Source organism: Rutilus rutilus (assembly GCF_951802725.1).
Source record: "Rutilus rutilus genome assembly, chromosome: 11".
Lineage (NCBI taxonomy): Eukaryota > Metazoa > Chordata > Actinopteri > Cypriniformes > Leuciscidae > Rutilus > Rutilus rutilus.
This window is the reverse complement of record NC_140216.1, coordinates 26,431,081-26,503,169: the sequence shown is the minus strand read 5'-3', so window position 1 is coordinate 26,503,169 and position 72,089 is coordinate 26,431,081. Positions and strand designations below refer to the sequence as shown.

Here is a 72,089-nt window from a genome sequence, read left to right as displayed (position 1 = left end):
GTGCTTGATATTTTGAAGTCATTTCCAACACAGCTAACGTGTCAATGGGTGGCTTCTCACCTGGTGCAGAAGAAAGTAGTTGCCCCTCCAGTACTTCTCTTTCGTCATCACTGCTCTTGCTTTGCTTTGTGGGTTTGGAAAGTTTGTTTTGAACATCCTTATCTGATAAGCATTCAGGTGCTACACCGTGAGAAGTCTGAACAGTGGCAGGAAATGAAGTGGTCACAATCCACCGGCGTCCAGTTAGATGCGATGGTCTGATTTCGTTAGGAGGGCCAATTCTGGGGAAGGGCCAGATTTTGCATGTGCGTGCGCATGATGATTGAGGGAAAAATATGTAGGCTTGCGTTCGCTGGCAGGAGAAACTCTCAGGTGAGTTCACTTCACAATCAGAATCCTCATTTCTTCTGTCCTCCTCCTCTTCATCCAGTGAAAGACCCCTGTTCTCAATGTCATGTCCGAAACCAAAACCATTGACAGTAACTCGTCTGAGTATTAAAGGTGGTACACGACGCACTGGGCTGGAAGGACTTTCAGAGATGTTATTCATTTGGCAGGCCTTGTCTTTCTCACAGAAACGCACAACAGGACCGTTGTCTTCACAACGTGGGAGTACCGAGGCAGTTCCTTCAATGTCGGTCTGTCTCATCCTCTCGCAGTCTGGATTCCTTACAAGGCAAGCATCCCATTCCTTTACAGATCCATCTGGAGTCTCTGCTGTGTCTGAAATGTATGTGCTGCCTGTAGCTCCAGATGGAGGATCACCTGATGAGAAAGAAGCACAGCTATGGGTTGGAGTGGAAACTTCCCAGGATTGGTTAGCAATCTTACTTCTTTGCATCCTGATGTCATGGAGATGAGGTTGCACGAGAAAACTGAATTCTTTCATTAAGCACCTCACTCTTTTGCATTTCCTCTTTTGTCTTAGTACCGCTGGCAAGTCACATGAGAAATCACGTGAGGCTATGTCAAACACTCGGGCTACATCACACAGTTTCACCATGGGGTTTTTCTCAAAGCGGAAAATCGGTGTGGTCGGGGGCCGACGGGACTCAGAGTTATGACAGGCACCTTTCTGCCACGCAGTCGGGCTGGGGCGGCCAGCTCTCGATCTGTGATTGAGTAAACGGGCCAGATTCTTACTAGGGGGAGGAGTGTATTTTACATCACCACACAAAGCACAGCACGAATTTTTCACCAATCGTTTGCGGTCTTTCCTCGAGTCTGACCTAAGTCGTCGTCTCAGCTCAACTTTTGAACTGATATCTGCAATCAGAGACAAAGAATGTGAAAAGGGTGAGAGTAAAAATGCAATATGAATATAAAGAGCCTCCCTATAGCTGTTTTCTCCCAAAACACTGACAAATTTCTCCATTAAATCATATCAATCAAAATGCTTGGGATTCTCCACCCAGAAAAGGAAATTCTGCTATCATTTACTCACCCTCATGGAGTCCAAGGTGTATATGTATATTTTTTCTTCAGATGAACTCAAAGATTTTTTTTTTTAAATAGTCCATGTAGTAATACAAGTGAATTGTAATCCAAAAGTTGACACTTCAAAAACCACACCAAGCGATGATGACTACCCAATGTGGCCGTTTATAAGAGCGTCATGAAGCACTACATCAGCACATTGTGAAACGTAAAATAAGTGCCTTGTGAAACTCGCGCAAGTAACACGGAAGCACAGACCTTCACAACACACTTAGCCTATATCATGCTTCAAAACATGCTGACGTTTACATTAACTCAAACGTGCATATGATTATAGCTTATAGTTTATAAGGAAGCAAAGGTTTAAAAAAAAATAATTATTATTACACATCTATCATTTCGCTTCAGAAGACATTGATTAATCCACTAGGATAAGGTGACCAGATTTCTGAAATAGAAATTTGAGTAGTCAAAATATCACTGAAATCACATTTGTTATTATCCATTATTTAAAAAACAGAGACAATACATTTTTTAATGTTTGTGTTTTTTTAATTGTTGTGGGTTCCCTATATTATTATTAACATTAATAATTATTATGTTCGTTTGATTATTGGGATTTTTGGTCTAGTTTTAATACAATTCACCTCACCACTTTTTTAACTTCAAATGTTTTGTTACATTTGTGCTTGAAAATTACTCTTACTATTCTTATTTGGGCTTGTTATTTTGCATTTTGGGCTTAGACCTATTTTAAGCAGAAAGTGTGTGTATTCTGCAAATGTAGGCTATTTGTTGCAAGTGTAATTGGTTTTTTTTTGCTTGTTTTTTTTTTATTACATATAGTTAAGTGTGGAAATTACTGCGTTGAGACTGGAACTTTTGGAGACTTTAAAATTATGCAAAACAATCCTGCACCCTGTTGAGGCCCTGTTATAAAAGCACATACAAAACAGTATTAGGCCCTGTAACTTTATATAAACAAGAAGTAACAGTAGCATGTTACTACCCTGAAAGCAATAACAGTGTTTATTTGGTATTTGATGATTATGGTGCTCTGCTCTAGTCTAGGTTACATTCTTCATGAAGTACGACCAAGTACAGTACCTCACAGCGCCATCTGTTGGTGAAAATAATCAACATGATTGCTCCTATAATCAGCAGGCTGCTGTATGTTGGTTGGGCTTTTATGCAATGTAGGCTATTTGTGGATTTGCGGGTTGTTTTGAACAATTTGTAAACCGGGGACAATTCAGGGGACAGCTCCGGGGGACGGGACACCAAAAACCAGGACTGTCCCCAGAAAACGTTGACTTCTGGTCACCTGACACTAGGATCATGGATTACTGTTATGATGGCTTTATGTGGTTTTTGGTCACCTGACACTAGGATCATGGATTACTGTTATGATGGCTTTATGTGGTTTTTGAAGTGTTGACTTCTGGGTTACTATCAGCTTGTATTTTATGGATTTACAGAGATGGATTATTTTTCAAAAAAAAAAAAATCATTTGTGTTCATCTAAAGAAACAGTCATACACATCTGGGACAGCACGAGGGTGAGTAAATGATGTGAATTTTCATTTTTGTTTAAGATGGATATAAATCAATGCACTTATAACCAATCTGTTGCTCATCTCTGCCTCTTGAAGGGATGTATAGTTAACCCAACTGACTTTGCTGCCTGGGAAACATGAGGTCTGGAAATAAATAACTGGGAAACATGTTCCTCACTAAATTACCTCCACCTTTATTTGCATGTATAAGGATGTCTTGACCCTTACTTGGTGTTCGTCCAGATATAGTGGGTCTGGCTTTACTTGCATGAGCTCTCCGGACTTCCGTCTTGATGGTAGTTTTCACCTGTCCATCAGACCCACCAAAATGATCAATAAAGAGTTTCCTCGGTTTCCTTCCCCGGCGAGATTTTTGGTTTTCTTGACTGCCAGTTTTTTTTCCGTATTTTGGATCTAGTTGGGCAGGTGGAGTTTGATCCACTGATTCTCCACAGACGGTGGATTTAATAGAAATATTATCTGACTCAACCGACACTTTACTGTTTATATACGACAGTGCGCGACATGGCGTTCCCGTTGGCCCGTGTATAACGCGCTTCCCGCCACTTAGATGTTTTTTCCTGGCAAAGCACAAAGCTAAGCGCAAACGGTAGAACATTTCTTTTTTATGTTCAGGCAATTTTTTCAGTGCTTTTTTGGACGCTGACCGACTCCTTGTACAGGTAACTTGAGCTTTAGTAATTCCACCTCCACAGTTACTAAAGCCACTGACTCTGGATGTGAAAGTACCTTGATTATAATGCCCTCGGCAGTCGTCATGTTCAGCATAAGCGTCTTGTTTGGAGCTCGCCTGCCCGTCAAAATAGGGCGGTGGTTGGGGGTCGGCGGTAGAGCAGATTTCGTGGGCGTTTAGCTCTGAGGAAACGACATCTGCTGCCTCCGGAGCTGGAAAGCTGTATTGGCCTTGTACCTGTATGCCACGATCGGCAAGTGGGTTTAAACCAGACACAGTTTTAGGTCCAGTCCATCGCCGTTTATTCTGCTCTAATTTGTTATATTGCTTAAACGAATCCCTCTTTAATTTGATCCTCGAAACGCCGTTGCATGAAAACATTACTATAGCCAACTGCGATTAACTAACGTTAACGAAAAACTTGTCACGCATAAATTTACTCAAATCTTTTTCTCCTCAATGCACTTAAAAATCAGCATGTTACAATTTATACTGAGCACAAATTGTCGATGTAAGGCACACAGAGACTGTTAAAGACAGCGTCGCATTAAATTCGTTGTTTCCAGCGAGACGTGCATCAATCGCGATAAAGCTATTGACTAAAATGGCAAGAGGTAATATACAGATGCACGTCACAAAACCTACTTTTTAAAGACAATATAATGAAATATATGTTCCTCAATACCTGTCCGTGTCACTTTGAGATTATTACTAAAACAAAAAAACACCCTCCCACTTCCAATTTCGAGTTAAGACATGCGCAATTGATGGTAGAGTGTTCGATGAATACTGCCGCCGCGTGGTTTAACCATGGGTTTAACGTTAGTCTTTTTTTTTTTCTTTTTTTTTTTAAAGGAGAATTTTTTTTTTTATTGATCTGAATAACAAAACATTATGAATTATAGAAAGGTAGCTTCCATTTCTAAGGCTTTTTAATTTTTAATCTAATTTTTAATCTTTCACGGATTTTGCAATGAACCTCTTTTATTTATAGCAAAAAAAAAAAAAATCTTTCTGGAAGCTGTAGGCTGTTGAAACACTACAAATTTGAACCAGTGACTGCAAGAATGAACTAAAATTGAGAATTCACTTCTCCTGAATCTTCAAATGTAATTCAAGTAATTTACTTGAAAATGTTAATCTTCAAGTAATTTAGTTGTAAAAGTGCTCACGTTGCGAAGACTAAATTAAGGCAAGAAATTCCACACTGAATGTTTATAGGAACTTGCTGGATAAGGGATGTCATACAGGCATCTGTTCTTTACAGATATCAGTCAACCTACTAAATCTAAATAAATAAAAATCTAATTAAATAAAATCACCCTGTCAATCAAAGAACAAGAAGTCATATATCAAAAGAAATTAAAATAGATAGGAAATTAGAAATTTCTCTTCATCTTCTTAGAAAACACATTACCATTAATCTAATCAGCACAGGCAGCATATCCTACAGGGGTGTCCAATCCTGGTCCAGGTGTGTTTAATTAGTGTTGGAGTCAAAGGCCTTGTCCACACTAATATGTTTTCGTTGGAAAACGCTTATTTTTTTCTCTCTGTTTTGGCTTTCTGTCCTCACTGAGACTGTGTTTTTATTAATGAAAACAAAGCTTTTTTTAAAAATGTTCTCCGAAATGGATAAATTTGAAAACTATGTTTTCGAGTTGCAGGCCTAGTGTGGACTGTCAAAACGGAGGTATTTAAAACCGATGACGTAAATTTAGTCATGTAACGCATAGCCTATTGTAACAATAGATATTCATGTTAATACCGGTATTGTGCCTGTTATGTGCTATTCACTTTCATACTGTTGCTAAAATATGTTCATTTGCACACTGCCACACTCTTCATATCACAGTCCTGCAAAGATGACAGGAAATTTACTTTTTAAATTTGCTGTCCTGCGGCAATACATGAGAGCAGTTGCGTTTTAGACCAAACATATGGTGACTAAGTGCGACCTGGACGCATCAGTGGATGGTGAGATATTTTGCTACATAAAATTATCCTGTCAGAAGAATTGCGCGATAACTTTATTATTTATTTTTCTGTCTGTATTATCTCAGTGATGTTTTACGCATGCGCAGTAAGGTGAATTTAGCTTTTCAGGTGTTTTTTTCAAAAGTTTCTCATCCACACTGAAACGTCGGGAAACGGCTGAAACCGATAGTGTGGTGTAATGCTAGGTCACTTCCGTGATTTGGGAAAAGCCTGTAAAAGTTATTTGCAAAACTCACAAGTGTAAGGGAAAAGCTAGTGATTTTAACAGTCCATAGAAATATATCCCAAAACTTAGTGTTAACTAATAATTGTTGCAATACTACCAACAAAATATTTGTGCATTCCTGGTACATCTGTGGTGAAGAGATAAGTCCCACAGTAGAGATGAGTCCCACCTTAGAACCCAAGCAATCTGATTGGTTCAAAGTACATTTTATGGGTAATCGCTTTAGTGCCTGGTTACAAATCAGACAAAATCACTTCATTATATAAGATGTTTGAACTACGTTATAACGAATATTCATGTATTTTAACTTATGTTTCATAATATATAACCTAGTGATCTCAAACTCAATTCCTGGAGGGCCACAGCTCTGCACAGTTTTGCTCCAACCCTAATCAAACACACCTGATCCAGCTAATCAAGTCTTCAGGATTACTAGAAACTTCCTTGCAGGTGTGAGTTGGAGCTGGTTGGAGCTAAACTGTGCAGAGCTGTGGCCCTCCAGGAATTGAGTTTGAGAACACTGATATAACCGAAGCTATAGATTGTGAAATCAAACATTTCTTGTTCTTAGTGTTTTTTTAGTTAACTTATACAATTCAGTTGACAATGACTATTTAAAAGCTGTCTGTCTTTCTGTTAAGCTGTGTGTATTGTGAAAAGAACTATACAAATAATTACTTTATGGCAGAAAACTGCTAGACTACCTGTTTTAAATGTTTTCACAAACTGCTTTTATCTTATCTTGTACATAGCAGCGGATTTAGCTGTAGGCCTACAAAACAGCAGGATTTAGAATGCTACATAAAGCTGCTACATAAAGCTACCACATAAAGCTACCACATAAAGCTAAAACAGCTCACATTAGCTACAAGTTATTGCAAAAACAGCTTTAGATCAGGCATATTACTGCGGTCCTAAGGTGGGATTCATCTCTACAGTGGGACTCATCTCTTCACTCTTTTCACCACACCTGCCTTATATAACCGTATGTCTGGGTAGGAGTGGCTCGACGTGCAAATATCACTCACCAATATTCATTGGCCCCTTTTTTCTACTCAGAGGTGATTGGGGCTCCCAAGTGAGACTCCAATACGTCAGTATCGACATAACCTCCTTCAGGGAACGAGAGTTGCATCAGTAACTGAGACTGCTTGTCCAGGATTTGAACCCCGGCCCTCTCCCACTCTAAGTGAGAATCATACCCCAAGACCAGTGAGTCTCTGGTTTGTAGCTCTGGAACAAATTTCTTTCTGCATAGACCTGTCACATAAAGGGTCCTATCACACACCTGGCGCAATGCAGCATCAGGCGCGATGCAAGTGTTTTTTGCTAGTTTCAGACTGACGCAGTTATCATTTTCACGTCCTGCGCCACATTGTTTAAATAGCAAATGCATTTGTGCGACCATGGGCGCGCTGGTCTGAAAACGCGTGCGTACACTTTGTCCTGTAGATGATCCGTTTCCTCACTAGAGAAGCGTTCAGTTTTTCCGCTTGCAAATTCCGTCATGTAAATAGCGAATCCGCCATGGCTCGAGTGCAACTGGCTTTTAAATGGAATGGGAAATGAGACTCTGATTGGTTTATTACACGTTACGCCCAAAACACACCCATTACTCATTAAGAGAATAGGGATAACCCTTTTAGACCATGCGCCGGGTGCGCCGACCATTTTTCCCGTCGTTAAGCTAGAAAAAGTGGATTCGGACACGCCCTAAGTGCACTTGCGCCGTGCTCTTTAGACCATGCACTTAGATCGTTAAAATATGTGTATCTCTTGGAATCAGCTGGGTGCTTAGTTAACAACCATGGCCTTTGCAATTCGGAGGCCAGTTTTAGAACCAGTCAGAGGCCCCCTCAATCAAAAAAACAGACAGACAAAAAGTGTGCATGTATCCACGCATGCACAGGTCCAAGGCATTTATCTTGCAAGGACACTTGTACTTGTGAACATGATGAACATGCTCCTGAACACTAATTGTTTCTTTTATTTTTGGTCTCCCCCAATCATTTTTTTATGAATGGTCATTTTGGAGGAATAAATATTGACAAAATTATCCACAAATACAGCTTTATTTTTACTGAAAAACTGAGGTGCATAAGCTCATATCAATGAGGCCTACAATCAGTCATGTCCAAAAAGAAATACAAAACCTGTCCTAGTTGAAAGAAAACATAATATAGGATAATTCATTTATTACCAGGTGGTCTGGATAAGTAGGCAAGGGAAGTTTATTTATATAGCACATTTCATACACAATGGTAATTCAAAGTGCGTTACAGAAATTAAAATAATCAAAAGAAATAAGAATAATTAAACCAGTTTAGAATAAAAATAAATAAATAAAACAGTGCAAACAGTCGGACGAACAGTGGCATAGTGCTCATTCATTAAATGCATAGCTAAACAGATGTGTTTTGAGTCTGGATTTGAATGTGACTATAGGAGCACATCTGATCTCTTCTGGAAGGTGGTTCCAGCTCCGGCTGGCATAGTAGCTAAAAGCAGACTCTCCTTGCTTTGAGTGAACCCTTGGTATTTCTAGCTGATGTGATCCTAATGATCTGAGTGATCTGTTGGGTTTATATTCAGTGAGCATATCTGCAATGTATTGAGGTCCTGGGCCGTTGAATGATTTATATACCAGTAATAATACTTTAAAATCAAATGTAACTAAATGTAACTGGGAGCCAGTGTAAAGACCTGAGGACTGGTGTGACATGTTCATATTTTCTGGTTCTGCTCAGAATCCTGGCAGCAGCGTTCTGTATGAGCTGCAACTGTCTTATGGTCTTTTTGGGAAGGCCAGTGAGGAGTCCATTACAATAATCCACCCTGCTGGTGATGAAACAATGCACAAGTTTCTCTAGGTCTTGACTGGGAACAAAGCGTCTAATTCTTGCAATATTTTTCAGGTGATAGTATGCTGATTTAGTTATTGCTTTGACATGACTACTGAAACTAAGGTCTGACTCTAGAGTCACACCAAGATTTGACTTGATTTTTAATTGTTTGACCCCTAGAGTGAAGGTATGCATTCACTTTGAGAACTGCATCTTTGTTTCCAAACGCAATGACTTCAGCTTTGTCTTTGTTTAACTGAAGAATGTTTTGGCACATCCAACTGTTGACTTCATCAATGCATTGTCTCATGATAGTAAATAATGAGTGTTGCTCCTGCTGCTGCGTTTGCGTCTGTAAGCTTAGCATATTTTTCTGTTTTGAATCATTATTTACTATCATTCCTTGTTGTTGGCTGCAGATAAAGTCCTAATTGTTGGTGATTTTAATATACATGTGGATAACAAAAAACATGCATTGGGATTGGCATTTAAAGACATTCTTAACTCTATCGGAGTTAGACAACACGTGTCAGGACCTACTCATTGTCGTAATCATACTCTAGATCTAATATTATCACACGGAATCAATGCTGATGCCGTTGAAATTCTGCAGCAGAGTGAAGACATCTCAGATCATTATCTAGTCTCGTGTAAACTTCATTTTGCCAATGCTGCAAAGCCGTAGACCTATCACTTCTGCCACTAAAGATTGCTTTATTAATAATCTTCCTGATCAGTTTCATCATCTCAGCATCCCAGATAGCTTAGAAGAACTCGATATTGCTACAGAAACTTTTAACTCTCTCTTTTCCAACACTTTAGACACAGTTGCTCCGATGTGCTTAAAGAAGATTAAAGAAAATAGTCCAACGCCGTGGTACAACGAGCACACTCGGGCCCTTAAGAGAGCAGCCAGAAAAATGGAGTGCAACTGGAAGAAAACAAAACTAGAGGTATTTCGCCTTTCATGGAAAGAGAGATCGATTGCATACAGAGAGGCCTTAAAAGCTGCTAGATCTGCTTATTTTTCAACCCTATTAGAAGAAAATAAACAAAACCCTAGGTATTTATTTGAAACAGTGGCTAAACTAACGAAAAATAAAGCTTCAAGCCCAGAAGTTTCCAAGCAGCACAGCAGTAATGACTTTATGAACTTCTTCACTTATTAGATTGATAATATCATGGAGAAAATTATAACCATGCAACCGTCTACTACAGTATCGCATCAGGCAGTGCATTGTAGTCTCCCTAAGGAAAAATTTGATTCATTCATTGCTATCCACCTTATTCTGCGCCCGTTCTATTTCCCATGATTCATAGCGGTTTCAACTGACTAAACGGTTTTCTACTTCCGGTTGAAGTGTTTGTTTACATAGAATGTTAGTAGCAGCTACTAGCGTAAAGGCTACGGTGATCGTTTGTAGTTAGGGCCGTAGTACTCGAGTCCGGTCTTGGACTCGAGACCGTTTTTCTATGGTCTCGGACTTGTTTCGGACTCGCTGGCATTCGGACTCGGACTTGTCCCGGTCTCGGCCACTGGTCTTGCCAAATATGGCTTTTGGTCTCGACCAAGTCCGGGTGTCTTTATTATGTTCCCAGTAAGCACACATACGTCGCCGCGATATTAAAATAAAATATTATTGGAGGGGAAAGTGAAACAATAACTTGCTTTGGTCATGGGCATTTCGGCTCTTTTTTGTGAGCCGGTGTTCCGACGATTTGTGCTGCGTTGTCGGAAAATGCTACCGTAGCGCGAATCGATCACAGAGAATGTAATTTATTCTCTATTGTTTCCATAATGGTGTAAATCTCACAATATTATGACATCGTTATTTCATTTAAAACAGGGTAAGTGTATGGGGTGCATATTTTGATATTTTAAACGAACTAGCAATTATCACATTTGATATAACAAGTAAAAATTAAATTATTGTATATTATATGAAATACAATTATAATAAAATTCTAAGTTATGACTCGAGTATACTGTACTGGTTTTATTTTTAAAACAATGTGAAAAGTAAACATTTCGGCTCGTTTGACTCAGCTCACTGAAAAGAGTCGGTTCTTTTGACTCACAAATTGCTCTTTAAAAAATAAATCTTTAAATAAATTCACTGAAAGTCCACCGCTAGTGCAACGTGAATATTCACATTTTTAATTGTCCATAACAACCCAAAAACTTGCCTGCTTGCCTTGCACATCTAATTAATGGGCAAAGGTTTCCGACTTTTTTTCTTATGCTTCAGTTTTAACGCAGCTAAGTTAACCACTCTAAACGTTTACTTTATTGAATGTATCTGATACGGAACCGGACATGGGCATTATCTCCTTCTTATCTTATGCTCGAAACACTCAGTTTCTAAAAAGTTTGAAATCTTCTTTGAATTGTTAAAACAACCAACAACAGCACATGAGGAGCTTGAACTCATTCTCTCGCTGCTAGTACAGGCAAAGAGTATAGAAGTACCAAGAGGCGAAACTCCGTTGCAGTTTTGACAACAGCCACTAGGTGGCACTTCGGTAGCGCGGCCGCCATTTTGGACTGAACCAGCGGCTTTACCGTTAGCACAACTACTGTATACAGCATTAACATTATGAGTGGAAATAATTGGAAACAAAGAAAACAGTGTTCTGCCATCAACTGCAACAACTACCAGTGTACAACCAATCAACTAGCATTTCATAGATTCGATCCAGAGAGGTAAAGTAGAAAAGGTTTTTATTAACGTTAAAGTGAGCTAACGTCAACGATAACAGGTGCTGTAACGTTAATGTAAGCTATCCCATAACCGCAGTAACAGTTTGCTAACGTTATGTATTTGGTCGAAATTGAGTCAAGACTCGAAGTGGGCTTTTTAAATCGCATACTTTCAGAGATATATGAACACCTAAACTGGCAAATGACCGCTTGATTTAATTCATTGTTATCACTAAATTATCCTTTTAACTGTCACCTTTTTTTCGCATAAACATGAAAATCACTATCCAAACTTAAATGGTTGTAATTCAAGAATGCTTTGGAATATAGACCTATGGTTGGTCTTGTTTTAAAGAAGACATTTGTCAGATTATTGTTGAAGTGAAAAAAAATTATGAAAGTGAAACAGAAATAAGTTATATAAGTTTGAGTTTATTAAAATGTACAAATTTAAACATAGAATTATTTATATTTTATATAAAATATATCTATTACAAAATATATTTTACTCTATAACTGCAAGAAAAGGAAAGCAAAAAATCTGAACAAGTTGTGTTCCACATTTTATGTTGATCTTTCTCTCGCTCCCTCACCCTTTCTGATGTGTGCTCTACACGGTTTGGAGCTGCGCGCTCTTGCTCGCTCGCTCTAGATTCCGGGAGATTTTAGCTAATTTGTGGGCATCAGGGAGCTGCTATCAATATGCGGGAGACTCCCGGAACTTCCGGGAGACATGGGATGTCTGCTATAGAGATATTAAAAACTAGAAACTACTATTTAGTTAATTTAACCGCTTTTGAATTTGAACCGGTATCGTTCATTTCTATGACAGCTGTGTTGCGTTCAGTCCAAGATGGCGGAGCTTCAGCTCTGCGCATGGGTGCGTTTGTTGCAATGGAACGTTCTATTGAGTTTCGCCTCTTGGTACTTCTATACTCTTTGGTACAGGTCAAGCGCTACGAACCGGAAGTAGGCAACCGGAGTCGTCGTTATGGCAGCGCGCATTGTTTAGAGCAGAATAAGGTGGATAGAAGAGGAAGAATTTGCTAAACTCGTAAAATCATCTAAATCGACAACATGTATGTTAGACCTTATACCGACTAAGCTAATAGATCCTCTTCTTAATATAATTAATTCATCTTTGTCACTAGGACATGTACCGAAAACTTTTAAGCTGGCTGTTATTAAACCTCTTGTTAAAAAAACGCAACTTGATCCTAGAGAATTAGTCAATTACAGGCCGTTCTCGAATCTACCTTTTTCTGTCAAAATTACTAGAAAAGGCAGTATCCTCACAACTATGTTCCTTTTTAGAAAGAAATGGTATCTGCGACGATTTCCAGTCAGGATTTAGACCATATCATACTACTGAGGCTGCTCTCATTAGAGTTACAAATGATTTGCTCTTATCATCCGATCATGGTTGTATCTCTCTATTAGTGTTACTGGATCTTAGTGCTGCATTTGATACCATCGACCACAACATTCTTTTGAATAGACTTATTTTGGCATTAGTGGAATTGCACTAGCATGGTTCAAATCATACTTATCTGACCGTTATCAGTTTGTAGCAGTAAATGAAGAGATGTCATATCGATCAAAAGTTCAGTATGGAGTACCATTAGGCTCAGTACTAGGACCGTTACTGTTCACCCTATACATGCTACCTTTGGAAGATATCATTAGTAAGCATGGAATTAGTTTTCACTGTTGATGTTGATGCTGATGATACTCAGCTCTATATTTCTACGCGCCCCGACAAAATGCACCAATTCACAAAGTTAACAGAATGCATAGCTGATATAAAAATTTGGATGACTAGTAATTTCTAAAAAAACAGAGTTTCTAATTATTGGGCAAAAAACCTCTGCACGTATTAACCCAGAATACTGTCAAACAATTGATGGCTGCTCTGTCAAGTCTTCATCGTCGGTTAGGAATCTTTAATTTGAAAGCCACGTTTCTAGCATCTGTTAAACCGCATTCTTCCATCTTAAAAATATATCTAAATTACGACATATGCTTTTAATGAAAAATTCGGAACAGTTAGTTCATGCATTCATGACCTCAAAGCTAGATTATTGTAATGCTTTACTGGGTGGTTTTCCTGCACGCTTAATAAACAAAGTCCAGTTGGTCCAAAACGCAGCAGCTAGAGCTCTCACTAGAACCAGAAAGTATGACCGTATTAGCCTCGTTCTGTAAACACTGCATTGGCTCCCTATTAAACATTGTATACATTTTTAAATATTGCTTACTACTTACAAAGCACTAAATGGTTTAGCTCCCCAGTACTTGAGCGAGCTCTTAACACATTATAGTCCTTCACGTCTACTGCGATCTCACAATTCCGGCCAGTTGATAATACCTACAATATCAAAATCAACTGCTGGCGGTAGATCATTTTCCTAACATTGTCCGGGAAGCAGACTGTCACTAATAGCGCCTCTGTGGCCCTTTCCGACCGAACACAGCGGGAACCATCACCCGAATATTAGTTCCGCCCGGACTCTTTTCTCACACGGACCCAGTACTTTTCCGTCCCAGCTGTGGCTCATCATCCCATTAGTTATTGCCTTTATAGGCGCGGACTTTCTCTTGTTCATTGCGAAGTCTTATCGTTCCCTATGGTCGTAATTCTGAGCGTTTATCTCCGTGTTGGATTTTCTGTGTATGACTCTAGACTGTGTACCCTAGATTATTCCTGCCTGTTGACGATTCTTAATAAAGCCTTGCAGATGGATTCGAATGTCTCTGACTCCGTGTTACAGAAGACTTCGCTACCTCAGGATCCAGCGGCTTTAGATCAAGTAGTGACTGAAGTGACACGGCAAGCCTCTCTGTTGACTGTGCATCACCAACAGTTGGATCGGCTGACCACCATGACCGAGGAGTTGGTGCGGTCTATGCGGTCGCTCACACAGGCTGTGCAACAAGACCCCACTGCATCGAATCCTCCCACTGCAGCCCCCACCGCGCCGCCTTCCGCGGCCCTCACCACGGGAATGCACGCACCCCGCTTGGCACTTCCAGAGAAGTATGACGGCTCTCCAGGCAAGTGCAGGGGCTTTCTTATGCAGTGTGCCATCTATGTGAACTCGCTGCCGCCGGGCTCTGTGACAGAGGATGGCAAGGTTTCCCTCGTCTGCACCCTTCTCACCGGTAAGGCCTTGAGCTGGGCAACGGCCTTGTGGGAGGGCCAACAGATGGTTTTCCCGTCATATCAGCACTTTCTCACCAAATTCCGGGAGGTGTTCGATCACGCTGAGGATGGCAAGGAGGCGGAGGAGGAACTATTAAACCTTCGCCAGGGATCTTCCACCGCTGTGGATTACGCTCTCACGTTTCGCACGCTAGCAGCCCAGGCGGGCTGGGAAGGAAAATCCCTAAAGGCCATGTTCCGTCGAGGGCTTCGCACGGACCTGCAGGCTGAGCTCGCTTGTCGGGATGAGAGCAAGACTTTGGAGGAGTATATGGAGATGGCGATCAAACTGGACCATCTGCTCCGCTCTCGCGGGAGTCGCCAACCACGATTACCTCTCACCTCACCCCAGTCTTTGGCTCACGCCCTGGAAGAGCCCATGCAAGTGGGATTTTCCCGCCTCTCTGATGAGGAGCGCGAGAGAAGGATGAGAAATCGTCTATGCCTCTACTGTGGTCAGTCTGGTCACTTCCGAGCTCAATGTTCCGCTCGTCCTCCTAGAACCACCAGCACTCGGGTAAGCCACAATTCCTTGTCACCCTCTCTCTTGTTGGATGTGTGCTTGATCGTCCACGGCCGCCACATCAAGACTAAAGCCTTTATTGACTCAGGGGCGGCCGGTAACTTTATTGACCAAGACTTTGCTAATCGCCATCGCATATCTCTTGTTCCATGTGACCCTCCTATGGCGGTGGCAGCCCTGGATGGAAGACCACTAGGTGCTGGAAAGATCTACCACATCACTGAGGCCATCACACTGATCACCAGCTCCCTGCACACCGAGACCATCCAGCTCCATGTCACCCAATCACCTCACCACGCCATTATTCTTGGCCACCCCTGGCTCACCCTCCACGATCCACAAATTTCCTGGAAGGATCAGGACATCACCCAGTGGTCCCAATCTTGTCTCCAGAGGTGTCTCAAATCCCCACAGAGGAACCATCACGTGGTCCCAGTTCCCCAACCTGAAAGTCAACCCCCGCAGGGCCTTCCCGAGGTTTACTGGGATTTCCAATCTGCATTCAGCAAGTCCCGGGCCACCCTGCTTCCACCTCATCGGGACACGGATTGCGCCATCGAGCTCTTACCTGGAGCCACGCTCCCCAAGGGTCGTGTATACCCCCTGTCTCAACCCGAGACTCTGAGCATGCAGCAATACATCGACGAGGAACTCGCCAAGGGGTTCATCCGACCCTCCACCTCACCTACCTCGGCGGGCTTCTTTTTCGTAAAGAAGAAGGACGGATCCTTGCGTCCCTGCATCGACTACCGAGCCCTCAACGAAATAACAACCAAGTACCGTTATCCCCTACCCTTGGTACCCTCAGCCCTGGAACAACTCCGCACTGCCCGTATCTTTACCAAGCTCGACCTGAGATGTGCCTACAATCTCATTCGCATCCGGGCAGGTGACGAGTGGAAGACGGCCTTCTCCACGACGACTGGCCACTATGAATATCTGGTCATGCCCTTCGGTCTGTCCAACAGTTCCTCTGTCTTTCAGGCCCTTATCAACGATATTTTCCGAGATATGCTCAACAAGTGCGTCATAGTCTACATTGATGACATACTGATCTACTCCGACACCCTGTCCGAACACGTCCAACACGTACGGGCTGTGCTCCAAAGACTAGTCCAGAATCAGCTGTACGCCAAACTCTCTAAGTGTGCCTTCCACCTCTCCACCGTCTCCTTCCTAGGATACATCATCTCTGCTGAGGGAGTCACGATGGATGACAGCAAGGTTTCCGCCGTGCTACACTGGCCCCGTCCCCAAACCGTCAAAGACCTCCAACGTTTCCTGGGGTTTGCCAACTTCTATCGAAGATTCATCCGGGGTTTCAGTCAAGTGGCAGCTCCTCTAACGTCCCTCACTCGCTGTGGAGGTGGATCCAACAAGCTGGCATGGTCTACGCTCTGCGAGAAAGCGTTCCAAGATCTTAAGACTCGTTTCACCTCGGCTCCCATCTTGAAACACCCAGACCCCCGACGTCAGTTCACTGTGGAGGTGGACGCCTCCAGCACAGGTATCGGAGCTATACTGTCACAACGCCAGGGAACCCCAGAGAAATTGTACCCGTGTGCCTACTACTCTCGTAAACTCAATCCCGCGGAACGTAATTATGACGTCGGGGACAGAGAACTGTTGGCCATGAAAGCGGCCCTGGAGGAATGGAGACACTGGTTGGAGGGCTCGACCATACCCTTTCTCATTCTAACCGACCACAAGAACTTGGAGTACTTGAGAACCGCCAGACGTCTCAATGCCCGCCAGGCCAGATGGTCGTTATTCTTCTCCAGGTTTCTCTTCACCATAACCTATCGGCCCGGGTCCAAGAACGGTAAGGCGGACGCACTCTCCCGCCAATACGACTTGTCCCAATCAGACACCTCTCCGTCCACCATCATTCCCATCTCCCAGATCGTCTCCCCCGTGCAATGGGACATCATGGCCGAGATCACTGAGGCCTTAGAAACAGATCCTGCTCCTCCGGAATGCCCTCCTGGACTGACCTACGTCCCCGCTCCCCTACGGCATTGCGTACTGACACTGATCCACGAAAATCCCAGCGCCGGCCACCCCGGCGTCCAGGCGACCAGGGAACTCGTTCTCAATAAGTTCTGGTGGCCTTCCATGACTCAACAGATTCTAACCTTCGTCAAGGAGTGTGTCACATGCAACCAAACCAAATCCCTACGCCAGCGCCCTGCCGGTCTGCTCCAGCCTCTCCCCATCCCAGAGAGACCATGGTCCCACCTGGCCGTCGACTTCATGACCGACTTGCCACCTTCTCACCACAACACCGTGATTCTCACCATCATTGACCGGTTCTCCAAGACATGCCGCCTTATTCCGCTTCCCAAACTTCCCACTGCATGGGAGACTGCTCAAGCCTTGCTCAACCAGGTCTTTAGATTTTATGGTTTGCCCGAAGACATAGTCTCGGATCGAGGACCCCAATTCACGTCCCGTGTGTGGAGGTCCCTCTGGTCTCAGTTAAATGTCAACGTCAGCCTCACGTCAGGGTACCACCCGCAATCCAATGGTCAAGTGGAGAGGCTGAATCAGGAACTCTCCCGCTTCCTACGAGCTTACTGTCACCTCCATCAGGAGGACTGGAGCGAATACCTCATGTGGGCTCGTGTGGAAGCCCTCCACCCAACTTACCCCATTCCAATGTGTGTTAGGCTTCCAACCTCCACTATTCCCGTGGTCCGGGGAACCTACTAACCTCCCCGCAGTGGACACCTGGCTACGGAGGAGCGAAGCTACCTGGGATCTAGCACACACCAACCTACGACAGGCAATCCAACGAGTTACCCGCCAAGCCAATCGCCTCCGGAGAGCCGCTCCCCCATACCAGGTCGGACAGTGGGTCTGGCTCTCCACCCGGGACCTGAGACTCCGACTCCCCTGCAGAAAGCTTAGCCCAAGGTACGTGGGTCCGTTCAAAATCCTCAGACAAATCACTCCTGTGTCTTTCCGTTTAGATCTCCCATCTCATTACCGCATCTCACCCACTTTTCATGTTTCCCTGCTCAAGCCCGCTGTGGAACCGGGAGGAGAGGGGGACCAGGACGAGGCCGCTCCGGCAGAGACTCCTCCCCTAATGGACGCAGAGGAGAGCATTTATCAGATCAACCAGATCTTGGACTCTCGGCGCCGAGGCGGGGTTCTCCAGTATCTCGTGGACTGGGAGGGATACGGCCCCGAGGAGCGGTCTTGGGTCAATTCTAAGGACATGCTTGACCCCCAACTTACTGCTACATTCCACCGGGAACACCCGGAGAAACCCGCTCCTCGTCCTCGTGGTAGACCTCGGCGCCGAGGAGGAGCTCACGTCGGGAGCCGTTCGCAGGGGAGGGGCTCTGTCACTAATAGCGCCTCTGTGGCCCTTTCCGACCGAACACAGCGGGAACCATCACCCGAATATTAGTTCCGCCCGGACTCTTTTCTCACACGGACCCAGTACTTTTCCGTCCCAGCTGTGGCTCATCATCCCATTAGTTATTGCCTTTATAGGCGCGGACTTTCTCTTGTTCATTGCGAAGTCTTATCGTTCCCTATGGTCGTAATTCTGAGCGTTTATCTCCGTGTTGGATTTTCTGTGTATGACTCTGGACTGTGTACCCCGTTGACGATTCTTGCTACCTGCCATTGCGACCATTGCCTGTCTATTGAACTGTGTCCCGGATTTCCTACGTTGTTCCTGTTTTCTGGTGATTATTCCTGCCTGTTGACGATTCTTAATAAAGCCTTGCAGATGGATTCGAATGTCTCTGACTCCGTGTTACACAGACATACTCGGTCACTTTAAATCTAGACTAAAAAACGCATCTCTTTTACCTGCCATTCATTTAGAACATTATACATTTCTATTATTCAAATCAGTTAAATGATTATTAGGCTGCATAGATTAGGTAATCCGGAACCAGGGACACTTCCTATAACACCTGATGTGCTCGTTACATCATAAGAAGAATGGCATCTACGCTAATGTTAGTCTTTCCATTTATTCCGAGGTGTACTGAAGTCAGCCAGATCCAGGCCGTATCCGGATCAGATGGTGAACCTGCGCCTGGACATGACCCCAACGCATCCCTGAAGTGCCAGCCTCATCGGCCCTGTGAATGCCTCATGGACACCTCAACAAACCCATCTCCATACCGGCGTGATGACTCCGACCTCCAACCAGATGGAACTGGATAAATATTGTGAATGTTTTGATCCAATCTAACTTCTGACTTGTAATGCTGCCTGTATCATAATCATACACTGGTCATTCGGTGGCCAGAGGAGAACTGGCCCCCGACTGAGCCTGGGTTCTCCCAAGGTTTTTTTCTCCATTCTGTCACCTGATGGAATTTTGGTTCCTTACCACTGTTGCCTTGGCTTTTGGCTTGCTTAGTTGGGGACATTTAATATTCAACAATATTATTGATCTGCATTACTTCAGGTGGACAATGACGCAATTTTCTTCTAGAAACAAGCTTTGTTGTATTATTTTCATGTTATCACTGTGAAGCTGCTTTGATACAATCTGTACTGTAAAAAGTGCTATATAAATAAAGGTGAATTGACTTCACTACAACCAGGCTCATAAGCGCACTAGGGGTCTAGTAGAGCGCATGTTTGGTGTTTGGAAGATTCACGCTTTCAGTGCCTTTGGAAAACACTTCGGTTCATCATTGCAACAACTGTTCTTCACAACTACCTGAAACAGCAGGGATGCCCAGGAGGATGACAATCCAAATGTGCCACCATTTCCATCAGACCACAGAGAAGGACATGCATACCGAGATGCTTTTGCGTTGTGCTACTTTAAATAGATATATTTACATTGTTTACCTTTTCATCTGCTCAGATCTGATACATTCTCACATATAATGAGCAAATAAAATATATTTTAAAAGTAAAATTAATATTTTGTCTGGTATGTTACAGAAACAACATCCAACTTGACTTAATGAAACAAATGTGCCGTTTGCACAACCACTGACAGACTGTCCCGTATTAACATATTTCCGCCCTCAGCCATTTTTATACTGTTCACCAAGGCAGATTGTCACGGGGTGCTTCTCAATATCCCTCCTCGCTCCTCCGTCCTCCATCCTATGACCTGGAAACCAATCGAGCTCAGCCATCTTGAAGGACATCTCAATTCTCTAGTTGCACCGCGAGGAGGCAAGGATCAAGGAGTGAGGAGGCTTCCTGAGAAGTCATGAGCGAGGATACACAGGTGTATCCTTTGCGGGAGAGCTTTATTGACTAAACATGACGCACGTATACATTATCCTCCCCCTTCACATTGGTCACAATCATTTTAATTTATACTTTACCTTTGCAGTTTATATAAACCACACATCTCACATATTTCAATAGGGTATCTTGCTTTATTATTATTTATTATAAATTTCTTAAATAACCAAACTAATACAACATAAGGGCAGATCCTTTGAGCAAAGCTGATGACGCTATGAAGTGACGCTCGAGTGATCAAGTATTCCAATGTATAAAAAAGCTTTCATTCGATTCCTCCATCCTCATTTTCTTTCCTTGCAAGCTTCCCTCGCATCCTACAGGGGGTGGAGCTGAGACGCGAGGAAAGGAAACGAGGAAGGGAAACGAGGATGCACAAATAAGAATTGAGAAGCACCCAAGGCATCACTTTACGTGTCTTATGTCGACACCCCCCATGGAAGAGAGGGGTGGGGTGAGCAGTTGCTTATTATCATTTAAAGAAACATGCACCGAAACAGGTCGATGTGAACAGAGCTGTTTTTGAGAAGGTAAAAAGGGTGTTGTTTTACACAACCATTGAGGAATTTTAACCAAAGTATGTTACAAACTTTACATGAAGACCCTAAACAATCATACCAACTTGTGCACAATGGGCATTCAATGACCCCTTTAAGATACTTCAACTTATGTTCATGGAATTCAATAGCCAGCCTTTCATTGACAGTGAGACTTTTGTTCACATTGGGTGATCAGTACTGGCAGACATTGCCGCCCTTGCTTCTGAGGATGTTCAATTCTGTCCATATGTCTTTCTCCTGGAAACAAGACAAGTTCATATATATATATATGGTCAAATAAATGCAGATTAATGCTAAGATGTTTGATGACACAGAAGCAAATTAAAGTTTGAGAGGGAAAGAAAGAAAAGGTAAAGTGAAATGTATTATACTTAACATAGGTGTGTGTGATACATCATCTGAACTATCTAGATGATCTTCATCTGGTTTGTTCTCCAAAGGTGGCTGGCTCTCCATTATTCCTGTCAGTAACTCATCCAACTGGTCAGCGTCTTTATTTGCAGGTCCTCCGCCAGTCCTAAATCTCTCTCTTCGGTCTTCAGCTTTTTTAGGTTTATTTTTACATTCTTCCACAACCCCTGTATATATAAAATAACTACTGCAATAACAGTGATTTAAAAACAACAAAAGTTAGGTAATTAAGCTAACGATTCTTTCCTAATGTACGAGGTGGCTAATTCATACGAATTCATACCACCTCACTCGTACGAATTTGCACGATTTTTTGTAAAATCGTACATACTTAACGAGTTGCCCAATGAATTAGTACGAATGACCTACCCCCTGACCCCGCCCCTAAACCTACCCATCACTGGGGTTTAGACAAATCATACGAATTCGTATCAGGACAGGGAGGGGTAACCAGCAGTCAGCAAGAAAGTTTAGTAAACCCAAGGTATGTCATTTTCCCTCGAGAGCAGAAATGCCCAAGGTTTGAGTGGGTAGAAGAAGCCCATAGATGTTTAAATTCTAAATATATGACATCTACTGAGCAGGCACTGTTTCTGTATGACCATCTTGATGGGGAAGCTAAGTCAGAGATCTGATTTCGTCCCACTGCAGATAGAAATGACCCTGATCCAATCCTGGCTATTTTGCTTGAAACATTTGGTTACCCTCAATCTTATATTGAAGTACAGAAAGAAAAATGCAATAACGCCAGCGTGATGGGGAATCTTTACGTGAATTTTCTCATGCTGTAATGCCTTTAATGGAGGTAGTTGAGCATAAGAATCCAGGGGGAATTCCTAATTCTGATTGTGTAATCCGTGATCATTTCGCTGAGTATGTTCAAGATAATATGCTTCACAGAAAGTTAAAACGTCTCTTAAGATCACGACCTAGTATGTCCTTTATCGACGTTCGCAGTGATACAATTTCTGAAAATGTGCTTATTTAAAGTGCTGGAGGCATTTTGTGATTATTTATATTATGCAACATTTCTAGGGGTATTAAGGGGTGCAGAATCCAAATCTGCTGTATATGAAGCTCAAAAATGTCCCAAAATGCCTAAAAATTTAGAAATTCAAAATGGCCGCCGCCACCAGGCTGAAATCAATTGTTCAATATATCTTTTTGACTAAACAAGGTACAAACATGAAATAAATGTGCTTTTGTAAGTTTTCCTACATGGGCAATTCAATGACATATTCAGATTTGAGATGTAATGTGAAGAAACTGCTTAGATATTGCAAAAATAGTTGTTTTTAACTATGAACTATTATTAACTAATTAATAATTAAGTTATTATTATTATTATTATTATTATTATTAATAATAATATTATTATTATTATTATTATTATTATTAATATTATTGTTGATATTATCAGGCTACATTACTTACTTTGTATTTTGTTTTGAGGTCAAATGTACAAACAAATACAAAAAGTTACAAACTTTAATTAAATGTTCACAGGTTTTCACACATGGGGAATTTAACATCCTGTCCTGATTTAGATCAAGTGTCAATAATCAGCTTGAAAATCACACAAGTATAGAGAAAAAGGTGGTCATTAGTGATAAAGAAGTTGTCAATCAAATAAGATCCAAAAGCAGGAAGATCCATGGGCCATGGTGATATTTATTGAACTATATGCCAGTAGAAGTTACAGTGACAGCTTATTCGCAGTCCTCTTCAATGTTCTGGCAAGTGTTGTCAAGTTTCCTGCAGTTGCATGCGTCTATTCATTCCACTCTTTCTGAATAATAGAAGAATAGAATAGATAGATTACAACCAGTACAAGTACAGGTACATTGGAATACTCTACCAGTCTATCATATTTGTACATTCTTGTACACAATGATCAACATCAGCTAATTCCCTATACACATACCTGCAGCTGCAGCGTTGGCTGAGGCATCCCTTGGTACATCCACAAGAAGTGAACTCCCTGCAGGCTTTAGGCATAGGTGGCAGAGACATTAGCCGTGGCACTAATTGACCTTCCTTGTGCATCCATCCCATTTCATCCACTGGAGGAAGATCAGGATGTGGCAGGTGAGCTTGGTTCCAGATTGTCGCTTGATAGTGTGAACGCATGATATGAAACTTTACTGCATCTGAGGTTGGAAGCAGAGTCTCTTGTGGACCACCTTTGCAAAACAACTTCACTCTTGCTTTGTTGCATGTATCAGCCTCGGGCACACCATACATCTTACAGATGAATTTCTCTGTTGAATTCACAATATCTTCTGTGAGAGGGCCCTTCCCAAGGCCAGTAAGATCGGTGTGATGTTGCTCGAACACCTGCCAGGCTGTTTTCTTTCCATGACCGCTGAACTGAGACACACTATCACAGCCAGTGATGGCATGGAAGGCAAGGAGTGTGTTCACTTGATCATCAGAGAGTAACTTGCGAATGTCATGTACTGTGTTACGGTTGTGAGTTTTGTCTGTTGTGGTTTCTGCTGTTGTCTTCTCCTCCTTTTAGGATTGGTCCTGGACATAATGAGAAGCTATTGCTGGTTGGACCAGAGAAGAGGCCTGGACTATAAATTCCCCAGAATTCCTCTGGATGGAGCTCTCTGCCTCTTTGACTGCACTTGTTGTTGTACTGTGTGTTAGCTGGTGAATATGTAGCACAATAGATTGTGATTGCCGTGCTCCTTTGTATGTTAACAGAGTGCTGTTAGCCACTTGTGATTTGTTCCAAAAACATCAAGGCCTTAATGATCCCACCTGTAAAAGTGTACTTGTTGTGAGAAGCAGTAGGGGGTGAGTGCCTTGTTTTTCTTTGTAGGCCAAAAGGCCGTTACTTTTTCTCCTGTTTTGGTTAGTTAAGGAGATAGGGTATGTTATTGTATGTTTTGTTTATTTTATTTTATGATTCATAGGGAAGTTAGTTTTTTGTGGGAGAGTTAGTTTCTGTTTGTTTATTGTTTTGGCATTAGCTCACCCCTGAAGATTTTTGCTTCGAATCTTTTCTTTGTTTGTTTGTTTGTTTGTTTGATTCTTTCTTTTCAAGAGATTTTGTAAAAAATTTGAAGTACACCGCTCTGAAGGCAAACAAAAGAGCAAGAAAAGACAATAAACAAGTTTAACTAAAAAGTATTGTTTTGTTGTTTATGTTGCATCCCTGACCTAGACCAGGGATTGTAACAACTGGAAAATACTTTGGATCCTTTGATGTCCCGGCTTTCATGTAGAGATGGGTACATCCAATTCTGTCATGATGTGCTAGAAGTAGAAGAAGCACGTCTGTGTCACGCGCTGACACGACTATTGTGTCCATAGGAGCCTGGATGCAGTGCAAAATCAGTCGTGTATCAGCCTCCTCATGGTCAGCACTCAGAGAGGAGATTTCAAGTTCTGGATCTGATGACTTGACAGTGGTCGCTTCAGCAAACCCACCTGATACTACAACCACTAGCTCATATTCTGGGCTGTGTTCTATCAGATGGTTTGAGAGTAGTCAAGCGAGATCTGCTTTGTTCTCTTCCAGTGCCATGAAGTTCGACCAGTCTGCTGGAAGTGGAACAGAGTCATTCACGATCTCTCTGCGTACTGGTCGGTGGCGCTGTTTACACTTCTTTCTTGTGCCTGTTTTGATGGATTCGTCATGGTACCTGTCGAAGACTACATCAACCCTCTGGTACTTCTCTGCCATCTTCAACACTGAGTCAGCAAATTTGTTGGCATAGTTGCCGAATGTTGTGATGAAGAAGTTAACAAATGTAAACTGTTTCTCAGTTTATTCTGAGAAATAAAGTCAGAATTGCGAGATGTAAACTCGCAATTGTGAGATAAAAAGTCGCACTTATCTTTTAAAATATTTTATTCTGTGGCGGAAACAAGCATCCATAGCAGACCTAGCAGCTAGACTAGTTATTCAAAGCTAGCATAACAACCTACTTGTCCAGTCAGTGATTACGAAAGATAACCAGGACTTAATTCAAGTCTGTGAGTTGATTAAAGTGAATGTGATTTGACATGAATGAGTATATACATGAGAGCTTGGTAAGCTATCTAAGAAGCTAATATTATTTTTCTTAATTTAGAATCCTGCATCATGGAGAGAAAAAGAGGAAAAATAACTTGTAACTTTGTTGTTCCAGAGTTAGAGGTTTACCTGTTAGATTATAGCCACTTCTCCAGACACCACTACAATACTGGGCCTAGCCCAAACCACGAAAAACATCCCAAGACCATTATCCTACCTTCAACATTGGTCCATATAATTTTGCCTACAGTACATAGTGTAGCAAGGTAGTCTTCAGAATTTGTAATAATTTAATAATACAATTTTAGGGGACCCCCCAAGAGTCCTAAGTCATTTCGAACCCTGCTCTACCCCCAGAACAGAAAAAGAGATTGCCTCAATATTTGCGCTTTTCGAGCGCAACATCATTCTGTCCCTCGGCCAGTTTTGCCTATTGGTTCATTTGTGTACAGGCGAAGTCATCCTCCTGGTCTTCATAAAATTCAAGACCAATGGGAGCCTGTTGTATACGAAGTAGTATGGGGTACTATACATTACAAGATCAAGCCCAAAGGTCAGTCAGGCCCAGAGCGGAATATCCTTCGACAAGAATTGCGCCCATTGCCAATTGATCTATTCTCCCCTCACCCGTGTGCGATTGATGTGGAGTTACCTATAGATGTGCCCAAGGGTAATGTGGCACTCAGTCCTGACCCTAGTACCGACGAGGAATTTGACTTAGTGGTGTGTCCAGGACGGTGACATTTTTCGAGGGAGGTGAATGTAAGCTGTAGGACCCAGTAGACGCCACCTCTGAGTGCTTTGTTGCTCAGCCGGCTATATAGTGTGACGTAGTCACAGAGCGACAAGCCAAGCTAGCGTTTCAGCACAGTGTGTCAGTACAGCGTGGGGAATGAAAGCGCCAGGATCACGGGTACAAACCAGTGCTGTTGTCATGGCTTGAGACTGGAGGTTGGCCATAGGGAAAATCCAGTCACTGTTTTTCCTACTAATTTTATCTATGCAATTTGTCTACCATAACTCATAATGTTGTGTTTATGTCAAATGCCCTGTGGGCATGTGAGGAGAGAGAGGGGATTTTTGTTTTACATTGTATTTTTTAGTTGTTTTGAGTTTCTTTGATAACCTTATGTACACTCTGTGGGGTTCTTTTAATTGAAATACTAATTGGGCAACGTGTAGTTTTCCAAAGAGACAAACGCTGCAGTGGTGCGTGTGGAGTGAGGGGGGGATATTGCTGTGTATCACGTGTACTGGATTTAACTGTGGTTATTTTACCTGTGGTATTCTTCTCAAACTTTATTTATTAAGAGTGACATGTGGTGTGAATAAATTCTGACACGTCCCAGGAGGGAAACTCGGTACATGCTCTTAAACATTTGGTGTTTTGATTGAGGGAAGTTTCATGGGGTATTACATTGAACTATTGTGAAATAAATGTATATTTTTGATACACCAGCTTCCATCTGCGTCCTTTAATTAGGGTGGCTTACGTGAAACCAGGTAGGCCTTTTGAGCTGACTATTTAATGGTATAATCATTGGTTCTTGATATATTTAATTAGTAGTTTAGGGCATGTAAAACGACCCCTGGTGGCCCCTGTTGCGAGGCCCGTTTCAAGTGAATCATATCAAAGGCCACTACTTGGTGCTTACTCCCACCCAGCGGCGTTCAAGAGGCGTGGATAATTTCTGCTGCTATTTATTTATTTTTACAATGTGCATGCTTGTGCTTGAATAATTAATTAATTAGAAGTACTGGAGATTTTCCCAAATAAAATAAAATAAAAGACACTTTTTTGTTGCTTTTGTGGTAGATTTTTCCCTAAACCTAACTATGTATCAGGAACCTAATTACCTGCGTCTAAATTTACCTGGGGCATCTCCAGTTGACACCAAAGCGTCTACAGTCAACACTTAATAAATATATCTGGGGAGTCTACAATTGACACCCAATAATCTTTATACTCTAGCTCTTGTGTCTACAGTCGACAACTGGCTTCGAGTTCCTTACCCTAACTTGTTCTCTTAACTAGCTTGCTCCCCTATCTGACTTGCTGCGCAGCAATAATAAACAAACAGACTTCAGCAAATGTCCTTTAAATGCTTTAATCACGGCCAGGAGAGTTTCCCGAACAGTTCTCCAGAGAATCTCCCCTAAGAAGAATAATACATCATGGCTGGAATATCTCAGACAAATTTCATTGAGAATCCAACCAGTAAACACAAATACAACAGTTTTTATAGACTAGGAGAATGGTAAAAATGATATGAAACATTACATAATTTCCCTTCAATTTGATTGGTTCTTCATAGACAAGCCCTCTTGTTACTTCATAATCACAAGGTTTCAAGTTTAGACATCTGTCTAGTTTTATTTCCCATATTTGTTATTTTTACACTCACACAACCAAAGTTTTCGCCAAAAGGGGAAACATTTAAAAGCATATGAATGTTGTTCCTGCAAGAAAAACAAATGTTAGTTATGATTAATAAAAAAATCCATCACACTTTCATATAGCAGATGCATTTTAAATATAGTTCATGAGCACAAATTTATTCATGTATACATATTAATTTTTAAATGCACATTTGTAGAAAGCCATAAATGATCATGCAATTTTTCCTCCTTCCTTTCCTTCATATTTTCTGCCTCCTTTTCCTCTTAAATAGTAATACCTTTCAGGCATCTATCTCTCCCTTATCACCTTCATCTGATCCTCCTTTAACTCACACCTGAATATTTTCTCTCCTTTATTTATTCATTATTGCATATCTTAAGCACAGCCTGGTTGAAGTCTTCTGATTGGTCTGCAAATACGTAGTGACCTGCACCCTGGATGACCTTGGAGGAATTAAAAAGAAAACTGTTACTGTTTAGAGTTTTTGAAGGGAAACAGTGTGATCAATGGAATAAAACTCACTATGATTTTTGTGTGCGAGTCAGGTCTCATTTCTTGAATGGCTTTTCCTGATTGGCCATCAATGCTGGAACGTGATCCGTAGATGAAAGTCATGGGAAGAGAGGGACTGATCATCTCCACGCGGTCCATCATGGGGTGCTGAGGCCATCCATATGGGATTGTCATGTTTTTAAATGCTGTCTCACCACTGCCCAATCACAAGACAAATTTGTAAACGTTTTTATTTTATTTTAACCTCTGTCTGTTAGGTTAAAAAATAGCTTGTATTCTGCCCGGGTTCACAGTTTACCTGGCTGTTTGTGCATTCACATGGTATATGTAATCAGCCACAGTGTCGTCGGCAAATACAGAAGCGTATTTCTGCTTAAAATCTGATCGCAAAAGCTGCAGCAACAAAGGACCTGAAAGAGAAATACATTTGTAAAGAAAGATCAAATACCGTATTAGGTCTATGGGATTTCTTTATTTCTGGTGGTGATCTTACATCTCACAATATTACTACACTGCAGTTGAGATGCATCTTAACTAGTGCTGTCAATGTTAGCGTGTTAAAAATATTGGTAACACTTTACAATAACAGTACATGAATAAACATGTACTAATACCTGAATTAAAGCTGCAATATGTAATTTATTTCGCGCTAGGGGCCGCTAACCTCTTACAATAACAAAGGCATAGGTTGATAACGCAGTGAATAAGCGGAATCATGGAATTTGTCGTCATGCCGATGGATCTAATAATGTTTATGGGAAATAATGGCTGAGTGAATACATTCATGTTTTTTAACATGTCGCGATTGCTAATGAGAGACAGATATCAGCGCCACACGCGAGTCCCGTGGATATAAAGGAATGAGGACATTGCATTCTACCGAACTACCTGCAAGTGCTGAATTGCTGAATTAATACTCAAACTGGTCAGTTTATGTAACAAATTAAATATTGTGAGGTAACGCAGCGCTGTTTCACTTGGTCTACATCATACTAAACTGCATTTGAGTGTGTTGAGGGTTATAGGGCCCTATCTTGCACCCAGTGCAATTGACTTTGTACACCGATGCATGTATCATTCCTATTTTGCACCCGACGTACAGCAGGCTTTTCCCTCGACAGACACACAAATTAGGGAATGAACTTGCGCTCCCGGGGGCAGTCAGGGAAAAGAGGAGGCGTGTTCCGGCGCAAATGTTCCCTGGTGCTATTTTGCAGTTCCAGAAAACAATTCCGCCACAGACCGAGAAAAACCTAGTCTAAAGTCAGTGGCGCGTTTTCAGTGGCGCTTTCAGATGCTATTTTAAGGGCGCATGCTTGGCCATAATGCAGCGTGTGCACAACGCGCATATACTTTGCTTCTTTCATCTACACACAGATGCAGCAGTTGCCATTTTTGCAAACCATACATAATTACAAGGAAAAATATTCCACATGAGGGAAATCATTGTGGTGTCCATGAAGATGTGAAAAAATAAGCATAAATCTAACTAGCAAAATGATTATACGCCTGTTTAACCGAAGCTAATTTGGGTGGGTTCCTCCCATCCCCATACAATGTCACTTCTCTGTCTTTTACAGCTCTGATGAGAGCGTTGGTCTCCTCGGCTGTGAACCGCTCCTGGCGTGCGCCTCACCTTTGTGCCCAGCTGCTTATCACGCAGTAAAACTGCCCCTCCCATCGTTTCTGAATAAGAATCCGAAACAAGGACTGGTTGGATGTTGTCCTGCTTCACTTCACAGACGCTGAGTGAAAAGAAAATTTTATAATGACGGGACGAGACACTCATTTATATGACCCTATATTCAACAGGAAGATCCGCGCATCATACATCATTAAGCTTCTATGTCATTGCACATGCGCAGTCGTTTCAGTTTCGGTTTTCAATCCAATCAAGTGTTTACATGTTCTCTCGATCGGATTTGAAAAGGAATAAACCCCCCCTTTCAAATGGATCGATTAAGGTGTTTACATGAAGGCTTTTCAGGCCGATTGAGCTGTCAATCCAATTACTAATGGATTATTTGGTTGCATGTAAACGTAGTCACTGTGTGATTTTACTTGAGGGGGCACATCATTACTAACTCATGATTAAAGGAGTAGCTTTACACTTAAGTCAGATCCGTATGTTCGTTTGTACAAAAATATAAAGTTTTAAATATGAATATTTTTCTTACACAAACTCATCGTTTTGCTTCAGAAAGCCTTAATGAACCTCCAGGAGCAACGTGGAGTTCTTATTTAATAGATGGATGCACTTTTTTGAGCTTCAATCTGATGGTTGCAATGGCTCCAATCCACTGCCATTATCAAGCTTGGTAGCGTCTCAGGGTGTTTATTAATTTAACTCAGATTGTATTCGTCTGAAAGAAGAAAGTCATATAGCCTACACCTAGGATGTACGGTGGCCGAGAGAGCTCAACGCGCTGCAACTGAAGAAAACACATGCAAATAGAAAAAACACCCGCAAATTAAGAAAACATCTTCATCAGTTTCACAACACATGTGTGCTCCAAATACTCACAACACAACCAAATACAGAAACGCTCTGCAAAAGTTCACAACACAACCAAATACAGAAACGCGCTGCAAAAGTTCACAACACAACCAAATACAGAAACGCGCTGCAAAAGTTCACAACACAACCAAATACAAAAACGCGCTGCAAATAGGACAGAACACAACGGAAATGTTTCCGGGGAACCCAATAAGTGACGGACGGACGGCTCGCGAGCTTTACCAGAGAGACGCGGGCTCTGGCTTTACCTATGCCCTACTCTCTTAAAAGGGCAGACGGCAGAGCCCTTGAATTGGGCACTTTGGAGGGAGCGGGGCACTTGTGTGCCATTATGTTGATGAAGGGAGCAACGAAAGACAACGTAATTTCCTCATTATTTTCACCTGGGATGTTCCCATGACAACGCAGTGCGTGTCCATCAGCTGTTCTTACCAGAAATATAGTATTAATGCTGTTAACATAACTGTTGCAAATAAATATACATTTTATACAACAAAGTTTTTAAAATATGTGTTATCTTTGTGTGAGTGTCTCAACTTTACAACTTGCCGTCTCATATTTGGACCTATAGCTACATTCTAACATTTCTTATGAAACTTATTTTAACATAACATGACAAAATGTGTTCAATGTAACTGATGTATAGATTAATGTCTTTTCCTCTTTCTTTTTCTCTATCTTTTTTATTTATTTATTTATTTTAGTCTTCAGCTCATTGTTCTTTTTAGTATTCTTATGGCATTGAACATATCGCAAATATACATTTTGTAGGCCTATATTGTATACAAAGTTGTATGTCATAAACGTGTCATCTTTGTATGTTTTGCAAAAAAATAAAAAATAAATAAATAATAAAAGTAGACAGCTGTAAGCACGTCCTAGCCGGGTCCGTCACTTATTGCGTTCCCCGGAAACATTTCCGTTGTGTTCTGTTCTATTTGCAGCACGTTTCTGTATTTGATTGTGTTGTGAACTTTTGCAGCGCGTTTCCGTATTTGGTTGTGTTGTGAGTATTGGGACGCACGTGAGTTGTAAAACTGATGAAGATGTTTTCTTATTATTATTTGCTGGTGGTTTTTTTTCTATTTGCATGCGTTTTCTTCATTTGCAGCGCGTTGAGCTCTCTCGGCCACCGTAAGGATGGCTTGAGGGTGAGTAAATCATGGGCTAATTTTCATTTTAAAGTGAACTACTCCTTTAACTAACTATACACTAACATCAACTAATGGCTTGTTAATGCATGACTGTGTCATGACTACTTGATGGGGCACATCATAAATAACTTATTATTAACAAACCATACATTAACATCAACTAATGGCTTGTTAATGCATTATTTTGTCACAAGTTAACTTGAAGGGGGCACATCATAATTAATTTCATTTTAATTAATAATTTTAATTAATTTAATTAATTTTAATTAATGTCAAAGCAGCCTGAGATGTGCGACCCAGAGTTGGACACAGCTGCTCTTCCTTGGTGGAGGGCCGGGCGGAGAATCTTTTGTTTAATCAAATTCTGTTCCGCCATTGGTGTCTCAGTCAGTGGTACCCAAATTCTCAGTAAGAGCAGCTTCTCTATCTCTGGGTCTCAAGAGGGCGCGGATGGCAGTGAGCGACGCTTCCATGCCTTGCCACTCCCGTCCCCCTCCTCTATCGCCAGCGGGCAGCAGTGTGCGGTTCGGGGACACCACCAGGCCTTCCCACGCACCCTCTGCCCACCCTGGAACCAGGTTAGTGTTGCACAGCACACTCAGACCCCACTTCGGGCAGCCTCAGTGCCTCCCGTGTTGAGTTCCTGTGTTCCGCCTCACTGCTCCACCCCGGGTACGTCCGTGGTCCTGTTGGGATCTCTTTTCTCAGCTTTTCATAGGATCTGTAAAACCGCATTCTTCTATCTTAAAAATATATCTAAATTAGGACATATGCTTTCAATGAAAAATGCGGAACAGTTAGTTTCACAGTTAGCATTCATGACCTCAAGGCTAGATCATTGTAATGCTCTACTGGGTGGATGCCCTGCACGCTTAATAAACAAAGTCCAGTTGGTCCACAATGCAGCAACTAGAGTTCTCACTAGAACCAGGAAGTATGACCATATTAGCCCGGTTCTGTCAACACTGCATTGGCTCCCTATTAAACATTGTATACATTTTAAAATATTGCTGACTACTTACAAAGCACTAAATGGTTTAGCTCCCCAGTACTTGAGCGAGCTCTTATAGTAGTCGCATTATAGTCCTCTACTGTGATCTCAAAATTCCGGCCAGTTGATAATACCTAGAATATCAAAAACTACAGGCGGTAGATCCTTCTCCTATTTAGCACCTAAACTTTGAAACAGTCTTCCTAACATTGTCCGGGAAGCAGACACACTCTGTCAGTTTTAATCTAGACTAAAAACGCATCTCTTTCACCTGCCATTCATATAAAACATTATACCTTTCTATTATTCAAGTCAGTTAAATGATTATTAGGCTGCATAGATTAGGTCAGCCGGAACCAGGGACACTTCCTATAACACCTGATGTACTCGTTACATCATAAGAAGAATGGCATCTACGCTAATGTTAGTCTTTCCATTTATTCCGAGGTGTACTAAAGTCAGCCAGATCCGGGCCGTATCCAGATTAGATGGTGGACCTGCGCCTGGACCTATCCATGATGCATCCCTGAGGTGTCAACCTCATCAGCCCTTTGAAGGCCTCATCGACACGACAGCCATCGGCACTGATCCTCAACAAACTCGTCTCCATACCGGCGTGATGACTCCGACTTCCAACCAGATGGAACTAGATAAATATTCGAAATGTTCTGATCCAATCTGACTTCTGGCCTGTAATGCTGCCTGAATCATAATCATACACTGTTCGCTCGTTGGCCAGAGGAGAACTGGCCCCGACTGAGTCTGGTTTCTCCCAAGGTTTTTTTCTCCATTCTGTCACCTGATGGAGTTTTGGTTCCTTGCCACTGTTGCCTTGGCTTTTGGCTTGCTTAGTTGGGGACATTTAATATTCAACAATATTACTGATCTGCCTTACTTAAGGTGGACGATGACGCAATTTTCTTCTAGAAACAAACTTTGTTGTATTATTTTAACTGTGTTATCACTGTGAAGCTGCTTTGACACAATATGTATTGTAAAAAGCGCTATATAAATAAAGGTGACTTGATTTGACTTGACTCGGTATGGAGTTAGACTCGGTCAACCAGACGGCACGACTACAAAGGAGCGCGTCCAGTTGGTGTTAAACTGCCTCTGCCACCGGCTGGGCGGGCCACATACAACGGGCATGCAGTCTCAGGTCTGTGGACAGGGCCCCAACTGCATTGGCACATCTTTTGCTTTGAGTTGCTTGCAGTACGCATTGCGCTGGGCCTTCTCAAGGGGCCGCTACATGGCAAGCATGTACTGTTCCGTACGGACAGCACTGCGACCGTTGCGTACATCAACTGTCAAAGTGGTCTACGCTCCCGCCGCATGTCGCAACTCGCCCGCCATCTCCTCCTTTGGCGTCAGAAGCATCTGAGGTCACTTCGTACCATTCACATCCCAGGAGTGCTCAATCGTGCAGCCAACGAGCTCTCACGACAGCCTACGCTTCCGGGAGAGTGGCGACTCCATCCCCAGGCGGTCCAGCTGATATGGGACTTCTTCGGAGCCACACAGGTAGATCTGTTTGCCTCTCCGTACTCGACCCATTGCCAGTTGTTTTAGTCCCTGACCGAGGGGACCCTCGGCATGGATGCACTGGCACACAGCTTGCCCCAGGGTCTGCGCAAGTATGCATTTCCCCCAGTGAGCCTTCTCGGGACCATGTCTGGTCCCTGGACGGGACGCGGAAGTTCTAGGTGACCTACCCCAGGCGGTGGTAGACATCACTCTACGAGGCGCCTCTTTGCACTGAGGTGGAACCTGTTTGTTGAATGGCCTTTCTGCCACCGGGAAGACCCCCGAAGATGTCCGATCAGAGTCGTGCTTTCTTTCCTGCAATAGGGGTTGGAGCGAAGGCTGTCTCCCTCCACCCTCAAAGTGTATGTTGCCACTATTGCCGCACATCACGATGCAGCTGAAGGTAAGTAATTGGAAAAGCATGACCTGATCATCAGGCTCCTGAGGGGAGCGAGGAGTCTGAAGCCTTAGACCAGCTCTTTGTCTGTTACGAGGCCAGCAGAAGGGAAAGGCTGTCTTCAAGCAGAGGTTAGCCCACTGGATAGTCGATACTATTGTCTTGGCGTACCAGTCCCAAGACATGCCTTGCCCGTTCGGGTTGCGAGTTCAACTAGAAGTGTTACTTCCTCCTGGGCGCTGACTCAAGGCGCCTTGCTGACAGATACATGTAGAGCTGCGGCCTGGGCAACACCACATTCGTGCCTTCGTGTAGAGCCGGTATCTTCCCATGTACTCGCCCCAGTGGCCAGTAGCGCGAAGGACCTGTTCTTAGTGTCGGCTTGCAACGCCACTCCCGCCCGGTGAGCCGGATATGTGTGTCTATTTGCTCCAGTAGTTTTCCCCAGTAATGGCGTTTCCCCTGTCGAGTTCTTCCGTCACCCCTGCTGCAGTCAGACGTTGCAGAGTGTCTAACGCCAGGCCTACACTCATATGCTTTGTGGAACCTGTGCTAGGCTAGGCATATGTGCATTCTTCCACGATCAGCTCCTTTGCGGACAAGCCTGTGTCTCTGCTGGTGTTCTTTCCCCCCTAGAACTAGGCTGGAACCACCCCAGACACTGCCATATGTTGTGCTACCCTGCTCGGCTAGTCCATTTGTGTTACTACCACAGTACCTCCCTCCGGGGGAGGATGTGGCTTCTGCAGCGTCCCCTTCTCCAAGGGCACGCTTTCCCAGCATTATCCAATAAGTCACACTGAGTAGGTCTTGCGGTACAGCAGTGACTGACCTTCTCTGCTTAGAGCTCCTACTTTCTGCCCAACACTGCGGTCAGGCCAGGAGACTCAAGCGGAGTGCTGGAAGGGCCAGCAGCAGTGGCGTGTTGGTAGATATCCCCAGTTTGTCAGAATCAACTCTGACGTACGTAGAGAGCAACTGATAAAGGGGAACGTCTCGGTTACGTGTGGTAACCCTTGTTCCCCGAGGAGGGAACGGAGACGTACGTCAGAGTTGATTCTGACAAACTCGCCACGGTTGCTGAGCCTCCACTGTATGGCCGGGTCACAAAGTCTGGCTCTTCAGCGGAAAAACAAAGATGCAATGCTCATTATATGCTTGCGCCGCGATGCACAGCAGCTGTTGCAATTATCACATGCCAATGTGCATTGGCTTGTTTAGTTTACACTATAAGTGGACTGGTCTCTCAAGCGAGAACCCCAGTTCGTCAGAATCACTTCTGACACACGTCTCCGTTCCCTCCTCTGGGATCGAGGGTTACCGTACATAACCGAGACGTTTCTGTTGTAGGTAGGGCTGGGTATCGATTTCGATACTTTTTAGGGACTGACCAAATTGCCTGGAGGCAAATATCATGCAAATAAATTACATACCATCAAATATCAAAAAACTGTCTTGTCATTCAGAACAAAATTTCGATACCTGAGGGGTTAATCTTGTCAACGTCAGTGAAACAATAAGCATGCATGTATGATATGCGCAAATCAAGTGCTGGCTGTGGCAAGGCATCCAGAAAAAACACTAGTTTACGTTGGCTTGATGGCAACAGTGTGCAATTCAATGAATGGCGCAGACAAGCACTGCGTGCGTCACACGTGCTGTGTAGTGGGAACCGCGCATCTGGGCCATTCATTGACGCAGAAAATCCAGGATTCATATTTAAATAGTCCCTTTGCGGTTTAATATTCTCACTTTGACAACATTTCATTTGAGAGAAACTATCATCATATCATAGAAGAAGGTCTAGACGGCAACCCGTCAAAATAAAAAGTTTGGTTTAACTTAAAGAAACCGATAGAAATATATTACTCTTGTACAGTATAATGTTCATCTTAATGTAATACTACTACTACTACTAAAACTACTACTGATAATAAAAATAAAAATATTATTAAAAAAATGTCTTCCATGTTATAATTTTTACAGTAAACCTCTGTTGTGTAGCACTTTTTTGCCAAAAAATTAAAAAGCTTGTTTAATTTTCATTTTAATAAAAGATAAATTAATGTTTTATGCCTTCATTTGATTACCAGAAAAAATAATAAATTAAATACACAAAAAAAAAAAAAAAAAAAAAAAAAAAAATTTCATAAGACCCTATAATTGTATACAAATTAATAACTTACGATGTTTTTATGAATTCAATTAATTAGATATGTTTTTGATTAAACCATTAAAATGGAATATAGACGAAATTAAACGGAAAGCACAACTGGGTAAAAATAAAATGGAATTTGGAAAGAAATTAAAAACATTAAGAATGTATTTTTTTATATGAGCCTGTCACAGATATATCGGTATCGGCGTATATGACGCAGATATGCCGCCATTATGATTTTTTTTTTTTTACAAAACATATAACGCGGATAAAATGTTTGTAAATTGTGTAACTACGTAGTTTGTCCAGCAGAACGCGCTCCGTTGTTTGCTAATGACGACCCATGTCACTGTAGTGACACCAGCCAACCCTTTCACTTCAGTAAAAGGAGGTCTCTTCTTCAGACACAGTGTAAGATGCGCACACATTAGCTTCCATTCCACAAGGTATGAAACATGGCTAGCAAGCTAATGTAGCAAACTAGTATGATAAGCTCGTTGTGAGAGTAAAAGACGGGGACATTGTTTATTTACTTTATAGCATTGCGCAGTGACAGCGCAGCGTCAAATCACCATTCAACAGACTCATGCCACCACCGCACTGGTAGCTAGTTAGCAACTTACCGTTAAGACACCGCTTGACTGTTTGTCTGCTGCTGCCTGAACAAGACACCAGACGCGAGCGGCATGATGCGACAAAAGACAGTTGACCCATTATAATCAGTGATGTTGTCTACACTGGATGCGACGCGAGCGACAAATCTGATGCCTCATTCTATTTATGACGTACTGACGCAAAGGAGAAATGCATTGTAACGCTTTGCTGCATCCAGGGTAAACAGCTGTTGCAAAGCGAGCAGCAACGGCAGCGTCCGTATGCGATTATTTTTGTGCCTTTAAAATTGAACGTAACTTTTGAAGAAATGAATGAAAATATAAATTGAAACTTAATAAAATGTCTCGCAGAGAGATATAAAACAAATCGCAGGCAAATTTTTTTACTTTGTTTTTAATTCACTGCATGTTTTACTAACTGTTTTCTCTTTTTTCTTTCGCTGATATGTACTTACAAATGTGCTTCCAGAGTTTTCATTTACGCTTCTGAAGTTTTCGTTAACGCTCCCTGAGTTTTCATACGCCATTCAAGCACATAACTCTTGTGGGGGCGGGGCTAACAGCGATGTGTTCTCATTGGATGAGTTTTTGATTGACAGATTCTTGACCTGGAAGTGAAGACGTCAGTGTTGTTTACATGTGAGCGTCTGTAAGCGGCTTCCTATTTCATTTTAGTGATATAAAGTTAAGAGGGTTTTTATTTTATTTTATTTTTATCTGTATTTATCTACTGCTACACTACATGGTTGAGATGAGTTCCTAGAAATAGCACAGACGAATAATATAATCATTATCATCAATCGTCATTATCAGGATAATGGAGATGCTGGAGACTTGCGGTAAGTCAGTCATTTGTTTTTGTTATAAAGGTGGAGAGATATTTTAGAGCTCATTGAGAGCCCACAACATTATACAGCAGTGTTGACTTTATTTAGCCCAATCGTTACACAACCTTATCTGCATACAATTACACAGTCTTTCTTCGATTACATCATAATGTTTGCTTTTTCATAGGTACAAAACATAAGATGCTGACCCAGAGGGTGGAGTGGTAGTACCAGAGATCCACTGTCCCCATCAGACAGAAATCTTACTTTCTTCAGACACATGACATCACTTTTGAATGACTGGGATCTTGATATTCAGACACCAGATATAATGCAACTTTTTTAATTTCTTTGGAGCTCTAGATTAAAACAAACACAGTTCACAAGTACACAAGAGGTTGCACTTTATTCTTATAAGTCTATGCTGATCTTGGATTAACACACCGACAGCATATGAATGTTAAAGGAGAACTCCGGTCAATTTTAACATTGAGCTAATTTTTTTGTACATTTGGAGTGCTGTCAGTACAGAGAACAACGACAAAAATCGGTGTTGCCTACACCGTGTTATCCTCTTTTTAAAATTTGCACCCTGTTGACTTCAATGGGGCAAGTTTTAAACCTGCTTTTAGCCTCTTAACATCCTTGATGTGTCATTACAAGTGCACAGGTCATGTGAGTGATTCCTTCGGAGTGAACGCGGGTGAATCTGACTGCAGTAGATGTGAAAGATATTAATAAAAATAATGTTTATTCAGCCAGCGCACATACCTGTATTTACATCCTGTTTTCGGTCGAAGTCCACAGTAGTCGATTGTCGAGTTCACGCGCATAGGTTTAGTACCTATGATCACGCGCGTGAACTCGACAATCGACTACTGTGGACTTCAACCGAAAACAGGAAGAACAGGAAGATTCACCTGCGTTCACTCCGAAGGAATCACAAAAAATAACATTTAACATTATCAGGAACAAACATAGCCTAGAAATCTAGACACACCCTAGCGGCAGCAACATTTATTTTGCAGCCAGGGTAGTCTAGCAACTCTCCGTTGACTTTCGAGCTGGAAAAAACTAAATTAGGTCAGGTCAATCACAGCGTGTATAGAGTAGGCGGGGCGGGCTTAACATGACAGAGTTGCGACGGTTCCCTGCTACTTGAAAACAAAGAATGGCTGCTGCTGCTGGAGAACAGTCTTTCGAATCGGCTTTGGCCGCGACTCTGGAGGACTTGGAGTTAAGTTTTTCTTTGAGAAAAGAGCAAAGAACGGTACTTAAGTCATTCTTAAAAAAGGAAGATGTGTTCGTAGTTTTGCCAGCCAGATTCAAAAGTTGAATCTATCAACTAACGTTAGCTCCGCTGTTGGGAAAATGCTCTGGTTGGTTGAAGCGCTGTCCTATTGTGTGCAGAGGGAATTTGAAAGACAGCCGTTTATCCCGCCCCTCGGATTGAGCCGTGTCTATGGTGAGTTGCCAGACCTAACATCTCGATGTAGGTCTGGCTTGCCAGGCTAGAACAAACAAATATTCTCTGAAAAAATTGGACATTATTCATTATTATACAATATTTTAATGTAGCCTACGACAATTATACCTCTAGATATTCATTCTCTCTCGCGCAGACAAATACTGCTCCTGAAAGCTTATGCTGACATAGTAGTAGCAGAGATAAATACAGATACAATTAAAAAACAAAACTAACTTTATATCACTAAAATTAAATGGGAAGCCGCTCACATGTAAACAACACTGACGTCTTCACTTCCAGGTCAAGCATCTGTCAATCAAAAACCCATTAGCCAATGAGAACACACCGCTGTTAGCCCCGTCCCGCAAGAGTTATGTGCCTGAATGGCGAACAAAAACTCACTAAACGAAAACTTCAGAAGCACATTTGTAAGTACAGATCAGCGAAAGAAAAAAGAGAAAACAATTAGTAAAACATGCAGTGTATTAAAAAAAGTCAAATTTTTGCCTGCAATTAATTTTTTTCCTGTTTCAAAGACATTTTATTAAGTTTCAATTTATATTTTCAATCATTTCTTGAAAAGTTCATTCAATTTTAAAGGCACAAAAATAATCCCACAAGTCCGGTGTAGACATAGTGTTAAAGCCCATTCTGCTTATAACGCTGCGTTACAACATCAAGCAACATTCCAATAATTTATATAATTATAACACTTTAGGGCCATTTTGCATAATGAGTAGTTTCACGTTTAGTACCTTTTGCTGACTACTTATTTAAAATATTATTTAAGTAAAAGTAGCCTACTGTACATGAAATTAAACATGTTTTCATTATGGTATTATTACTTTTACTTTTGTAAAAAGATCTCTGAGTACTTCCTCCACTGGTAGAGACTAGGACTGGGTTTCCCGATAACGTTGTCTCTTAGTGCGCTACGAAGACTCTTAAGGTATAACTTAACTAAAGGTATACCATTTCTAGGCGTGTTCCCGAACAATACCTTAGGAAGCTGCTTAAGAAATACCTTCTTACGTGCAACGTTACCCAGTGCTGAATTGGTTAATATCGATGGCTTGAGAATCAATTATTCTCTCGTCTAGGGGCTGTTTCACTGCATTATGTGGGAAAGCGGTGTTCTTTATAAAATAAGCATTTGCATTGCATTTATTAGGACTCATGGGATATTATAAAAAATAATCCAAACTATAATAGCCTATAATAGCCTAGCCTACATATTTTTAAATTGTATATATTGCTGCCATAATAACCATTTAAAAAATGTATGTGCTTTCTTCTCTTTCCCATTTTTGTTCACTGAGTTGGAGCTGCGATGAAATATTGTTCTTGTAAATACTTTCCAGCATTTCAGTAATAAAAGTGTACATCTTACGTACGGTGCTCAGCAGTGATCAAAAAGGATTTAAACAGTGGATTTTGAATCTCTTCTTGTAAACTCAGAGATGTGGATTCAGACGGCAATTAAATTACCACACGACCTACTTGTCAAAAAACAGTCGGTACTAATTTGGCCAGGGATTTTTACGCGGGTTGGGTGAGAAAAAACACTGATATTATGGATTCGGAAATCACCGACTTACCCCTGTAAATGTTTAAAATATCGTACTAGCCCATGAGAAACAATTAGCGTCCGAATAGGCCTAGGACTTAACTGACAGTAGCCTATGCTTTCACTGGCCTTTAAAAGCGCTCTTTAATTAAATTAATAATATTATATAATAATATAATAAAAAATCTAACAACAATCAGTGTAATGACAATTTTATTCTTTGCATGAAAACACTTGAATTAGCCTAATTGAATACTGTCTGGGTGTATTAAAACTTCAGAATTATATTCGTATAGACCTGCAACAGTGATAAGGTAAAGCTAAGAGTGGTTCAGACTAACCTTCCGAACGTATGACTTACAGAAGGTGTACTTAACTCAAGAACGTTTATCGATAAGGTACAGCTTAAAGTGTAACTTAAGAATGACGTTAAGAAGGTTTCAGGAAACCCAGCCTAGAGGAGTTAAGACTAATAATAGAAGATAACAAGGTTTTGCTAGTGACACTTTTAATAAATATATTGATAAAAAGTAATTTTTTATATAACGTGACAAAGTCATTAGTGAAGATTATGCAACAGTATTTAGAATATAATATAGAATAACATGCAATGCAAACTAGTTTGGTTACAGCTCAAATGTATCATTCTCATTCTATCATTCACCCTGCCTCCACATATCTTTGTCACACAAGTGTTTGATCACCACATTTGAGTGATCATTGCAAAAAATGTGTTTACATATATATTCTGTTTATGTATAGGCTACTGTATTCTATATACAGTACCAGTCAAAAGTTTGTACACACAAATGGGAAAGTGTGTCCAAACTTTTGACTGATACTGTACTATAATATACACATAAATAATATTGCTACTGTATTATAATATACACATAAATAATATCGGCTGTTATATCGATATCGGCTTTTTTACTACCTAATATCGGCATCGGCCCCCAAAAATCCGGGCTCTATTAAATTGAAAAAGTTTCATGATTTAAATTAATTACACATGCTTTTTGATTAAAAAATTGTTATTTAACCAACCAGAAATTTTTTATGAATCCAGACGGAATCCAGAAGAAAAGTGTGCTTATCCTCAAGGTTAGCTGCATTAACAGTTTAGCCTTCTTGTTTTTTTCCCTCTTCACATTAATTTAACAGCCCCTGCTATAACATTATCTGTTCATAAAATTGTTATCGTTCAGGAACCGGTATCAAAGTCATTGTATCGGTATCGGTATCGATATCAGTATTGAAAATTTTTGAACAATACCTAGGCCTACTTGTAGGCAAGTCAGAGAGAAAACCAAAAGTGTTTGTTGTATTGATTTTTTCTGTCTCCTTTAACAACTGATTGATTGATTAACTAACTACTAACTACTGATTTTACTAAAATATTAACTGCTATGTAAACAGCTGATCAGCTTCAAATCTGTTTTATTTATTTAGCCTTTCATAAGTTAACATTTAAAATTGGCCTATTGATGTACCTGCTTCAACTTGCACTTATTTCATTTATTGCCAAGGCAACATTTCTGTTTTTTTAGTTTATGTTTTTCATTTAATATTTATATTTTATTTTATTTCAGCTACATTTCAGATTGAAAACTATTTTTAATAGTTTTAATCTAACAATAGTAAAACAATTAGTAAACAATAACAACAGTTTCATACCCAGTGGGCCTGCCAGCCTAAGTGGACCAAGAGGGTTGAATGGATTCATTGCTGTCCCAAAGGCTTTAATCCAAATGGGAACCCAACGCTCCTGAACATTTGGTCTTGCTGCAAAACCCCATGGCTCCACCAACACCAAGTGCTTCAATCTGTGTAAATTAATTTAGACAATATTCTTTATAGCAGACATTGAGTATCTGTATAGTAAACAAGTGGTAACTGACAAACTTAACCAACATGTTTACCCTTCCAGTCAAATTTAGAGCTGCAAACATCAATGACAGTATTAACTTGTCAATGCTGGCAAATGACCATGGTATAAGCAGGATAATCCAAAGCTCACTGTGAATTAAACAATTTGAATGCACTCCATGGAGGCAACTGCCCAACACATTGTGCATTAAAATAGTTAAAACAGATAGCCGTGGATTATCCCTTACTTAAAAACCACACACAAATTTACCTATTAGGATATTTCAGGGCATAGGCAGTAGACACATAACCTCCAAGATCATGGCCCAGGAGAATCATATGTTCCAAACCTTCTGCCTTTCTCCAGTCCTCCAAGGATTCTACAAACTGGTCCTCTGCATCCTTGGCATCCCTGCCAAAGGTTGGTCGACTGCTGCGTCCAAAACCCAGCATGTCCAGTGCGTACACAGGCCTTCCTTCCCCTGCAAGGGTAGACAGGTTTTTCACCCAGAGACCCACTCCACCCCCAAAACCATGTAGTAGCACTAAAGGAACCTGAAGGTGTTGCACCCCAGAGGCTGACAGGTCAGATGAGCTCTCTGTTTCATTAAAGCCCAGAGTCCAAATGTAGTTGCCATACGAAATTGGAACATGTCCTTGAGTAAACTTTAGTTTGATGGCTGAAAATACAATATGTTGAATAGTTTGTATGGAGATCAGAATCTTTTTAGGAGTTACACGCTTACACATATATACTTACGTTTCAGGATTCTGTCTTCTGATTTTATAAGATGGGAGAGTGAGGTGGGACACCAGGACGGCAGCCAACTGGAGATACACCATGATCTATAATGTACAGTGAACAAATGCCCATTTGACAAGAAGACATAATGAAGCCTAGAACTATTCCGTATTTCAACAAGGGTTTTTACATGATCCCTACTTTTATTTATCTGCATTTTACAAATGTCATGATGACAATCCTGAACCTAAATGTTGAAGGATTTAAGGATTCTCAGAAACAACCTGTGTCTGACTATCTGTGTTGTGTTTTATTTTCTTTGTTTTCTTTGGTTTAATTTTATAATCATTTATAATCTTTAGTCATTTATGTTGTCGTTTGATTCATCATTTAATAATTTATTCATATTATAATTTGTATTATTTTATTTATGTAATTTTATGTTTTTACATTTTATATTACTTATTTTACTTGCTCTTGCAATGTTTTTGTTGTTTAATCTTATGATTGTCTTATAATATTATGATTGTGCAGTAAACAAGCAGTAATTTTCCATTGTTTTTGCTGTGGTAAAGCTTGTTAGATTTGTGCATGCAAACGAGGTCTGAGTATTGAAACATCCAGACGAAGTCTGAGCATTGAGACATTCAGGCGAAGTCTGAGCATTGAAACAACCAGACAGAGTCTGAGCAATGAAACACATATGCAACTGAGTTTATTCAATAAATTCTGCTCTTTTTTTATCTGATCTAATATATCTGATATTTCTGATGTGGAGATCCATCCAATTTAACAATGTGTAATTTTTTTTTTTCTAAATTCTTAAAATGATCAAACATTTTAAATAGACTATATATATAATTTAAAATGTAATATAAAATGTATAACAAAATGGAAAAAGTAATTTAAAAATGTTAAATAATTTAAGAAAAAATGTAGCCTATTATGTATAAACAATATATAAGAAATAATATTGTGGATGCACAAAAAGCATCTACTACTACTACTACTACTACTACTACTACTACTGTTAGTTCTACTTGCATGAGCTAACATTTTTGTCTTGTTGAATCTATTTATTTCAGAAACATACACGTATACAGAGTTGTTTACATGCACAGCTTACCTCCTATCTGTAAGTACAAATTCCACTTGATTTGTTCTCATTGTTCCTCTTTCATCACTGACATATTATTTTTGTGAGAATGTGATCTTGCTACACAGGCAGTGCAAATAGGGAACTGGTCAAAGAAGATCCCCAAGGGCCAAAGAAGCACCTTTCACCCACTCCTGATTAAAGCACATATTCATTTTCATTTATAGTGGATAGAGGTCACATATCTGTAGGGCCACAAGGGCCATTTGCTACTATGCATTTGCTATTATTAACTTGTGTCCTCCAACACCAATGTTTTTGAAAGTCTATGTTTATCATAAATTATCATACATTTTTCTTCCCCTCTATTTAATATGGGAGTAAAGTTGATCACAAGGTTCCCAGTTAAAATCCCACTTTTGCAAGAAATTAAGGTTGTTATTTTATGCTGTGAATTATGTTTTAATCATAAAAATCACATAATTGATTTTCACATTACTGAAATTAATTCTGTTAATGGCATATTACAATATAAATTAACATTTAATTAATGATATATTACTGATTCTAGATATTTTATTTACAGTTCTGAGTTTATGTACTTTTAGTTTTTTTTAAGTATATTTCTGCTCCAGTTATTTTCTAAAAACTAGTAAAAACTAGTCTATACATTAAGTTTTTTAAACATCCTCACATCGTGTTTTTTCACAAATGCCTATTACTTTTGCACTCACAAAGCACAAGCCCAGTGTCATTTCTTTTTTAATCTACTCCAATCCCCTCCTTTGGAATTGCCTCTACAGAGGGACAGTAGGCCTATATAACGCCCTTGTATTGGCTGTGCTGTCTCCACTGTCCTGAACTGTCTGTATTTCTTGCACAAGTTGACAGAATCAGAAACTGAATCAGAATGAGCTTTATTTGCCATGTATGTGTTCGCAATTTGTCTTGGTTACAGGAGCTTCTAGTGCAGAAGAAAGTACAGACATAGTGCAGACAGACAGGAATACTAGGCAAGGCAAGGCAAGGCAAGTTTATTTATATAGCACATTTCATACACAATGGCAATTCAAAGTGCTTTACATAGAAGAAATTAAAATAATAAAAAGAAATAAGAATAATTAAAACAGTTTAGAAGAATACAAAATAAAATACAGTACAAACAGTCGGACGAACATTGGCACAGTGCTCATTCAGTAAATGCATAGTTAAACAGATGTGTTTTGAGTCTGGATTTGAATGTGACTACAGTAGGAGCACATCTGATCTCCTCTGGAAGCTGGTTCCAGCTGCGGCTGGCATAATAGCTAAAAGCGGACTCGCCATGCTTCGAGTGAACCCTTGGTATGTCAAGCTGATATGATCCTAATGATCTGAGTGATCTGTTGGGTTTATATTCAGTGAGCATATCTGCAATGTATTGAGGTCCTAGGCCATTGAATGATTTATATACCAGTAATAATACTTTAAAATCAATCCTAAATTTAACTGGGAGCCAGTGTAAAGACCTGAGGACTGGTGTGATATGTTCATATTTTCTGGTTCTGCTCAGAATCCTGGCGGCAGCGTTCTGTATGAGCTGCAACTGTCTTATGGTCTTTTTGGGAAGGCCAGTGAGGAGTCCATTACAGTAATCCACCCTGCTGGTGATGAAAGCATGCACAAGTTTCTCTAAGTCTTGTCTGGAAACAAAGCATCTTATTCTTGCTATATTTTTCAGATGATAGTATGCTGATTTAGTTATTGCTTTGACATGACTACTGAAACTAAGGTCTGACTCTAGTGTCACACCAAGATTCCTGACTTGATGTTTAGTTGTTTGACCCCTAGAGTGAAGGTATGCGTTCACCTTGAGAACTTCATCTTTGTTTCCAAACGCAATGACTTCAGTTTTGTCTTTGTTTAACTGAAGAAAGTTTTGACACATCCAACTGTTAACTTCATCAATGCATTGGCACAGGGAGTCAATGGGGCTGTAATCGTTAGGCGATAGGGCTAAGTAGAGCTGTGTGTTGTCTGCATAGCTGTGGTAAGCAATTTGGTTCTTTCTCATTATTTGGCTCATTGGGAGCATATACAGGTTGAACAGGAGTGGTGCAAGAATTGAGCCTTGAGGGACTCCGCATGTCATGGATGTCCACTCAGACTTATGGTCTCCTATACTCACATAATAACCTCTCCCATCTAAGTATGACCTGAACCATTTTAGGACTATCCCAGAAAGCCCCACCCAGTTTTCCAGCCTGTCAAGAAGTATGTTATGATCGACAGTGTCAAATGCAGCACTGAGGTCGAGTAGTACCAGCACTGATAATTTGCCTGAGTCAGTATTTAAGCGAATATCGTTTATTATCTTTATGAGTGCTGTCTCTGTGCTGTGGTGCGGTCGGAAACCAGATTGAAAATTGTCAAAGTATCCATTCGAGCATAAGAATTTGTTCAGCTGATTGAAGACAACTTTTTCAATGATCTTACCTATGAAAGGAAGATTTGAGATCGGTCTATAGTTGCTTAATATGGTCTTATCCAGATTGCTCTTTTTCAGGAGGGGCTTGACAACTGCAGTTTTTAGGGAGTTTGGAAAACTCCCAGAGAGAAGTGAAGCATTTACCACTTCTAGAAGATCTGCTTCTAAACTGTTTAACACACTTTTGAAAAACGATGTGGGAAGTGTGTCAAGAGCGCAGGTTGATGTTTTAAGGTGCTGTACGGTTTCTTCCAAAATTTTGCCATCAATTTCTTTGAAATCAGACATAGTAACTACTTTCTCAGGTGGTTTGATCTGTCTGACCCCAGCGCAAGTCAAGGATGTGCTGATCACCTTTCTGATATTATTGATTTTCTCAGAGAAGAAAGAAGCAAACTCACTGCACTTGCTGTCTGAGAGCATTTCACTGGGAATCTGGCTTGGGGGGTTTGTCAGTCTCTCTACAGTAGCAAAAAGAGTGCGTGTGTGTACTACACAGTAGAAATGAAATATAACAATAATATAAGAAACACATATTTATGCAATATAATACAGTACTTTGATAGGCCCACGGTGTCCGCGCCGCCATGGTTCCCCGAACTGTCTGGTCCACCCTGGCCACCTGAACTGCCTGCTCCGCCCTGGCCGCCTTCACTGACTGCTACGCCCTGGCCTCCCGTCCTACCGCAGTCTCCAGGCCCTCTTCCGCTCCACAGGCCTGGCCCTCCATCCCGCCCCTGTGTCCGCCTCCGCTCCACCACCCTCCTGGACTGTTTTCCTGAGGAGCGTTTGGAATCCGCTCCTTAAGTGGGGGGCTATGTCATGATTCCATTCTTGTGTTCTCCTTGTCTTGTGTGGACTTTTGTTATTTCCTGTTCTGTGCCATGTTTTGTAGTCCTTTGTAGTTTTTCTTGTTTATTAGTCTCCCCAGGTGTTTCTGATTAACCACGCCCCCTTGTTATCTTGTTTAGCTTGTTTGCCAGTGTATTTAAACCTCTGTGCTTCAGTTGTTGTTTGTCGGTCGTTGTAGCTGTTGCTTGTAACTGTTTCCTATTCCATGATCCTGTCCTGAGTTCCATGTTTCGTTGTTTCCCCTGGATTACCTGTTTGTTTTATTAAAGTAGTGCTTGCATGTGGATTCTCTCTCCGCTTCGTCCTTGCCTCATCGTTACAGTAGTAGAAATATAGAGAAAAAATATATTTATATAATTGTTTTAATTAATATACAGATGTGTTATTTACAAGTGTACAGTTTATGATGTAATTTACACATGTACAATTTTAGATATTATGTACAAATGTACAGTTATGGTAAAAAATACACAGTTGTGAGAGTTTAATTGTTCAGGCTGAATATAGATATGTATGCTCTGTAGGCAACCTGCAGGGGGTCCAGCAAGGGTCCAGTGATGTTCTTCAGGTAGGCCAACACCAGTCTTTCAAACAACATCATAACCACAGATGTGAGAACGACAGGTCTGTAGTCATTAAGTCCAGTGAATTGGATTTTTGGGGGGACTGGGATGATAGTGGAGCGTTTGAAGCAGCAGGGAACTTCACACTGCTCCAGTGATCTGTTGAAGATCTGCGTGAAGATTGGGGCCAGCTGGTCAGCGCAGGCTTTTAAACAAGCAGGTGAGACACCATCTGGGCCTAAAGCTTTCCTATTCTTCTGTTTTTTGAAGACTCATCGTACGTCCTCCACACAAACCTTAAGCACAGGTTGAATGGCAGCAGGGTTGCAGGAGATGTTTATGTATGTGTATGTGTGAAGTGCAGATCAGAGCAGGGGTGTGAGTATGGGCTTCTCAAATCTGCAGTAAAATGCATTCAGATCCTCAGCCATTTGTTGATTCTCCACAAATCAGGGGAAATGGTGACTTGTACTTTGGGATTGTCCTTAGGCCTGTCCAGACTGACGCCAGGTTGTTGACTTCACCTGACTTCAGTTTTTTCAGCTTTTCAGAGTAGTTATTTTAGCCACTCTGATCTCCTTTGTTAGTCTGTTTCATCCTGGTTATAGACAATTTTAACCCCACTTCTGTAAGCATCCTCTTTGGCATGACGAAGCTGTTTGAATTTCCCAGTAAACCATGGTTTATAATTATTGAATGATAAGAATGTCCTGGTAGGAATGCACATATCCTCACAGAAACTGATGTATGATGTTACAGTCTCTGTGAGCTCGTCCAGATCAGTGGCAGCCGCTTCAAAAACATTCCAGTCAGTGCTATCGAAGCAGGGTTGTAAATCTGATCTTTTTACAGTCCTTGTTACAGGTTTAGCTGATTTCAGTTTTTGCCTGTAGGCCGGTATACGATGAACTAGTCAGTGATCAGAGAGCCCCAAAGCTGCACTTGGGACAGAGTGATATGCATTCTTTATTAAAGTGTAACGTGCATGTAATGTGCAGTCTGTATTTTGGCAGTTCATGGGAGAGATTTGCTTTGTTAAAATCCCCAAGAATGATTAAAACTGGGTACCTACCTTTGCTCCATTTCACTTATTTGTTCAGCAAGCTGTTGCAGCGGCGCGCTCAAAGATGCATCTGGAGGGATGTACACATTCACGAGAATTAAAGAGGAAAACTCCCCCGGCGAGTAGAAAGGTTTGCTATTTATGAAGAGCGACTAACAACGCCAACACCAACTTTCTTTAATCTAGAAATACAATCAAACACCTCCAGAGTTATCCCCGTTAACTCTGTGATGCGATATGCTCAGAACAGCTGGAAGCCCGGCAGATATAGTGCGTTGTCCGGAATAGATTCACTCAGTCAGGTTTCAGTGAAGCACAATCCAGCAGAGTTTGAAAAGTCCTTGATAATAGTCCTTGTGAGGAGAAGAAGTTCATCCCTTTTGTTAGGAAGGGATCAGACATTCGGAAGATGAATACTTGGGAGCGCAGGGCAAAAGCAGCGGTCGCGAGCTTAACCAGTCTGACCGCACGTTTGTCTCTGGTAAAATGTATAGAAGAAGAATGACTAAACACAGAGCAAACAAACAAAAACAACAAAAGAATTGGAGAGCTCCACGGCGCCATCTTGATCTTCAAGTCGCACTTTGATTGTTGGAGTTTTCAAATTGGAGCAGAAGCAAGAGAGGCCCCTGTGAGGCCGCCAGAGTATGTGAATGGAGTGGAGTGGCAACAATTGACCCTTCACTGACCCAAAAACCGCCACAGGCCAATCGTGGCTTAGCAACTGTAACTAGGCGCGGGAGGTCTGGCAAGCTTTCGAGCGAGGGAAACATGCTGAAGCGTTGTGCGTATGGATTGTGCAAATCTAATACCCGGTATCCTAAAAGTTTGGACGGGGGGGTGGAATTTTTTCCCTTCCCGAAACCTAAAACCCAAGGGGAGAAACGGGGGTGGATCAAGCAGTGTGGGAGGCCCCATTCACAACTAAATGTTGACAGGATTAACAAAAATACCTAAGTTTGCTCCACAACGTGTGAGCAGTAGCCTGGTGCGCTAAAAATATAAGAGGGAGAATGTTATCATCGCAGTGGTCAGGCTAATGTCTTGTGTTTATCCCACAAGATATATGGATAAGCTGTTTGATTTATAATGATTAGAATATTTTCAAATTTCACTTACCCTGCTGTGCATGAACATAGCTGTTCCTCAATTTGTGTGTTTCCCATTTGAACGGTCAAGCGTATGAGGCGGCTGCTGCTTGCGCTTGGGACCTATAGGCTTTAGCTTCAATTCTGATTAAATTATTCTCTAATCGGTTGCATATTATGTCGTGGATATATCCCATGAATGCATACTGCAGTCCCTTTTGTCTTGCTCTCTCAGATATTTCACCTGTTCGCCAAAAATTACTAATTATCTCCTTGAGAATGTCTGACACCTGTGCATACATACTGTAATAGACGTGCCAGGCGCGAAAGCTTGTCAGGCATAGCAACAGTAACTAAGGAGGGCAGGGCTTAGCGAAGGGTCAATTTCCCCTCTGGGCTCTAAGCATTCAATAATCACTGCACTCCAGGTTCACCATTACACGCTCCCCACTCCACTCCTCGCTCACTGATATCAGAAACACCGCTCTGTCTTCGCTAAAGTATTTAAGTATGCTTTGAAATTTCACAAAAGTTCTGTTCATATATATTACATTTTAATTCTAGGAGAATAGTTTCAACGTGGTTTATTGGAACACTAGTGTGCAAAATGTTTTCCTATGACATACCAAGCTTATTACATGGTTGTCAGCATTAAAAGTTAAATATCATTGCTGTTTTTTGCAGTGCAAATTTTGTTTTGAAAAATGAAAATAATAGTACGTTTTCATCAGTTATTTTATCTAGGAGTCGCTACATTTCTTCCAGATTTCTGCTCATTCGAAATCAGATACAGATAATGTAGCACTGTAAGATTACATTTGTTTGAATGTATTAGTGAGAGCAACTGCGTGTGTGATTAAGTGCTACTTGTTTAAAATGTGCTTTCACCCGATCATTTTCAGTAGCCTATCTAGAAGGTACAAACAAATTCCTTGAGAACTATAACCTCCCGCTCTTGTCCATCGTTGTCATCATAACCTTCATATTCTTTCTGATTTGAGTGATCCATCTGTATCACCTAACCCTAACCCATCTGTTAAAACCACGACGGTCTTCCGACTTTTAAAAAATCTGCTCCTAGCTCCATTAAAAATCACGCCGCTCCACTCCTCGCTCCGCTCCCACTCCACTCCGGTTACATACTCTGGAGGCCACTTCCATTAGCATCAACATTGAGTGCCTGGGGGTGGAGCAGGGAGAGTTGCCGCTGGGTTTTGCGGTTTCTCAGCTGCTGGTGACGAAACTGCTGGGGCTAAAGGGATTTTCCTCTTCACCTGCACCTGGCCCAAAGAGTTATTGGGCAGGTGGTACTGGTAAGCCGGGCCTGGTTGTGGGGGTGCAGACAGGGGGCGCACATTGCCAGGGAGTAGAGGGTCAGCCACCACAGACAAGTGGCAAGGCAGTTCCATCCCCTGTATCACTAATGCATTGTCCTGTCTTTTTACCCTCTTATTGTGCCACTGAACCAAAGCGTGTGGCTCACATCCACCAGCTGCAAGGTGATCTGCTGCATAACAGTTGCATTGGCCACCTGATTTTCCTGCAGTCCTCCAGGATGAGATCCTATCTGGACACTGTTCCAGTACCCTTCTTCTTGGGACTCCAATGGATGGCACAGAGCCTGACAAAAATAGTCTCATTTAGGCAACAACAATCTGGCCAATGGGCAAGTGAGGCAGCGGTGGTGAGTGCATGTCTCTTCACACTCTCCACCCCTGGAGTGAACTCCTGCCTCTTCTTGACCAGCCTACTCTGGTGTCTGGCAACAAACACCACCTTCTGCTTACCGTAGTCCAGCTGGTTCTGCCAAAGAGCAACAATATTGCTCACCTAAGCAGAGAGAGAGAGAGATATTATTTGCTATAATACATAGCAAATGAGAAAACAAAACATGTGCAAGTGTGAACATGCATGACTGCTCAAAGAGAGTAAGTAGAGAAAGTTAAATGTTCCCGATCTGCTGGTTAGTGAGGGCCAGAGAGACTGAAAGCTCCAAAACTCCACAAAATACTCCGCCAGGAAAAAATAAAACAACAATATAAGGACAGTGAAGTGGGACAAAACACAGAAATATATAACAATGTATTTACATACTGCAGACTCGCCAGGAGACAATGAGGCAGCTGGCTGCAGCATAGAAGCAACCGCCAGTGTGGAGGCAGCAACAGCCTGGGCGGAGGAGGCAGCAGGCTGAGCAGAGGAGGCAGCAGGCTGGGAGGAGGAGGCAGCAGCCAGGGTGGAGGAGGCAGCAGTAAGGTTTGAGGCAACAGACTGGGCGGACTCGGCGGAGACATCAGGCATGAAGGAGGGAGCAGGCTGGAAGAAGGCAACAGCTAAGGTGGAGGCAGCAGCCTGGATGGAGGAGAGTGGCTCAAAAAAGGGCAGAAAGCGGGAGGAGACAGAGAAGCTTGGGGAGACTTGACACAGTAATATCATGTGTTTGGTCTTCCCTTAAGCCCTTGTCTTGTTCGTCCTTGCCTTCATCCACATCGAGGCAACAATGATGGACAGAGGGCAATGGGCACATTTTGTCCAGGATGCCAAGGTTACACCCCTACTCTATTTCAAAGGACATACTGGGATTTTTTATGATCACAGAGAGTCAGGACCTCTACCAATGGCCAAGTGAAGACAGGGCAGTTTGTCTCATACTAATACTTACAGGCAAGGCCAGGAGTGATTTTGTGGAACTTCCCAAACCCATGACTATGACCAGCTTAATCAAGCCATACTGAGTGAAGTACAAGATCAGTCCTGAGACTCATAGCGTATGAGGTTTTGTTCCCTGAGCACCCCGACAGATGAGTCACCACAAATCACTCTACACAGCTGCAAGTGTGCACAGTTTAGCCAAAACAGTGAAGATCACATTATAGAGATTATTGTGCTTGAACAATATCTGTGGGTGTTGTACCCAGAAGTGACTTGAGTCAGGCAACACAATCCAACCACTGCTGCACAAGCTGCTTACCTAGTAGAGGCCTACATTGCTGCAAGGAGGGGTCCAGGAAACTTCTGTTATGCAGGTGTAACAAGTATAAAATTGGCTTTATTATTTTCACACAAAATCGTCCCTTTCCTTTTTGAATAAAAAACTATTGATTCTTTTGTTTTTGAATATATCGTTGTTTGATTATAATGTATTGTTACTTGTCTAAGTATCTAATTGTACTGACATGTATAGGTTTTAAGTTCATATTATACATGATTGCAGTAGCGGCTTGTCAATAGAGGGCGCTGGGGCGCCGCCCCCATCAAAATTCCAGAAATATACATGTATACAAAAATGATATAAAAATGAAATAAAAATAAAAAATAAAATAGTTTACTCATACAATGTAAGTAGTAAGAGCCTCAGCATTTAATAAAAACTGGCTTTAATCGGTTAACTATTTTCTTTATTATGTTTTTCAATAAGTTTCATGTGGTTTCATGTGAGAGGGACGCCGAACAAATGGATGTCTATCTGGCTGTGTCCAAATTCAGGGTCTGCATCCTCCTTAGGATCCTTCCTACCCGGTTGAAGGAGGAGGGGTCCTCCGACGACCGCAAAGCCCGGAAGTCGGTGTTTGTGAATTTGGACAGCCTACCCTTCTTTCACATATTTTCAGAGGAGAAAAGGCCGCGAAATTTAAAAATACTAATGTTACTGTGTCACGAAATGTAGTTTTAAGAGTTTTTCAGTCGACAATGTAGTTGTTTAAAGCTCAAATCTGTGGTTTATTTATAAAGAGAGCGCCATTTTAAAAATGTTATCTGACGGTTTCGGAGTTGTGAGATCCAGGGATCACCGGGCGCTCAGCGCTCATGTACCCCGCCGAGAACAGCCTTGCCTCGGCTAGTGCCGTTCTGACGTTCGCCGATGTCAGTCTAGTGAGAATAATTCGTCTTGTGTATATCTAACGGGCGATCTTTGGTTTAATTAATCTATAATTTGTTCCTTGGCAGATTGTTGTGGCTGAGGGCAAAGTGAAGTTTCATAACTTTATATATTTAGGCTTATTTAACTTTAACGGTGTAGCCTGCTGTATGTTTGACTGAATCGTTTACTTTATTTCTTGACTTGTAGCTTCTTATACCTTTTAAAAACTGAAATTTAACAAAAAGAGACAGGGTTGCGTCATTTTATTTTATATAGCCTATGTAATAATATGTTAAAATGTATAAATTTACATTATTTATTATTGTTATTATAATAATATACCACTTGCGATTATCAATCTATTATAGTTATGCTGTTAAATGATTTTACTCTTCATAGTAACTATTTAACTTATTTTTTATTGTCTATATTCTGTAATTGATATTTCATATTCTATTGCTATTATTATAGTATTATACATAAGCTATATGCTATTATCAATATATTATTATTATTATTATTATTATATTAGTACTTATGATCTATTATATAATTATACTTTTCATTACTATTTTATTTGCTGTATACTGTTTGTTTATTTTATTGACTAAACTATTTACTATTAGCCTACCTCTCACTTTATCTTATATTTACTATTTGCATTGCACTGTAGTTGTACCATATCATATGTATTACCATAAAGGATCCATCAGTTATCTTTGTTATTGCTAAAATCGGGTCAATGACAGAATATGCTTTTCCCACAATAAGAAAACTTTATTTAATTTAATGTGAAAATTAAATTATATCTCAGTATGGGGGTGTTCACAATTCTTATCCAAGAATGAAAAGCCAAATACATGACAAGCCTGAGCTTTGGCCATTCCTTATTAAAAAAAATAAAAATAAAAAATTTCAACCACACTGTAAACCCCAATGTTGTCCATACTAAAGATATCAAGTTATCAGAACTTGACATTACTTAAAATAAAAAGTTTTGCCATCAAAACTTAAACAGGTCTGCTTAACTTACTCATTTGGCAGCAGAAATCTTTCTAATTAATATTTTAAGTGTTGTAAGCTCAACATTTCAATTCATTTAAATTATTAGCTATGTCTCTGTTTAAAATGATTGGTCGCGCTTGAAATTCTGCCTTGACAACCGCGCTGATTGGTCGATATAACGCAAGGCGGTAAAATATTGTTTTTGTCGTGCTGAATGTTTAACGGCTCTGGTGTGACGACGCAGCAGCAGTCCTCTCGAGGCACTTGCAGTTTTCTGAAATAAAGTTAAATAGGTAAGTAAGTTAGAGATTTAAACACATTTATCGTAATTGCCTTACACGTTTTATTCTAATGTTTTTTCCCCGTTTTACTCCGGCAAGCGGTTCAAGCAGACAGGCAGTAAAGCAAGCGGGAAGAGAGTCGTCGTGAAAGACTCAGACTACACTCAGTGGTAAGTTAATTTTAAAATATACGTACATTTAGCTTATTTTTAGATAATTTGCGAGTTGTAAACACGGTTGAGCTACTAACTTTCTGTAAGAACATTTAGTGCTAACTTTCCCGCTGTATTTCCTATTATCCTCCCCCAGCGGCACTATCATCAGGCAGGCGGTCATGAATCAGGCGCGGAGGGGGAGAGAGTCGTACGTTATAGCCTAGGCCCACGGAGTTAACGTTAGCTGGTAAGTTAATGTATAACACACCTGTAAATTGTACTTTATTGTCTGTAAAAGGTTTTATTTTATACGGATGGACAAGGTATAAATGCGGTTAAGTTTGACCCTTCGCAGGGAGCTTGATTGACAGGTGATCTGACCAATCATACTTCGCCATCCGCCATTTTGTCCGACAAAGCAGTCAGGATAGTAGATTAACATGGGAGGATTTGAACTTGAAAAACGGAGTGTACTGACGTCTTTCCGTGGTTAAAACAACATTTCTTCTTATGTTTGTTCATGTTTATTTGAGGCTATAAATTAACTAGAAGGAAGAGATGATCGGTTCACGAGCAGCTTTAACTGATGCTCTACAGCGATCTGTCATGACACATTAAAGAGCCACAAAACGGTATTTATTGTTTTAATTTCTTTTAAAAAATGACCAAATTTGAAAGGTGAGACTTTGTTTAATATGTTTAATATCAAACGTAACCGAAAAGTAACCTGGTCTGTACTGTCTGTCAGCGTGTTGTCAGTCTCCTCTCTGCCCCGCGATGTAGCCTATTTTTCACTGCGTGAGAACATAGTGTGGCCGCGTGAGAACGGCCTAGCTTGTCGGACATAGCGACAGTAACTAAGGAGGGCGGGTCTCAAATTGACAAATTGGTCAAACGCGCCAATGGACTATTATGCAGGGAGCATTCTTTAAAACTTCCACAATAATATAACGTTACGCCAGCTGGAAATGTCACTTGCAAGTGATGTAATGAAACATTGACAATTTAAGCTTGAAGGGAGTAAAGTCTCCTTTTAGGCTATTAAGGAAATGTAATTTTGCCAAAAGAAGAACTTTTATTTTAAATAAATGTTCATTTTACATCAGCCTACTTCAGTGTGATATGTTACCATATTGTCATGCTTAATACTGAGAATTTGAATAATTGTAATGTGATGATCAGATGCAGATATCTAAATCAAAGAATATGGGTGATTTGCGGGTGGATTATCTATTTTTAACAGTGGATTCGGGTGACTCAAAGTGCACCAGATTAATGAATTTATCTTTAAAATGTACAAAATTTATTTGCCGCCCCGGACTCCCCCAGAGGTACCAAGCTCCACCCACAAAAATAATGTGGGAAACACATTTGGCTATATGATGATCTACAAAAAATACAAATTTAAATATCTCATTATTAAAATACATTATTAGGATTTTACCACCTCCGCCTCATTTTGAGCCGGCATTTGACATTTTGAGTAACATAACATGACAGGAGCTATTTTGCTGAATATTCTCACGATTGCAAATGTTACATTGATTTTAGTTCAATAAACAAGTAATGAATATAAAATTATTTCAATTACTTACTTAGGTTAAATATTACATATACGCATGTAATATAATGTGTATTTCCATCAAAGGTTTGGTCTTAAATTTCATTCAAAGTGGCATTAAAAATGTCTTAAAAAGTCTTAAATTTAACTTGTTTATATCTGTAGACACCCTGTTAATGACAGAATTTTCATTTTTGGGTGAACTATCCCTTAAGGTTAAGTTGCACCTTTTGAAATGTACATGAGCTTACATGCATGTGAATTAATTTAAATTTAATGTTTATTCATCTTCACTAGATGTCCGATGATCGCAGCTCTAATCTTGATGTGCCAGTGGGGATTGTACTAGTGGAAGATGGGATGACTCTTCAGCCCCTCAACTCTCTGCATTTGTCTCCCTTGTCCATTGGTATAGTAATTGAGGGAAAAGTGGTGATGGACAATCTGCATGACCTTCCTGAAGCAATGTGCCTTCTGTTCGGGCTAATTTATAGTTTACACCTGAATTACCCAAAGTCTCTAAAGTACACATTTGAATTTATTCAACGCATCCTCCTTTCCATGGGGCAGAAAGACCTGCAGCCTAAAATACAATCTTTGGCTAACCATCTGTTTGGTTAAAATGGAGAAAACGTGATCAGCACATGCATTCAACAAAAAATAAAATATGATGCAGCGGCCAGTAAGACTTTTACCAGCAGAATGCAACGGCTTTTTCTAGGGGGCGATGTAATTTTCTCGATGACAGAACACTGAAATTTGTTGCACGATTTTGTGGAACGACTACAGACATCCCTTAAAAAAAACGTATTTTTGGTAGATGTGTCAGTTCCTTGCAATGTGTTTAAAAAATGAGCTTACGATTTTGATGTCTGTGTGCCTTAAAAATGTGACTGTTAGAAATGAGCTTATTTTGTTTGTGTCTTTTAACAATGTCACTTAAAAATTAGCGTATGATTTTGATGTTTGTGTTAGAAATTAGCTTATTTTGTTGTTCATGTGTCTTTTAAAAATGCAACTGTTAAAAATTAGCTTATGATTTTGTTCATGTGTCTTTTAAAAATGTGACCTAAAAATTGCTTATTTGATGTTTGTGTTAAATGTGTTAGAAATTAGCTTATTTTGTTTGTGTCTTTAAAAAAATGCAACTAAAAAATTTGCTTATGATTTTGTTTGTCTTTTAAAAATATGAGCTTACTGTTAAAACACTAAATTTTGATGTTTGTGTGTCTTAAAAATATGAGCATATTGTTATGAGAAATGTTTCTGTTAAATTAATGTAAATGCTGTATAAACCTAATAAAGTGGTTGATGTGAAAAACAATACTTGTTTTAATGATTTAATACAAGGAAACGATATACTGTATAAACAGGAAAGTTTGAGTTTAGTCTTTGCCTTTTTAAGTTATATGTACTTAAACATTTAAGTTATCTATAGTTAAACATTAAGTACAGATAACTTAAATGATTGAGTTACTTCAATGAAGCGACCATATTAGGCCAACTCAATTAAATTGAGTTGTCAATTTCCCCATTACTCAATTGAACTGAGGGAATCACTTTCCTCAAATCATTTGAGTAGTCTCAACTTATTAGGGTTTACAGTGCACTGAAAACATTTTTTTTTTTTTGAAAAGCCAGTTTTTAAAAAACTTACATCGAAAAGCATACTCCTCTCCCACTCCGCTACCGCTCGCTTCGTCCGCCATTACGCTCTGCCGAAAAGAATTATGGGATAGGTAGGACGGGAAAGGATCCACCACACCCATCCTTCCAATTCGGGGAAAAGGAGGACGTATTTGTGGGCCGCATTTGAAGGATCCTACGAATTTGGACAGCCTTCGTCGCGGCGCTGTGACGTAACATCCTTCAAATGAGTACTCCGAAGGATGTAGACCCTGAATTTGGACACAGCCTCTGAGTCCTTAAATTTTCGGACAGCATGTGACCTGAAGCTGGTCTCTAATTGGTTTCTTAAAGATTCTCCTCCGTACGCAGGTCGCTGCATCCCTGGCGAATCAGAATTGGATATATGTTATTTTTTCCAATCTGATTGGTTCTCATCACCTGCCATTCAACTCAACGCACTCAACTACTGCGAGTGCGCGGGCGACACCTTCACTCCGACTCCGTCAAAACCTTGCTAGGCTGATCATTTTCGTAGAGAGAATGGCAGAAGTTAAACCAAATTCTGTCATTGATTTAAAAAAAAAAAAAAAAAAAACTTTCACAAGGCGTTCGCTGGAAAAAAAAAGGATAAAGGATCTCGGACCGGACCAACCCGATTTACAGATCCAGCAGCAGGCCAGTGACAGAGAACGAAGCTACACCCGGAGCTTCACCCGCCCTTGTTATGAGAAACGGAGGTGGCTGGCTTTATTTGCTTATTCCTTATGCTGTTCAATTCATTGCATTTTGATGTTCATGTCATGTATTTGTACTCAATATATAATCTAACTGTACATATCTGTTCTGTTACAGTTAGTAACTGATGTAGATCACATTTGTACAATTATATGAAAAAAATATGATTGAAATAAATCATAAACTCTAAAATTTCAACTTGTATCTTTTTCAGGTTTGATTTTAATCATGTAACATTATTTGAAAAAACTAAATTTCAGTACAAAAAAAAACATTTTATTGTTAGAATTGAGATTTCATAATATTTAGATATGAATCCAACTGGAAAAACTTGTGAAAAGATATCTTTCAGTTAGTCAAATAGCATATAGTGGAGCTCTATAGCCATCTAGTAGCTAAAATTATCATTTTTTACTTTTAAAACTACATTTTACAAAATATGGGCAAAAAGTTTACACTAAACCATGTAAAATTATCCATGTTATCCCCATGAATGAAAGTTAGAAATATGGGTCTTTTATAAAGTGAATTTTACATAAAATGCTGTTTTTTGTAAAAAGCCTATTTAAATATGTATTTATTTATTTAAAGAAATTTAAAATATATCATAATCTTCCAAAAACTGCACAAATGTTGAGTAAAAACATTAATAAACAGTGTAAAATTACATTTGTAAAAACAAAAAAAAAAATTATTCTGTTACAAAATTAAATGTTATTGTCTGGGGACCCCAAGAGCAGTATAATCACGCACATCCCAATTAAGTACGGGTGCTGGATCCAATATATCATACAAGTAAACCAAAGTAAAGATCCGCACACCGAAGAGCTCCCATTTACATAATTTATTATGTGACGTTTCGGGCCTCTCACGGCCCTTCCTCAGACTGTCAGATTGTCTGGGGACCCCAAAGATAACTAGTGTCGTCCCAAATGAAGATAATCAGAGGGTTAAATAACCCCCCCACCCAATAAAAATAATCAAAGAAGCCACAGAATGCATATTTATGAACATTAATTCTCCATTTGTGCAGGTATGTCATCGTGTAATCCAAGCATTATTGTCATTGCATTACTGTATATTGTTTAAGCTGTCTTTTACCCTGACCGTGTGAAGTTTTATAAATTTTCTTATAAAAAATGGCAGTTCACGCTAAGTTAAAGGGTAACTAAACCCCTGGTCAGAGCCTGACTCCACCCACTGGCAATATTTGAAAAATGCTTGAAAAGTGGGCAGACCCCAACGGAGATAGAGGGGACGAACCGAGGGTGAGGCTGAGCGGGGGGCATTCACCTGAGACCCGCAGTGACGGATTAATTGACAGCTGCTGTCAGACTCGCTAAAATGGAGAGTGACTGGAGTGACGCAAGTAGCTTTGCAACAGAGCTGTCATTTGAAGTCGAGGACTTTTCTCCCCCACCTTCACCTGAAGTGGAGGAGGGTCAATTGTCTGTGGACACAGGGCCAGAGCCATATCAATTCGAGCCGCTGGCTCAAACTGCGGTCTTAACTCCCGCATCGCGATCGGCATCCGACGATGCTAGCGAAGCAGCCGCACAAGGGAGAATGGGGCCAGTGTCTGAGTGGTAAAACATTAGCATTATGGCTAAATTAGGCTAATGCTCATAGCAAATGCTAACGAACTATCAAAAATTTGAAACCCATGCATTTAGGTTCATTTCGGTATGATTTAGTGTTAATAATTAAGCGAAAAACAGAGATTTCAAGTCTCCCTCTACAATTACAAATTATTCTGTCTCAACAGGTCCACCTGTGGGCACTGCAGCTCACTGTCCCTGGTAGAGAATGTTTGTTGTAGGGAGATACCCAAGGTATAGCTATGAAATATGACAAGACCAGAGTGTTAAGTCCAGTTAATTAATTGAAGTACTATACACAAAACCAGGGTTCATCCAGGTAAATAGGTAAACAAAAATAAACAAATTAAACAAAAAGGTACAAAATAAAGTGCAGCAGATGCAATGACTGTGGAAACTTTAACCATTGAAAGGTTACTATGACAAAGTAAGATATCACATTCAAACAGATTTTCCACCTCATGAATATGATTGACCTGAAGAATGAAAGCTGTATCATATACCTTGATATTTATGAGCAATATCACACTCATACTCCAGACTCAGTCCACTGCTTCCGCAGGTCCCCCAAGGTCTGGAATCGGTCCTTCTCCACAATCTTCCTCAGGGTCCGGTCACCTCTTCTCGTTGTGCAGCGTTTTTTGCCACACTTTTTCCTTCCCACAGACTTCCCACTGAGGTGCCTTGATACAGCACTCTGGGAACAGCCTATTCGTTCAGAAATTTCTTTCTGTGTCTTACCCTCTTGCTTGAGGGTGTCAATGATGGCCTTCTGGACAGCAGTCAGGTCAGCAGTCTTACCCATGATTGCGGTTTTGAGTAATGAACCAGGCTGGGAGTTTTTAAAAGCCTCAGGAATCTTTTGCAGGTGTTTAGAGTTAATTAGTTGATTCAGATGATTAGGTTAATAGCTCGTTTAGAGAACCTTTTCATGATATGCTAATTTTTTGAGATAGGAATTTTGGGTTTTCATGAGCTGTATGCCAAAATCATCAGTATTAAAACAATAAAAGACCTGAAATATTTCAGTTGGTGTGCAATGAATCTAAAATATATGAAAGTTTAATTTTTATCATTACATTATGGAAAATAATGAACTTTATCACAATATGCTAATTTTTTGAGAAGGACCTGTATGGTAATTAATGACACTCCAGTGATATTCTCCAATGGTCATTGAGATATAATTAATTTTGAAACCATTTTTTAGTTTTACTAAGTGTTATCAATCAGATTATGTGGTTTTTACAATCAATTAAGACTTCTTATGTCATTTTTTACAAGATGGACAAAATTTTTCACCAAAAAATTCATTCAGTTTAACCATGAATATATCTAAAATTATTAATTTGCAGATAATTATTCATGAAAGAACCTGATTTGACATTGATGTTGAGATAGTATATTGTGTGTACCACGGAAGAAATATAAAATAACATTTTCTCTGATCTCATAAATGTAATAATTTAATGGACTACTCTAAACCCATGCACTACATATTCAAGTAAAACATTGCACAGGGAAATGAGAAAATGGGAAATGTAGAAAAAAAGCCTAATATGCTTTATTTGTATTATTGTAGTTGCTTTAGTTATTAAAAACAATATTATTCTATTTGAATATTTACTATAGCCTATATCGGTTTTACCGAATGACCAAGGCTGGTACGGAATGTCTGCTGCCCTTGACATTATGAATATTTAAGACAATACACATACAAAAATAGTTACAAAAGCACATTTTATTTTTAATATTAATGTAAAAAATTCTTCAATCATGAAAACATTTCTGTCAGGACCACTATCATCAAATACGATTGACAATTAGCATACAGTTTGGATTGCCGGTATATGGTTCCATTGGGCAAGAACTCCATGCGCATCCATTGCACCTAGCATGGATAAGAGCAGCAGTAACCCCACTTAGGGTAAACAGAACAGAACCAACATGAATGTATGCAGATATCATTAATTCAAGATTTTAATGTACAACATAATTCGAGAATTTAGTCTGATTCAAAGGGGAATCAGAATGCCAAATCCTGACTGACGAGAGGAGGAGCTAGGGAAGGGAGGAAGGTAATCAGCTCCTGAGAAACGCGATAGCTGTTGATAATACTGAATGAGCTAATTATACAGTGATAGGCGTCGTATTCCTATAGGTAGACGTGGATCAGCTGAGAGTCACTGATGAGAGCTTGACTAACGTGACCTGCCAGAACTAACGCTCCGCTTGATTTCATTGTTATTGGAACGAACATATTACATACAACTCATATTGTTAATGATATTAAAGTAATTAAAACATTAAAACATTTAATTGTTCTTGGAACCAATGTTTAAATTGTTACAAATTTAGATTAGATTGTTAGATGCTATATTCATGAAAGTCATCCAGTCTTTGGAGCATAATCTTGAGGACCGTGAATTTAGAGGCTCTGGCTCACTAATGGTTGTATGCATGTCTTCTATAAAGTAGAAGATTTTGTCTGGGTCTGATGCCAAAGGTGGTTCCTGTTATACCGTACGTCATCCACTGGGATGTCAGGTGTCACATTAAAAGACTCGGGGTTCAGGTTCAGTATAGGCTATTGCTTATGGTCCTCAGCTTCTCTGTCTGCCTGTTTTGCCCTCACCCATATAAGACTCCTTTTTTCTTGATTCTTTTGACCAAGTTCATCAATTGACAGGTGTTCTTTTTTGCCACTGAGTTTTCTTCTTTGGCAACTAACAACAAAAATAAAACTATACCACTACTACTAGCCTACTAATAATAATATAATATTGGCAGGTGTTCCTGTTAATCACTCAAGTTTTCTTTAGTTACTAAATGCAAAATAGAGCTGCTTGTATGCATTGTAACAGTGTTATGATACAATTACTACCATAGTATTATAATAATAGTAATAATAATAATTAAATAATATAAATAATAAAAACAAATTATACTTTTCTCTTCTTTAGGTAGTATCTCTTCTTTTTTAACAGGATCAGCTTTGATCCTTTCCCAGTAGCGAGCTGCTTTTTCCTTATTTGATAAAGGCATCTGCAAAAGTAAAATTCAGTCAACATGGACCCAATTATTAAATAACCATTAAACAAGTGATGTACAAAATGGAAGTTTAAAATTCAACTGTTAAAGCATGAAATAAGGTACCATAAGTCAGTGAATTTGAGTTTTATGTGGCTATATTATCAATAAAATAATCATTAAAAAATGTAATCATTAAAAAAAAAAGTATCAGACATTTATTCGATTCAGAGCTTAATACTATTGTTGTCCACCAGGGGGAGCCACAGGATAGCAAATCCTTTAAAGCAACACTAAAATAACCTTTCCTCTTCGGTTGCCCTACAGGTTGGAAGCAGAATTGTCCATTACCGCTGTCGTAGATAATTTAGCTTTCCGCAGCCTACTGTGGCACGCATGCTCGCTGTTTATCCAGCACCGACTTTGGAATGAACGATGTCCACAGACAAGGTAGAGTGTGTTGCATGAGTTTATGAAAGTATGATATATTGCAACATCAGAAACGAAGAAAAACAAAATAATGACTATTGTAACGCTTGCCATAAAGCAAGTCAAATTTGTAGTTTCTTATGTCTCATTCGAACTACAGAAATGCTACTCGATCTGCAGATATAGATATAGACAGTTGCCTGTCGTTTGTGTTCATCACCACTGTGTATTTAGTTCCTGCCTGTATTCAGTCCAGTGTCCGGTATTGTTTGTCTATGTCTAACCCGATCTCCTGTTCCTGAGTTTATATTATTAAAGCGTTTGAAATTATCCTCATCTTCTTCTTCTTCTTCATTGCGACGAGCCATGACAGTAACATTGCTCTCAAGCTTTCTTAGTTTGAGTGATTACATGAGACATGATTAGTTTATTCATGATAGTTTATTTAGAAATTAGTAAAAAGGAAGAAATGGTATTCAGTTAAGAACCGCTTGAACTTAGCTACAATGAGGACGGAGGAGCAACAACACGCAACATTAAAAATGTCAAAATGGTATTTATTGTTTAAATTTGATATTAATATTGACATAATTTGAAAGCTGAAACTTTATAACAAAGCACAAACGCAATTTGCGATTTATTGGATTGAAGGTGCACTACAATGTTCTGTTAATTCATCAACTAAAAATTACTGACTAAAAGATTGATTCTTCGAATTTAAGAATTGATATTCCTTCATAAAAATAAGAAGCGAATAAAAATGAGAATGAGTTATTTTTACCCAGCCCTATTTTGAATCAATATTCATATGGATCACACTAACAAAAACGCAGAATGGATCAATTCAATTTATTATAATCAGCAGAGATTTATGTTTGGAGATCAGTGTTGCTCTTTTACCAAATAATCCTGTGCAGAGAGGAAAATTTGGCGCATACGATTGAGTAAAAAAAGTTTAAGAGCAGAAGTTAAGGAAAACTTGATTTAAAGTTTGGAGAATTATGAGCATGGTTTGCTAAATTAGGAATGTTTTTTGGAGTTGCAGTATTGAAAGGGGGTTATTATTCTGTTGTGTACTTCCCATATTAAGACCACTAGTTGTCAAAACCACAGTTAAACTAATGGAAATGCTGAAATATCAAGATAAGGAAACCTAATTTTAGAGGGCAACCAAATCATATATTAAGATTGGGCTTATAAACTAAATTGATATTTACAAACATTGGATGTTGATTCAAGTACCTCTAATGATGACGAAGAAGATTATTGATGAGCCAAACCCTGGGTGTATGTGCTAGCCTAACCCCTCCTCAAGGGTGATCCTTTACGATGCACAAAGTGTCTGGGTCGAAGAAGATCTCTACACCGCAAGAAAAACTTTTAATAGTATAATGGATTTTTATGTTTGACATACTCTACATGTAATGATGTCGCAGACGCTGAGGGATCCATTTGCAGCTTTTTATTAGTATGGCCAACAGGCAGGGTAAATCAACAGCAAACAGAACAACAGAGAGAACACAGAGCAGATCGGGGTCACAGGCAGAAGTCGGGGCAGGCAGCAAAAGGCTAAGTCCAATAAGCAATCCAGGTCAAGGCAGGCAGAGAACGCTCAGAGGTCGGGATACACAGTCCAAGGTCAGCAATCAGATCAGCAAACACATCGATAAACGCTTGGAATTGAAAGCCAGAGCAATGCAATACTTCACAGAGAAGTGGAGTGTGGAAGTGGCTTTTATGTGTGTGTGAATGAGGTGCAGGTGTGTGCGCAATCAGTGCAGTGCAGGTGTATTGTGCAATCAGTCCCAGGTGAGAGGCATGATGGGATATTGAGTTCATGAGGGTGTTTAATATTCCGGAGACGGATCCCTCCGGTGGTGGAGAGGAGGCGGTACGGGAGCCTGCTCCGTTACACTACATAACTGTGATAATAACAGGCAATGCTGAACCAAGTGTTTGCACACACTTATAACAATGTTTAATTTTTTATTAGGGAGTGAAAAATCCTTTACTCTGTCCATTGAAAGAAAGAAAAATGTATGGAGAGAGATGTTTGGTTCTTATGCTCCTCCGGAGTGTGGTGGCATAATCTAGTCATTGGAAAGGAAGATGGGTGACTACATTAAGTCACTAGGTAGCATAACTGAGGGGGCTGGATTTTGAAACTACACTCTGGAAAAGGATAGTGAAAGTGAGGCTTAAATAAGCTCCAGAGGAGGGAATGTAGAAGATTTTATTGTTTAGAAAGTAAGTAATTTAGCTATATATTTGTACACTATTATTTCCTCTGTGTGTGATTTTGGTTTGACTTTGGCCTGGAGAAAGGCCTGGAATGTTGCTTGCAGCAGAGAATTCTATTCTAGAATGTCACATGGTGCAAAACCATTAACCAAAAATATCTATAGGGTGTGTTACCATCTTTGGAAAAGGATGTATGGTATATATGTGTGAACTGAGCAAAAATCTGGAGCGACCTTCTGCAGAAGGTGCTCAGCTTTGTTGTAAAATAAAATCTAATATTTCTGGCATCAAAGATCTCTGAAAAGTGATTTCTCAAAAGAGAGAAACTGCAGAAAGTGCTCGGCTTTGTTGTAAAATAAAGTCTAATATATCTGGGATCAAAGATCTCTGAGAAGTGATTTCACAAAAGAGAGAAACCACAACACGAGGTGGAAGTCACAGATGTGAAAAAGCATTGTTGCTCTGGGATTTGGTGCTGGAGGACATTAGCTGACCCTTGCAGTGTCCAGCCTTATCTGGTCCTTATAGCAGCTGGCCCGCCTGTTGGGCTGAAGCACACTGGCTCCATGAGGATAATCAAGTGGTGATGATCAGAGTCTATAAGCAACAATGGCTAAACCTGGGAAAAGGCATGAAGAGGCAGTCCTCTGAGAACCCAACACTCATGTATGATCAAACGCTAGAATAAAAAAATAAGATTTTAAAAGTCGTTTAAAATCTTGTCGTAGAAATTTTAAACTGTATATTAAACTAACCATGTTTCTAATATCTAACCTTATTTAACATCTAAAATCTGAACAGGATGTACTGTACGAAACCAATGGAAAACTTGTCTTTGAGTGTGTGCGTGTGTGTGTATTAATAACATAGTTTGGGAAATGAAACTAGACAGTCTGTTAGAATCTTGTGATTAACAAATGAAGTCATCATTAAAACAAAGTTTGCTTTACCTAGTAACAGAGGGGGTTGCATATGAAGAACCAATCAAATAGTGAGGAAATTATGTAATGCAGCCTGACCTCTATACTATAAAAACTGTTGTATTCTTGTGCACTGTGGGATTTCTCAGTAGAATTTGTCTGAGATCCTCCGGCCTTGATTCTTCTTGGGAGAGTTTCTCTGAGAACTACTCGAAGACTCTCCCGGCCGTTAATAAAGCATTTAGAGGACATTTGCTGAAAGTCTGTCTGTTAATTTCTGCAGCGCAGCAGGTCAGTTTAGGGAAGCAAGAAGTTAGAGTTTAGAGTAAGAGACTCAGCCGGTTGTCTACGGAAGACGCAAAGAGTTATTAAGTGTCGATTTGTAGACGCTCGGTGTCGATCAGTAGACGCGATAGATTTATATTTATTAAGTGTCGATTTGCAGACGCTAGATAGTCGGGTTTTAGGAAAAATCCACTACAATCTCTAAGAGAAGGAGCGCTGCCGGATGTAATGAGGTAAATAATTCCACAGCATAGGAGCAGCAGCTGCAAAGGAGCGGTCTCCTCTCATTTTCCGGTACGTCCACTGGACCACCCAGACTCAGAAGGGACAAATAAAATCAGTCCAGTCTTTGATTAATTTAGGCACAGAAAATTAGCAGACATCCACGTTTTAATCTCCCCAAACCATTCTAGCAGTCTTTCTACAGCAATAGAAACAGTTGGCTTCAAAGGTAGATATAGCTGGGTGTCATCTGCGTAAAAGTGAAAAGATTTTATCTAATTCAAAACGAAAAGAAATATTCTCTGTTTGTGTAATCTGTATGAAAAGAGAGAGATGTCAGTTGTTCTCATTTCAGCTCATTTGTCAACGCCCACATCAGCTCGATAAAACACATCAAGTTTAATCAGATTCATGTACTTTACGTCGTCTTGCTACGCTGTGTGGAATAATACTATCGTAATAATAATCCTGGAAAATTTACCTCAGAAGTGCTGGTTTCAGTTTCACTTCGAGGAGCAACGGATCCAGCTGAGGATTGTGAATAGTACGTTCTTTATTCTTAAGTGCTTTGTTCTAATCGCGATATGGAATCTAATATGAATATTAGAATAAATCTAACAGTCTAAAAGTTTTCCATCCATCCATCCATCCATCCATCCATCCATCCATCCATCCATCCATCCATCCATCCATCCATCTTCTTCCGCTTATCCAGGGCCGGGTCGCGGGGGCAGCAGTCTAAGCAGGGATGCCCAGACTTCCCTCTCCCTAGACACTTCCTCCAGCTCTTCCGGGGGGACACCGAGGCATTCCCAGGCCAGCCGGGAGACATAGTCCCTCCAGCGTGTCCTAGGTCTTCCCCGGGGTCTCCTCCCGGTGGGACATGCCCGGAACACCTTCCCGGAAAGGCGTTCAGGAGGCATCTGGAAAAGATGCCCGAGCCACCTCAGCTGGCCCCTCTCGATGTGGAGGAGCAGCGGCTCTACTCTGAGCTCCTCCCGAGTGACTGAGCTTCTCACCCTATCTCTAAGGGATCGCCCAGCCACCCTGCGGAGAAAGCTCATTTCGGCCGCCTGTATCTGGGATCTTGTCCTTTCGGTCATGACCCACAGCTCATGACCATAGGTGAGAGTAGGAATGTAGATTGACCGGTAAATCGAGAGCTTCGCCTTGCGGCTCAGCTCCTTCTTCACCATGACAGACCGGTACAGCGACCGCATTACTGCAGAAGCTGCACCGATCCGTCTGTCAATCTCCCGTTCCATCCTTCCCTCACTCGTGAACAAGACCTCAAGATACTTGAACTCCTCCACTTGAGGCAGGAACTCTCCACCAACCTGAAGCGGGCAAACCACCCTTTTCCGACTGAGAACCATGGCCTCGGATTTGGAAGTGCTGATTCTCATCCCAGCCGCTTCACACTCGGCTGCAAACCATCCCAGTGCATGCTGAAGGTCCTGGTCTGATGGGGCCAGCACGACAACATCATCCGCAAAGAGCAGAGATGAAATCGTGTTGTCCACACGATTTCTAAAAGTTTTCATATCAACCATTTAAAACAAAGTTAGCATTATAAATTAATTATTATTAACTGTGATCTTAAAGGATTTGCTATCCTGTGGCTTCCCTCTGGTGGACAACATTAGTATTCATCTCTGAATCGAATTGACATACAGCGGGGGAAATAAGTATTGAACACGTCATCATTTTTCTCAGTAAATATATTTCCAAAGGTGCTATTGACATGAAATTTTCACCAGATGTTGGTAACAACCCAAGTAAGCCATACATACAAAGAAACAAACAAAAATAAGTTCAGAAATTAAGTTATGTGTAATAATGTGAAATGACACAGGGAAAAAGTATTGAACACATGAAAAAGGGAGGCGCAAAAAGGCATGGAAAGCCAAGACAACTGCTGAAAACTTACAGTAATTAAAAAGCAATCCAGCCCCCTGTCAGTGGAAATTAATAACAGCTGGTTCAGTCCCAAATGATGGCCTACAAAAAGGTCTCATTGCCAAGGTGTCACACAAGACACATCTCATGATGGGTAAAAGCAAAGAGCTGTCTCAAGACCTTTCGCAACCTAATTGTTGCAAAACATAATGATGGCATTGGTTATAGGCGCCATTCTAAGCTTCTGAATGGTCCAGTGAGCACTTTTGGGGCCATAATACGGAAGTGGAAAGACAATAATTTCACCATAAATTTGCCTCGACCAGTGCTCCTCGCAAGATTTCTGATAGAAGAGTGAAAAGAATAATCAGAAGAGTTGTCCAAGAGCCAACACCAAGTTGTATGGTGTTTTTAGGGTAATGTGCACTGCCATTTCTCCTCCAAATATGGTGTGTATTATGTAGTGCTGTCAATCGATTAAAAATTTTAACTAGATTAATCACATTTTTTCTGTGATTAATCGCAATTAATCGCAATAAAAAAAGAAATGTTTTTGTACGTTTTTAATATATTTTATAATGTAATAATTTCACAGTTAATCAAATTAATGTAGAAACAACATAAAGACAGTATATTTTAAATAATTGTTTAATGGCATCTTTTTATGAATGAAGGCCAGTATTACTGATATTAATACAGCTACTGATTTTTTTTTCACATTTAGTAGGCTTCAAAAATATAACAGTTTTTAATTTAAGTGAACTTAAAACAATGCTAACATAAACCCATAATAAATGTCATATTTATTCGTGCCCTTCCTGTCTTAACAGTTAGGAAATATACAGAAATTTAATAAAGTTATCAAAGTTATATGCAGTCTGCACTGCATAAACTATAAATTAAATAGTTAATCCTTATTAAAGCTACAAAAGTTATTTAG

The 72,089-nt window shown here is 40.4% G+C and overlaps 2 protein-coding genes across 5 annotated transcripts in view; both read right to left on the bottom strand.

Moving 5' to 3' along the window:
* topaz1 (testis and ovary specific TOPAZ 1) overlaps positions 1–4,676 on the bottom strand; it is a 101,158-nt gene extending 96,482 nt beyond the window's left edge. Inside the window, exons 1-2 of one of the 4 annotated variants that reach the window (XM_084424168.1) lie at positions 3,222–4,676; positions 1–1,266 (exon numbers count right to left, since the gene is read on the bottom strand). The exon at positions 1–1,266 is cut by the window's left edge and continues 1,102 nt beyond it. In XM_084424168.1, the coding sequence (XP_084280294.1) occupies positions 1–1,266; positions 3,222–4,068 (2,113 nt within the window). In that variant the 5' untranslated portion in view covers positions 4,069–4,676. Of the gene's footprint in view, positions 1,267–3,221 lie in introns of those variants that run through there. The other 3 variants (XM_084424169.1, XM_084424170.1, XM_084424171.1) reach the window with 3 other exon arrangements.
* A 22,839-nt stretch (positions 4,677–27,515) lies between these two features.
* On the bottom strand, positions 27,516–45,375 carry abhd5b (abhydrolase domain containing 5, lysophosphatidic acid acyltransferase b). The gene is made up of 7 exons (XM_084424661.1): positions 45,295–45,375; positions 44,187–44,272; positions 43,698–44,106; positions 43,235–43,383; positions 28,635–28,746; positions 28,346–28,532; positions 27,516–28,266 (listed from the first exon to the last, which is right to left on the bottom strand). The coding sequence occupies exons 1-7, from the start codon at positions 45,333–45,335 to the stop codon at positions 28,180–28,182; spliced, it is 1,071 nt and encodes a 356-aa protein (XP_084280787.1). The 5' UTR covers positions 45,336–45,375; the 3' UTR covers positions 27,516–28,179.
* Positions 45,376–72,089: the final 26,714 nt, after the last annotated feature.

What these genes read in the sequence shown, in the direction of transcription:
- abhd5b (XM_084424661.1), bottom strand. Translation starts at nt 45,335, where the DNA reads ATGAGAACAAATCAAGTGGAATTTGTACTTACAGATAGGAG. An exon ending in GCCCTGAAATATCCTAATAG is followed by an intron (nt 43,384 to 43,697) that starts GTAAATTTGTGT and finishes TAATTTACACAG; the next exon opens with ATTGAAGCACTTGGTGTTGG. An exon ending in GTGAATGCACAAACAGCCAG is followed by an intron (nt 28,533 to 28,634) that starts GTAAACTGTGAA and finishes GTGATTGGGCAG; the next exon opens with TGGTGAGACAGCATTTAAAA.